Source organism: Nannobrachium achirus, assembly GCF_963921795.1.
Source record: "Nannobrachium achirus genome assembly, chromosome: 1".
Taxonomy (NCBI): domain Eukaryota; kingdom Metazoa; phylum Chordata; class Actinopteri; order Myctophiformes; family Myctophidae; genus Nannobrachium; species Nannobrachium achirus.
Genome location: NC_137810.1, coordinates 82,689,295 through 82,761,383, shown reverse-complemented (window position 1 = coordinate 82,761,383; position 72,089 = coordinate 82,689,295). Strand labels below are relative to the sequence as shown.

Genomic DNA, 72,089 nt, shown 5'->3' with positions numbered 1-72,089 from the left:
GACTGAAGCTTTACACTGATCAGCTGAAGAGTTTCCTTATACAGCAGGTCCATATTATTATTATTAGTAGTAGTTGTAGTATCATTATTAACTCACAGAAGGTTATTATTATGTATTAAAGGAGTAGTTCACCCCAAAAATGTTTTTCCCCCTATTGTTTACTCACCCCATGGAGACTAGAGTTCAATAATATTTTAGTTTTTTGTCGCATTCCTCTGCCAATAATTTGATTACAGTAAATGTACCCCCATTGATTCCGGATGGAGACCCAAATGCATTTGGGTCATGTACAGTAACAGTACAGTACAGTACAGTACAGTACAGTACAGTACAGTACAGTACAAATATCACTAACTGTGTGTGTGTGTGTGTGTGTGTGTGTGTGTGTGTGTGTGTGTGTGTGTGTGTGTGTACATGTGTGTGTGTGTGTGTGTGTGTGTGTGTGTGTGTGTGTGTGTGTGTGTGTGTGTGTGTGTGTGTGTGTGTGTGTGTGTGTGTGTGCAGGGTCACAGTGTGTGTGCGTGGGAGACGGTTCGTGTGGAGGCTCGTCACGTCCTGGAGGAAATGAAGAGACTTCTGAAAGACACAAAGCGAAACTGAGACAGAGAGAGATGAGCTTGTAGATCTGCTATCTTACAGAGAGAGATGAGCTTGTAGATCTGCTGTCTTTGATAATGGTTGAATGTTTTTAATATAGATATATTTTAAAGCAAGCATTTTTAACTAAACTCTTTGTCTCTGGGGGGTCCCTGCAACACAATGTTTTTAGAAGGGGGGGGGGGGCAAATACATTTAATTATGGAGGTCCTTGACATAAAAAAGTTAGAGCATCACTGCTTTTTCCACTGATATGACTATAAAAATATGTTTTTTTTATGTATTTTATTTAATGTATTCCATGACAACATGCATTTATTTATTTATTTATTTATTTATTTATTTATTTATTTATTAAGTGTGCCTGCTATGCAATAGCAAAACACTTATTGTAATCCGCCATACTTAAGTCATTAATTAAGTCTTTCGCCACGAATTTCTGCACGTAATAACTGCCGCACAATTTACGCCACCGCCGCAATATATACATCAAAACGTGCGGCTCGGCCGGGAATAGGTTGCTATTACTTTTCTTTCCGATCCGCGTTACCATTGCGACGTAATTCGCAAAAAACGACGCCAAAAAACCCCATTGACTTAGAATGGGGGAAACTTCGGCACGTAATAACTGCCGCACGATTTACGCCACCCCCGCAATATATACATCAAAATGTGCGGCTCGGCCGGGAATGGTGTGCTATTACTTTTCTTTCCGATCCGCTTTACGATTGCGATGTAATCCGCAAAAAACAACGCCCAAAAACTCCATTGACTTTGAATGGGGGACTCCGAAAAAAACCCAGAAACTTTGGCGCCACATAACTCTGCCATACTTTTGCCTAGCAACGTCATTTAAAATGTAAAATGCTCACACAACTTTGGTCTTTTTCCGACCAATAGGGATGAGCTGTAATTGATTAAGCCCCGCCCCCTCTTTAACAGGAAGTGCCCTTCACCAAACAGGAAGTGCCTCTATAACTCATGAACCGTTTGTCGTACAGACTCGCGGCTGGTGTCATACCTTTTCTTTTTTTCTCAATTTTTTTTTCTCAAATTTTTTTTTTCTCAAATTTTTTTTTTCTCAATTTTTTTTCTCAAAATTTTTTTTCTCAAAAATTTTTTTTTCTCAATTTTTTTTTTCTCAATTTTTTTTTTCTCCAAATTTTTTTTTCTCAAAAAATTTTTTTCTCAAAAAAATTTTTTTCTCACATTTTTTTTTCTCAAAACATTTTTTTTCTCAAATTTTTTTTCTCAAAATTTTTTTTTCTCAAAATTTTTTTTCTCAAATTTTTTTTTCTCAAATTTTTTTTTCTCAATTTTTTTTTTCTCAAATTTTTTTTTTCCCAGAAACTTTGGCGCCACATAACTCTGCCATACTTTTGCCTAGCAACGTCATTTAAAATGTAAAATGCTCACACAACTTTGGTCTTTTTCCGACCAATAGGGATAAGCTGTAATTGATTAAGCCCCGCCCCCTCTTTAACAGGAAGTGCCCTTCACCAAACAGGAAGTGCCTCTATAACTCATGAACCGTTTGTCGTACAGACTCGCGGCTGGTGTCATACCTTTTCTTTTTTTCTCAATTTTTTTTTCTCAAATTTTTTTTTTTCTCAAATTTTTTTTTCTCAAATTTTTTTTTTCTCAAATTTTTTTTTTCTCAAAATTTTTTTTCTCAAATTTTTTTTTCTCAAAAATTTTTTTTTCTCAAATTTTTTTTTCTCAATTTTTTTTTCTCCAAATTTTTTTTTTCTCAAAAAATTTTTTTCCTCACATTTTTTTTTCTCAAAATTTTTTTTTCTCAATTTTTTTTTTCTCAAATTTTTTTTCTCAAAATTTTTTTTTCTCAAATTTTTTTTTCTCACATTTTTTTTTCTCAAAATTTTTTTTTCTCACATTTTTTTTTTCAAAATTTCTTTTTCTCAAAAAAGTTTTTTTCTCAAATTTTTTTTTTCTCACAAAACAATTTTTTCTCAAAAAACTGTCGTTAAAGTGCGACCCGTCATAACGGCCAAAAATGCTCCAAAACGCCACTAATTAGTCGAAATGGCTGACTTCCTGTTTGGTTTCTGATTGGCTGCTGGCCTTGTGACGTGGGTAGAGCTGCGAGGGCCCGGTCATCGCTGCTTGCAGCTTTAATTCATTAATCGTCCATGACCTTAATTGGGGCCTATTTCGCCAAACAGGAAGTGCCCCTCACCAAACAGGAAGTGACCCTTGATCTCGTGAACCGTTTGTCATACAGACACGCGGGTTGCGTCAAATGAAATAACGCTAATGCTAACACCAACCGCTACACAAGGTTGCACAGACTTAGCGAGCTGCAGGCACACTTAAAATTTCTTAGAAATTTTCTCTTCTAGTTTGCTATTTATTGTTTGATTCAGTTTTTCATGAATTCTGTTTTGAAAATAAAACGACAAAAAAAAGTCCATGACACTTCTTCCTAATCAAATACTTGCATGGGATTGGCTCTTATCAATATGTCTAGTCAAAGACTCAGAGTACCTGATTGGCTTGACTGATTGACTGATTGATTAGCACAAGTACAGTCAAAACACTGAGTCTAGAACAGGGGTCTTCAACAGGGGGTCCGGGACCCCTAGGGGGTCCTCAGAGTTACTACAGGGGGGTCCTCCAAATCTGTGTGTGATAGAAACAAAAACATGCAGTAATCCTGGTCTCTATAATGCCTCCCCCCCTGGCCAGCCGGGACGCCTGATGGAGGGGAAAGGAACTGATTGGAATAACGTGTTCCTTCCACGCGCTACATCCAAACAGGGGAAATCCCCCCTGTCAGGTGAAAAGAAGCAACTTGGACTACTCATGCATAGAAGAAAGCATGAGGTCAGTCCGTTGACTCCCCAGGCGCGGCAGAGGGAGAGCAGAGCCCTATAGTGTGTGCCAGCGGCTACGTCATTGTAGTCCTTAGCGGCCATTTCTTGCGTCAAAACACAGGCGTTTCAATTGTTTGATTGCATAGAACTAATGCTTTACTCCAATCAGAACACCTGTGTAAGGCTGTGTTTACCCAAGAAATGGCCGCTCTTAGAACTACATGTGGCACACCCTATAGGCAATTGGCACTGGGTGAAAATGGGTTGCAAAATCGTGGGATAATTATTATTATTATTTTTTTAAAGGCCCCTTTAGAAATTTCAGCCCCTGCCCCTCTAACATTCTCTGCACGTCCCTGCCTGTAAATCTGTGGAATATTGATTGCTCTCAGAGAAGCAAGGGGGAGGAACTGGTCCTCTTGGAGTGTCGTCCTCCTTTGACTTCACCAGTTCTACGTTTAGAAACTGTAGCAGGGCTGACAGTGAATACAGAACAGTCTTATCCTGAAGAGACAAATCGTCGATGTCGGGTGGAAACATTGTTTGTACAAAACCTTCACTTTTTTGTTATTTAAAAAAAAAAAAAAATTTAAACCAGTGAAAATAGCCAATCTACACAACGCCTCTTGTAGATCTGCCCTTTTCACTAGTTTTGTGCAGTCTTGTATGATGAAGTTGGGCTTTATTTTGCTAAAAGAAACGCACAAATTTGAAACTTGGAGACACAAGGTTTCTGCCCGACAGTGATGACATGTAACATCTCTCCATGGGGGGGCAGTGTTGCTGCTTGGTGCGGAAACACAAACTCAACTAAGTTGCAGAAGCCATGCTCAGGTACCAACCACACTACACCACCACTACCGCCAGGGGGTGGTGTAGTGCAGTCTGGTTTATTAACCAGGCTCAGGTACCAATTGGTATTAAAAGAAACGAACAAAGTTAAGAGAGAGGAGAGGAGAGGAGAGGAGAGGAGAGGAGAGGAAATGCAGTCATTCAAGTTATTTTGGTTTGATGCCAACATTTCTGTTTCTCCACTGAATTTCTGTTTGATGCCTATGTGCCCCCCCTCCCCTCATTTCCCCCATAATGCCTTTCACTTTCTACACATGTTAACTATAGATATTAAATGATTAAATGGTTAAAGTTGGTTATTGTGTTTGTGTAGTCCTATCTCTAGATCAGGGGTCTTCAACAGGGGGTCCTCAGAGTTACCACAGCGGGTCCTCCAAATCTTTGTGATAGAAACTTTTTTCCCCCTTTTTTATATGAACCACTTGAACCCTAGCCTCCACATTCTGAGAACTTTAGCCAAAAATTGCAGATCTACAAACTCACAACGCGAGGCATTGTGAGCGTGAGCTTGTAGATCGGCTATTTTTGGCAAAGAGCTTTGGTGCAGAGGGGAAAAAGAGCAGATTAATTACAGAGTGAAAGGTCGAGTTTATTAAGCACGGTTCAAGTGGTTAATATAAATATCAGAACACACAAAGCGACATGAATCCAAAATACACTGATGATTGCGCTGTCAAACAATGAAACTATATGGAATCTATGAACAGGTTGTGGGGGTCCCTGCTTCATCTCTCTCTCATCTAAGGGGTCCTTGGCCTGAAAACGTTGAAGACCCCTGCTCTAGATTTTAACTTCATTTTTTCATTCATTAGTGTCCTGCTTCTTCATACAACAAACACACAGACAATCTACATGTTCACAGATCTACAAGCTCACAGATACAGTATAGGCTTACAGGCTCACAGATCTACAAGCTCACAGTTTGAATATGGAGATAAGAGCCTTCTGGCTGACCCACTACTACAGTAAAGTATTTCTTTTTTTATGATGCAGGAAACAAAGGAAAAAAAAGGATATTATTTACGACCCATAGGCCTAAAACATGTTCTGTGACCCAAAGATACTGTAGGTCCGATGTTTGGAAACAGTGGTCTACTCTCTCACACACACACACACACGCACGCACGCGCACGCACGCACGCACACACACACACACACACACACACACACACACACACACACACACACACACACACACACACACACACACACACACGCACGCACACACACAGAATGAACAAGTGAATTAACAACAAACTCTGGGAAAACAAACTCTAGCTAGAGTGTATCACACACACACACACACAGAGAGAGAGAGAGAGAGAGAGAGAGAGAGAGAGAGAGAGAGAGAGAGAGACAGAGAGAGAGAGAGAAAGAGAGAGAGAGAGAGAGAAAGAGAGAGAGAGAGAGAGAGAGAGACAGAGAATGAACAAGTGAATTACTGTAACAACAAACTCTGGGAAAACCGAATCTAACTATAGGATCTACTGTAACACTATTATGATGTTAGCTATAGGATATACTGTAACACTATTATGATGTTAGATATAGGATATACTGTAACACTATTATGATGTTAGATATAGGATATACTGTAACACTATTATGATGTTAGCTATAGGATATACTGTAACACTATTATGATGTTAGCTATAGGATATACTGTAACACTATTATGATGTTAGCTATAGGATATACTGTAACACTATTATGATGTTAGCTATAGGATGTACTGTAACACTATTATGATGTCTGATGTATAGGATATACTGTAACACTATTATGATGTCAGATGTATAGGATCTACTGTAACACTATTATGATGTTAGCTATAGGATCTACTGTAACACTATTATGCTGTCAGATGGATCTCACAGGCCAATGTATTAACAGATGTCACTGTATCCAAATATGGCCGACCAAATACTAATATATTAGAATCTACAGAAATACAATTCATCATAGAAAGCAAGGGCTTAGCCTAAACGTATTACATAGCAAATCATAACACAAATAAATCAGTTCAAAACAATATTATCCTACTGTGAGTTATTATGAAATCATTCTGCTTAATTGTATTCCACATTTAAATAATATACAATGGACCAATTAATGTAAATAATTAAAGCAACTATTCTATAGATTCATAATGTACATTTTAGCCGACTAAATCAATTGATCTAGTCGGCTAGAGAGGAGAGGAGAGGAGAGGAGAGGAGAGGAGAGGAGAGGAGAGGAGAGGAGAGGAGAGGAGAGGAGAGGAAATGCAGTCATTCAAGTTATTTTGGTTTGATGCCAACATTTCTGTTTCTCGACTGAATTTCTTCTTGATGCCCATGCACCCCCCCCCCCCCATAATGCCTTTCACTTTCTACACATGTTAACTATAGATATTAAATGGTATGTTACTTTAGCCAAATTAACCATTATTTTATAGTTTAGCCATTCATAAAATAGCAGATAGGCCTATACAAGCTCATAGTGTGCCTTGCTATGAAAGAGGAGAGGAGAGGAGAGGAGAGGAGAGGAGAGGAGAGGAGAGGAGAGGAGAGGAGAGGAGAGGAGAGGAGAGGAGAGGAGAGGAAAAGAGGAAACAGAAATCCAGTTATTTCAGTTTTATGCCTCAAATAGTTTGATGCCAACTTTTCTGTTTCTCTATAGCATTTCTGTTTGATGCCCATGTGCCCATGTTATCCCCACCCCCCCCCCCCCCCCCGATGATGCCTTTCACTTTTTAAACATGTCCCTACTTATTTAAACCCAGACACAAACAGACAGATACACCAAGACGTCCAAACGTACCGACACACACACACACAAGGTGAGTTACTAAACTTTCATCATTTGGTTTGTCTGTTTCTCTACACCTACTGCAGCGGCAATTTGTCAACTTTGATATTTTTAAACCTCCAGCTAAGCTTCCAATGTACAAATTATTATTGTTATAGTATGTTGTTTAAACGATGCTAGGTTCATTGTTTACCTGATCCTAGTTTACTGAGACACTACGGTGTCTCTCTGCATTCTATGATCCTATAGTTTACTGTCTCTCTGCATTCTATGATCCTATAGTTTACTGAGACACTACATTGTCTCTCTGCATTCTATGATCCTATAGTTTACTGAGACACTACACTGTCTCTCTGCATTCTATGATCCTATAGTTTACTGAGACACTACACTGTCTCTCTGCATTCTGTGGTCCTATAGTTTACTGTCTCTCTGCATTCTGATGATCCTATAGTTTACTGTCTCTCTGCATTCTGATGATCCTATAGTTTACTGTCTCTCTGCATTCTATGATCCTATAGTTTACTGTCTCTCTGCATTCTATGATCCTATAGTTTACTGAGACTATCCTGTGTTTACCTTGTCTATTTTAAGTCACTCTGGATAAAGGGCGTTTCATAAATGACAACATTGTAAATTGCAATTTTTATCATCATTATTATTATTTACTGTTGGGTTCATATTAGGTTGATAACAAAAAAAAACTATAATAGACTGTGGACAGACAGACAGACAGACACATAATTTAATATTGAGTCATTTAATAGTTTGATATGAGTCATAATAGTTTTACTACTTTGTGTGTGTGTGTGTGTGTGTGTGTGCGTGTGCGTGCGTGCGTGCGTGCGTGCGTGCGTGCGTGCGTGCGTGCGTGTGTGTGCGCGCGTGCGTGCAGGCATGCGTGTTAGCTTCAGGGTATAGGGTGTGTTCTGGTGTCTTACACAGATGTCAGCTTCAGGGTATAGGGTGTGTTCTGGTGTCTTACACAGATGTTAGCTTCAGGGTATAGGGTGTGTTCTGGTGTCTTACACAGATGTCAGCTTCAGGGTATAGGGTGTGTTCTGGTGTCTTACACAGATGTTAGCTTCAGGGTATAGGGTGTGTTCTGGTGTCTTACACAGATGAACTTTGACACATTCTATGTTTTATTATCAGACAGAAGAACACTGTGATCCTAAGGCCCAATTAAAGTTGGAACAGAGCTTCTCGCTTTAAACTTCAGTTTAGTTTTAATTCATTTCTAAAGCCTGTTTGTGCAGCGCAGGTATTTGTGGGGAGAGATTCAGCAGGTATTTGTGGGGAGAGATTCAGTTGAGTTTTTTTTAATCATGGAGATTTGTAACTCAAATATTTGCTTCCGGGGGGTCCCATTTTGAGATGGGGTTGGCGGCCAAATACATATAATTCTAGGGGTCCTTGACATGAAAAGGTTTGAGAACCACTGACGTAGAAACATGTTTTTCAAAAATATTAGAAGGATTTAGAAGACATTTGTTGAATCGGGTCAAAATGTTCAAAGACTAGCACAAATTTTCACGACTTTTCAAAAATAGCAACTCGCGGTGCCGCACTGTGAGCTTGTTGATCTGCTATTTTTGAATAGGTCTCAAGGTCTTCATGGGTCAACGGCCCACACAACACCGTCACACAAAAGCGGGAAAAAGTAGCAGATCCTCAAGCTATAAACGTGGTGCTTGGAGCTTGTTGATCTGCTACTTTTCATATTGTCACTGTCTGGGAGAAACCTTGTATCTCCAAGTTACACATTTGTACGCTTTCACGTATAGTAAAGCCCTGCTTCAGACTGTCACACAAAACTATAGAAAATAGCTGATCTACAAGCACACAACGCCTCGCGACGCAAGGCGTTGTGTGCAGTTTTGGACAGTTTTGGAAATATGTTTGTATGAGACATATGGCATTAAAGCAACTTGTGTTTGTGTTTCAGGAGAGAAACATCTGGAGAAGAGTCCTAAACATCTGGATGTTGAGATTGTGAACCTCATAAAAGAAAAATCATAATTGTCCAAACTGTACCTTCCACACACATACACAAACCTTCCAGAGGTCATTAAGAGGTCATTTAGAGGTCACCGCAGGTCAGAGGTCATGTCTTCGTCTCCCACCTTCATCTTCGTCATCCTCTCCCTCCACCTGGCCGGCATGCTGGTTGCCATGCCGACGTGTAAACTCAGCGGTAACCAAGTGACCACCGCCCACAACCTGCTGAGAGACCTGGTAATGAGTTAGGATTCATTATTATAGTTTAAATGCACTATATAACAACCTGCTGAGAGACCTGGTAATGAGTTAGGATTCATTATTATAGTTTAAATGCACTATATAACAACCTGCTGAAAGACCTGGTAATGAGTTAGGATTCATTATTATAGTTTAAATGCACTATATAACAACCTGCTGAGTGACCTGGTAATGAGTTAGGATTCATTATTATGATGTAAATGCACTATATAACAACCTGCTGAGAGACCTGGTAATTCTGTTTGATTAATTTATTAGACAACAATGGAGAACAGTACAAGTACAGTCAATACAATAGAAATGTAGTACAGTACAAGTAGAGTTAAACACTCTGCCTATATAAATGCACTATATAACAACCTGCTGAGAGACCTGGTCAAATATGAATTATTTGTTAATTAATTAATGCATTATTTCATTGTGTGTGTGTGTGTGTGTGTGTGTGTGTGTGTGTGTGTGTGTGTGTGTGTGTGTGTGTGTGTGTGTGTGTGTGTGTGTGTGTGTGTGTGTGTGTGTGTGTGTGTGGGAGCAGCTCACTTTCCTGTCCAGTGTCTGAGTCAACAGAACAACGTTGTGTCCAACTTCCCTAAGGACGCCTTTAATACCCAGCAACAGGTACACGCACGATAAAGCTGGATAAAGCTATACGCTCACACCGGCTCCATGCATGGACTCGGAGTCTAGACGTGTGGAGAGGAGAGCCACCGGATCACCTCAGCTGCGGTGCTGTGGTGTTTCTTGGGCAGTGCTGTTGTTGTTTCACCGCAGGCATGTGCACACATAGACATCAACGGGGGGGCTTGAGCCCCTGCCTTTTTACCCTTCTGTAAAAATGAATGCATCTTCTACTATGGTGACAGAAATGCAAATGCCCTCTTTCCATGCCATACCTGAAGGCAGCATTCAAGAGAATTGCCTTGTCCAAACTCTGCTGAACTTGAATGCAGCATCTTATGCTGAAAGAATTGTCCTCTCTGTCTAGAAATCCATGCCGTTACGGTATTGCCTTGAATATGCTTAGTTCAGTGTGGTGTGACACACCGAAAATACCCGAACTCCAAGCTCACAACGCATCGCGCTGCGACGTGTTGTGAGCTTGGAGGTCTGCTTTCGATACTTTCACGAAAAGGCCCTTTTTAGAAATGTCAGCCCCTGCCTCTCTAACATTCTCTGCCGTTTGGATCACTTCCCTGTCTTTTCCCATGGCCACACCTTTACGACACAGAAGCACTGCTCTCATTGGCTTCACGGATCCCACGGACAGACCCGATTTGAATGACGCTGGTTGAGGAGAAATTTATTCAAATTAGATCCGTCCGTGACAGTCCGTCAGATACCGGCACGTGATCTCACTGGGTGGTACTCGCTGGGCTGCATGATCGCACACCCCCATTGGAAATTAACGGGATGCGAGCGATGACACGGATTTGACGTAGTCTGCGTGGGTCTGTGTGAGCGCGGCTTAAATCAGTGTCTTCTCCTTCTAGTGTTCTCAGACGTCGCTGGTCGTCTACGAGGCTCTGCGCAAAATCCACCTCCTGTTGGACACGGAGGAACCTAGCGTCAGCTCCTGGGACCAATCTAAACTGGACAACTTCCAGAACATCCTGTATAGACTGGTGGAGGAGAGCTGTGTGAGTGCCCCTGTCTGTCTGTCTGTCTGTCTGTCTGTCTGTCTGTCTGTCTGTCTGTCTGTCTGTCTGTCTGTCTGTTAAGGATGATGTCTTGCTTACGTAATCTTTTTGTCATTTCTCATCTTTATAAGACCATGAACCGGGTAGAAGGTCAGATTTAAAAAAGAAAAAAAATGAGATTGCAAGCCATTTCACCTATTTATTCTTTACTAACTCAAATGTATTTCCCCCTCGACATCAGCTATGCAGAGAAGATCCGATTTGGTTTTTAATTGTTGTTTAGAAATGTCTAGACATTTCGTACTATGCAAGGCTAATCTCTAATTCCTTCTAATATTCTCGAAGACCATATTCTTACCACCAAAGGATCAATTAACCAAATAATTAATTGTGCAAGAGCTTAGCCTCGGAAGTCGGAAGTCAAGCCTGAAACAGCAATTGTGAATATTGTTCATCTTAACACTGTCTGTCTATAATGTGATGTGTTTTGTTTTCCAGCTGAAGTCAAAGGCTGCCAGTTCCATTTCACCTCCTCTAGAGTCAGAGAGAGACAGACAAACAGACAGACAGACAGACAGACAGACAGACAGACAGACAGACAGACAGACAGACAGACAGACAGACAGACAGACACAACGGGTTGTTCAATAGATTCTGGTAGTAACATGCTAACATGCTAAATAACATACTAACAGTCTAGGAAAATATATGTCCTGGATTTATTGATTTATTGATTGAACATTTATTAGACAAAAATGTAGAACAGTACAGTAAAAAGAAGACGAAAAAAAGATTGTACAGCGCAAGAGTAGTATATTAGGCATAGTTTTTTTTTCTATAAATAGCCCTTCTAAAAATAGCCCTTCTAAAAATAGCACTTCTAAATTTAGAATCTAATAATAGCACTTCTAAAAATAGCACTTCTAAAAATAGCCCATAGGCACACATTTGTTCTATAAAAATAGCCCATAGGCACAGTTTTGTTCTAAAAATAGCACTTCTAAATTTAGAATCTAATAATAGCACTTCTATTAATATAATGTTATTAATAGCATTTCTATAAATAGCATTTGACAGCTGTTAGGGTGGGTGTGGGGGGGTTAGAGGGGGGAGGGGGGGTTGTGATTGACAGGTGACAGCTGTGATTGACAGGGGTGTGTGTGCGTGTGCGCGTGTGTGTGCGTGCGTGCGTGTGTGTGTGTGTGGGTGGTCCGTAACAGGTGACAATTCCAAGGTCAAGGTGGTGTATGCCATGGGGCATACAGTCAGCTCAATCGTTAGTGTATTTTGGATTCATGTCAATTTGTGTTTTTGATATATTTAACCACTTGAGCCATCAAGTCTTAATAAACTACTTAGTTTGCTATTTTGTCTCCCCTACACCATACCTCTTTGCCGAAAATAACCAACATACATTATGCGCATGTAGATCTGCTATTTTGATATAGAATATTGGTCATCTGTTAGAGGGTCAGAGTTAGGGGGCTGACAGGTGAAGGGTGGGTGTGGGGGTTGTGTGTGTGGTCCGTGAGAGGTGTCAATTATCACGGTTAAAGGTGTTATCAGGGGCCATCGCTACCTTTTCAGAGTATCCTTATAGTTTCATTGTATGACAGCCCAATCGTCAGTGTATTTTGGATTCATGTCTAAGATAATTAAAGATAAGATAATTGGATTATACCGGTACTTTAAACGTAGTTTGCTATATTGTATCCCCTACATCAAACCTCTTTGCCAAAAATAACCAATTTACAAGCTCACAGCGTCTCGTCGCACGCAACATTATGTGCTTGTAGATCTGCTATTTTTGGGACTATACAGTTCTCAGAATATGAACACTAGGGTTCAGGCTGTTAATATAAAAAGGATTGTAAGATTTTGAGGACCCCCTGTACTAACTCTGAGGACCTTATTTGATATTAAACTTACGGATAGTTTCATTTGCACTTATAATCTGCACCGCTATAATTCAAACCCTTCCCACCTCAGACTCTAGCTGACATGACCATAGTTCCTTAGTCACCCTAACATTGGGCGTGTGTCATCATCTCATAAGAATACTATTTGCTCAATAGATTTGCAAACTGTTAAAGGTCTATGACATTAAGAGGAAGATATCCATGTTTTAGGATTGCATGCATCAGATTGTAGCGAAAATATGTAGATTTATTTATTTTATGAGAGGTATATGGGCTATTTTGAACCCAGGACTCCATGGTCGGAGATGTGTTATTTTAGGGGGTAATAGATCTACTATTTTCACTGGGGTGATGATGTAAAAGTATTATTTCCATAAGGGGTTGCATAATCTACTGGATACATCGTATGTTTTATCATTTGGCTCGGTATGGCTATGTATGCAGAATTCATGGCATTAGCTGGGTGGTCAGTAGTGGTATTGTATCTGTAAGATAATACATGTAATTCTCATTAACATTACAAAATGAGAGAGGAACCCAAGTTATAGATCTGCTATTTTCACTAGTTTGACTAGCTCAACTACTTATAGTTTTATTGCTGTGCTCTAATCTGTGTTTTCAAGATTAAATGATTCAAAAGATCTATCTAACCACATCTTGATTACAAAGTGTAACTTAGTAATACAGTAAAACCATTTGATCCCCAGTCATGTTAGGATCATTCATTAGGTGTTTTCACTGTAGGCAATGATATTGGAAATAACTGATAATACACATGAAATGTACTAATATTACAAAAAAAAAAATTATAGTGTCAGCTTGTAGATCTAATATTTTAACTGTTTCTGTGATATATTCTCAGCATAAATATGAGTATGATTGGTATAATTTCTAATCAAATCATAACATAAGCACTAAAGCCATCATAATGTTAAAATTGAAAATGATCATCCAGTTACTGTTTTATTCAAAAAGTCAGATCATTTTATTACATGTCAATTCCCTATAGGTCTATTAATTCTTACCAGGCTACTGACTATCTCCACATTCAGTATTGGTAAACGAGGGGTTTTTTCTATTATTTTTATCTGATATTAACCCCCCCAATGTCCTCAGTTACAACTATGACCCATCCCATAACAAACATGTTACAATTATACCGACAAGGCAATGACAGATTAAACATAAACTCATATTAGTGTTTTAACCACTTGAACCCAAATTGGCAAAAGATACCTGTTACAGGGGGGTCTGTGAAAATTAGTTTACTCTTTTTGCGTGAACAAATCTCAAAACAGCCTAAATATGGGGTCTCACTGTGTATAACCTTATGATATGCATGGGACTAACCATGGACAGTCAATTTACATTGTTTTCACTAAAACATCCCATTACATGAACATGTTAACATTTTTAAAGTTTTTGTGACATTAGTCCAATACACAGAAAACATTTTTTTCTTTTTTCTTAATAGTATATTATCTATAGATGGGTTAAAATACTAGGTATTCCTTAAATTGTACTAAATAATTCGTCTAATCTAAAGATTTAACTATACATACAGCATCATAGCATAGCATGTTGCCATAGCACATATTGTACGCTATTATATGCTCCATGGTAGGCTGATGTGCTAGGATGTAATGTAATTACTGTAGATAGAGTGTATGTATACTGCTATGCATTGGGATACATCCTATACTGCATAGTCTAAATGTACAGATTTCTGATTTTTTTCTCTTAGGTTAATCAGGACACCAGAGCTAAATGGTAAATGTTATGCATATTGCATGGGGCCGGAAGGTGGTTATCTACAAAGCATACCTATAAGGTGACAGATCTGATACATTGGGTGGCTATGAGAAGACTATTTTACTCTTTCTGTGAACAAATCTCAAACAGCCTAGATATGAGGACTGATAGTATGTGTATTCATGTAATGTGTAATGATGCTTATTTCAGAAGGAATTGCATACCCATCATACAGCACTCTTTTTTCTGGAAATATGTGTCAGATGTACTCATGGAGTACTAAGTTGACAGGTATAGTAGGGGGTAATATACATCTGTTGGGTGAACCACTAACAAAGATCATGGGTATTTCTTGTAAGGGGGTATTTTATGACAAACTAAATTTAAATGTCATCATATGTCCCATACATCCCCAATATTTTACCCATCATACACATTTGTGTCCCCTCATGGTGTTCTGAGACACAACTCGGCGGTAATGGATTTCTACAATAGCACTAAATGCATTCGATTTTATTTTTTTGTCTTTTTCGTTTCTAGGCATAATAAAACAGTTTGAATGTTGATGAAGGTTTTAATAACAAGAGATAGGCGTTTTACATTCATACAGTCATCGTTTTATAGTCTTAAACATGGCTCTGTTTCAAGACATTTTCCGTAGTTATTTGGGGGTGGAACATTCCTCCGCATATTTACATAGAGTGCTTGCGATTGGCCTCGCCTATTGTTCTCCGGTGGTTCTCCCCACTGGCCGAGCACCGCCCATAAGCACACGTGTTTCTAAACAGTAAACACAACAGTATCAATGTATCTTCTTATAATGGCTAGTTTGCAACTCACTTTGTATCAGCACGCTTGCTTAAAGCTTTTAATGTAGCCTACAGGACAGCCAGTAAACGGAGGCGAAAATCAGGCGATGCGCTGATTACAGCGCTCCCTGTCTCCCGACGTAAAATAAAAACAGTGACACAGGGGAGAATCAGTGGTGAGTTATAATGCTCTGAATGTACCAGGAATACAACAGGACGCCTTGCCTAAATCACAGCGGCGGTGACTCGATCTCCTCCTGCAAGTTTTAGCGTGGTGAAAAGAGCTGATCTACAAGCTCACAACGCGTCGCGAATGCGACATGTTGTATAGATCAACTAGTTTCAGAATGCAACATGTCGTACGGCGAAGTTAAAGTCCGGCTTCACTGGGTTGTAGAGGAGTCGCCGTTTGCGAGGAAGTTTCTTTCTTTCTTTCTCTCCCCCCTCCCCCCTCTCTCTTTCTTTGTCATGGCTCAGTGGGTTTCAAAGGATCCGGGGTTCAATTGGTTTAAAATCAACGCCAGATTAACTTTATTCTTATTATTGCATGCATTGTTTCATATGGCCACTCTCTGTGACTCTGTCCTTCCCTCCGTCTCAATCATGTTACAAAACAACGGCAGAACGGCTACTCAAGCCAAGGCTTCCCCGTGAGAGAGAGAGAGAGAGAGAGAGAGAGAGAGAGAGAGAGAGAGATAATGGGTGAATTAGAGCGACTGGTAAAGTGAGCATCACTTGATGGAGAGAGAGAGAGAGAGAGAGAGAGAGAGAGAGAGAGAGAGAGAGAGAGAGAGAGAGAGAGATATGGAGAGAGAGAGAGAGAGAGAGAGCATTTTTGGGCAAGAAATAAGCCATGTATATTATCTATAGATGGGTTAAAATACTAGGTATTCCTTAAATTGTACTAAATAATTCGTCTAATCTAAAGATTTAACTATACATACAGCATCATAGCATAGCATGTTGCCATAGCACATATTGTACGCTATTATATGCTCCATGGTAGGCTGATGTGCTAGGATGTAATGTAATTACTGTAGATAGAGTGTATGTATACTGCTATGCATTGGGATACATCCTATACTGCATAGTCTAAATGTACAGATTTCTGATTTTTTTCTCTTAGGTTAATCAGGACACCAGAGCTAAATGGTAAATGTTATGCATATTGCATGGGGCCGGAAGGTGGTTATCTACAAAGCATACCTATAAGGTGACAGATCTGATACATTGGGTGGCTATGAGAAGACTATTTTACTCTTTCTGTGAACAAATCTCAAACAGCCTAGATATGAGGACTGATAGTATGTGTATTCATGTAATGTGTAATGATGCTTATTTCAGAAGGAATTGCATACCCATCATACAGCACTCTTTTTTCTGGAAATATGTGTCAGATGTACTCATGGAGTACTAAGTTGACAGGTATAGTAGGGGGTAATATACATCTGTTGGGTGAACCACTAACAAAGATCATGGGTATTTCTTGTAAGGGGGTATTTTATGACAAACTAAATTTAAATGTCATCATATGTCCCATACATCCCCAATATTTTACCCATCATACACATTTGTGTCCCCTCATGGTGTTCTGAGACACAACTCGGCGGTAATGGATTTCTACAATAGCACTAAATGCATTCGATTTTATTTTTTTGTCTTTTTCGTTTCTAGGCATAATAAAACAGTTTGAATGTTGATGAAGGTTTTAATAACAAGAGATAGGCGTTTTACATTCATACAGTCATCGTTTTATAGTCTTAAACATGGCTCTGTTTCAAGACATTTTCCGTAGTTATTTGGGGGTGGAACATTCCTCCGCATATTTACATAGAGTGCTTGCGATTGGCCTCGCCTATTGTTCTCCGGTGGTTCTCCCCACTGGCCGAGCACCGCCCATAAGCACACGTGTTTCTAAACAGTAAACACAACAGTATCAATGTATCTTCTTATAATGGCTAGTTTGCAACTCACTTTGTATCAGCACGCTTGCTTAAAGCTTTTAATGTAGCCTACAGGACAGCCAGTAAACGGAGGCGAAAATCAGGCGATGCGCTGATTACAGCGCTCCCTGTCTCCCGACGTAAAATAAAAACAGTGACACAGGGGAGAATCAGTGGTGAGTTATAATGCTCTGAATGTACCAGGAATACAACAGGACGCCTTGCCTAAATCACAGCGGCGGTGACTCGATCTCCTCCTGCAAGTTTTAGCGTGGTGAAAAGAGCTGATCTACAAGCTCACAACGCGTCGCGAATGCGACATGTTGTATAGATCAACTAGTTTCAGAATGCAACATGTCGTACGGCGAAGTTAAAGTCCGGCTTCACTGGGTTGTAGAGGAGTCGCCGTTTGCGAGGAAGTTTCTTTCTTTCTTTCTCTCCCCCCTCCCCCCTCTCTCTTTCTTTGTCATGGCTCAGTGGGTTTCAAAGGATCCGGGGTTCAATTGGTTTAAAATCAACGCCAGATTAACTTTATTCTTATTATTGCATGCATTGTTTCATATGGCCACTCTCTGTGACTCTGTCCTTCCCTCCGTCTCAATCATGTTACAAAACAACGGCAGAACGGCTACTCAAGCCAAGGCTTCCCCGTGAGAGAGAGAGAGAGAGAGAGAGAGAGAGAGAGAGAGAGAGAGAGAGATAATGGGTGAATTAGAGCGACTGGTAAAGTGAGCATCACTTGATGGAGAGAGAGAGAGAGAGAGAGAGAGAGAGAGAGAGAGAGAGAGAGAGAGAGAGAGAGAGAGAGATATGGAGAGAGAGAGAGAGAGAGAGAGAGAGAGAGAGAGAGAGAGAGCATTTTTGGGCAAGAAATAAGCCATGTATATTATCTATAGATGGGTTAAAATACTAGGTATTCCTTAAATTGTACTAAATAATTCGTCTAATCTAAAGATTTAACTATACATACAGCATCATAGCATAGCATGTTGCCATAGCACATATTGTACGCTATTATATGCTCCATGGTAGGCTGATGTGCTAGGATGTAATGTAATTACTGTAGATAGAGTGTATGTATACTGCTATGCATTGGGATACATCCTATACTGCATAGTCTAAATGTACAGATTTCTGATTTTTTTCTCTTAGGTTAATCAGGACACCAGAGCTAAATGGTAAATGTTATGCATATTGCATGGGGCCGGAAGGTGGTTATCTACAAAGCATACCTATAAGGTGACAGATCTGATACATTGGGTGGCTATGAGAAGACTATTTTACTCTTTCTGTGAACAAATCTCAAACAGCCTAGATATGAGGACTGATAGTATGTGTATTCATGTAATGTGTAATGATGCTTATTTCAGAAGGAATTGCATACCCATCATACAGCACTCTTTTTTCTGGAAATATGTGTCAGATGTACTCATGGAGTACTAAGTTGACAGGTATAGTAGGGGGTAATATACATCTGTTGGGTGAACCACTAACAAAGATCATGGGTATTTCTTGTAAGGGGGTATTTTATGACAAACTAAATTTAAATGTCATCATATGTCCCATACATCCCCAATATTTTACCCATCATACACATTTGTGTCCCCTCATGGTGTTCTGAGACACAACTCGGCGGTAATGGATTTCTACAATAGCACTAAATGCATTCGATTTTATTTTTTTGTCTTTTTCGTTTCTAGGCATAATAAAACAGTTTGAATGTTGATGAAGGTTTTAATAACAAGAGATAGGCGTTTTACATTCATACAGTCATCGTTTTATAGTCTTAAACATGGCTCTGTTTCAAGACATTTTCCGTAGTTATTTGGGGGTGGAACATTCCTCCGCATATTTACATAGAGTGCTTGCGATTGGCCTCGCCTATTGTTCTCCGGTGGTTCTCCCCACTGGCCGAGCACCGCCCATAAGCACACGTGTTTCTAAACAGTAAACACAACAGTATCAATGTATCTTCTTATAATGGCTAGTTTGCAACTCACTTTGTATCAGCACGCTTGCTTAAAGCTTTTAATGTAGCCTACAGGACAGCCAGTAAACGGAGGCGAAAATCAGGCGATGCGCTGATTACAGCGCTCCCTGTCTCCCGACGTAAAATAAAAACAGTGACACAGGGGAGAATCAGTGGTGAGTTATAATGCTCTGAATGTACCAGGAATACAACAGGACGCCTTGCCTAAATCACAGCGGCGGTGACTCGATCTCCTCCTGCAAGTTTTAGCGTGGTGAAAAGAGCTGATCTACAAGCTCACAACGCGTCGCGAATGCGACATGTTGTATAGATCAACTAGTTTCAGAATGCAACATGTCGTACGGCGAAGTTAAAGTCCGGCTTCACTGGGTTGTAGAGGAGTCGCCGTTTGCGAGGAAGTTTCTTTCTTTCTTTCTCTCCCCCCTCCCCCCTCTCTCTTTCTTTGTCATGGCTCAGTGGGTTTCAAAGGATCCGGGGTTCAATTGGTTTAAAATCAACGCCAGATTAACTTTATTCTTATTATTGCATGCATTGTTTCATATGGCCACTCTCTGTGACTCTGTCCTTCCCTCCGTCTCAATCATGTTACAAAACAACGGCAGAACGGCTACTCAAGCCAAGGCTTCCCCGTGAGAGAGAGAGAGAGAGAGAGAGAGAGAGAGAGAGAGAGAGAGAGAGAGATAATGGGTGAATTAGAGCGACTGGTAAAGTGAGCATCACTTGATGGAGAGAGAGAGAGAGAGAGAGAGAGAGAGAGAGAGAGAGAGAGAGAGAGATATGGAGAGAGAGAGAGAGAGAGAGAGAGAGAGAGAGAGAGAGAGCATTTTTGGGCAAGAAATAAGAGAGTAGTGGTGGGAAAGTACTCAGATCTTTACTCAAGTAAAAGTATCAATACTATAATGCAGAAATATTTAGTAAATGTCTGGTATTCAGAATTTACTTGAGTAAAAGTATAAAAGTATTTCCATCAAAATGTACTTAAACTACTAGTAGCCTATTAATACATCATGAAGTAGCCAGCTTTCATTTCAAATAGTTTTCAAAAAGTATTAAATACTAATTTGAAAATAGCAGATCTACAAGCTCACAGTGTAGTAGAGTCTAAGTATTGGAAACTGGAAATACTCAAGTAAGAACAAATACCTACCTCAAAATTATACTTAAGTAGATTTCTTAAGTACATTTACTTAATTACTTTATACCATTCATGAGTATTATTTGATCTACTGGCTTGAAGGCCTGTCTTGTGAAATGTGTTTCAAGTATTGACAGACAGTTGACAGCTAGTGGGGGAGTGGTTGGGGGAGTGGTTGGAGGTGGGGTTAACTACTATGTCACTAAGGTGCTAAAATGAGAAACCTTTGAAGGGCATTTTCTCTCCTTTGCTGTTTCTGGATCAACAAGATTCAAATGACCATATCTTCTTCAAATATTATCCAATTTCAATTAATGATACATCATATGAAAGCTTACATTCTGTAGTTTCATAAAATGTAAAAAGTAGAAAAATGACCATGGCCCGTTGTGTCTCAAAACACCACGAGCGGTCACATATATCTATATAGATAGAGTGTGTGTGTGTGTGTGTGTGTGTGTGTGTGTGTGTGTGTGTGTGTGTGTGTGTGTGTGTGTATGTAGACTACACACAACACATTACATTAAACTTACATTAGAGAGGCAGGCCAACACCATGGCATCTCTCCTCTGCCTTCTCAACCACATCTTGGCTCTCCTCTCACAAATTCTCCTCCTCAGCTGAGCAGCCTCCTTTTCTGCTTCTTCATATAGCATTCCCACGGCTACAGCAGCAATAATGCGACGTTTCTCGTCGTCCATTGTTATTGTCAGTTCTTTGTGTATGTTCTCTGTCAATAAACTTGAAGACCATCCACTATCTCAACTTATTTTTCCCGCCGATGTCACTGCAGCGCGAAAAAGTAGCCAATCAACTTGACGCAAATATCGCAGTGATGTGAAGTAACAAAGAATAGGCTAAATGTATTTAACTACCGTACACAAGTACAATTTTTGTATGTGTCTGTAAACTACTTTATTTTCATGACAACTTTAGTAGCCTACTTTTCCTCAAGTACATTTTTAATCTCGGACTTTTACATGTAATAGAGTATTTCTACGTTGCAGTGGGCCTAGTTGGATACTTTTACTTAAGTAAAGAATTTGAGCTATTTTTCCCCACCTCTATCTAGAGAATACAAAACGTAAATAAGTTGTGTTGTTTCAGTATAGCCTGTGCTGTATACAATGTAAACCATATCCGGATATTAAATTATAAAGGCTATGGTCTGTACTCTAGCTATTGTCAGCTGTCATTTTGTTTTATTGTTAATACACATTATTATTATTATGTATTTATTATAAAGAGGCTAGTCATTACTTCTTGGTAAATACTTTTTTTGGCCAGTCGTGGTAAGCACGACATAATACATAGATAGGCCTACATAATATAATGGTCACCCAGGTTTGTAAAGACAGTGCCCTATATAATGATAGGCTATTCATATGCATATTTCTATACACTTTAAAACAAATACAACAGTTGGCTATTTAATAACATTTATTTATAAAAAACGAAGAGAGACAGTGTTGTTTTATTTATTTAAAGCATGTATAAAATGTTTTCATATGCATATTTCTATACACTTGTTTAAAACAAATACAATAGTAGGCTATTTAATAACATTTATTTATAAAAAACAAAGAGACAGTGATGTTTTATTTATTTAATTAAAGCATGTATAACATTTATTCATATGCATATTTCTATACACTTTAAAACAAATACAACAGTAGGCTATTTACGAAGAGAGACAGTGTTGTTTAATTTATTTATTTATTTAAAGCATGTGTAAAATGTTTCGTTTTAAAGTTCTTTTGAGGCCCCAGGAGAGTAGATGTGGTACAAAGTGTACAGTAAGCTAATGTGGATATAATAAATATACATCTAATGAGTAAATCAAATCAAATTGCACATAAAGCTTATTTTACACGGTTGAACAAAAAGAGCAGATCTACAAGCTGTCAATGCGTCGCGAGGGGGCGGATTGACAGCTTGTAGATCTGCTCTCTACATGTTCACAGTTGACATGCGCTGAATCGAGCCGAGATGGTGACGTCACCGAGTACGCTGCAGGAAGTACTGTTCCAAACACAGAATCAGCGACGTGCGTCCCCCCGTCCTCGGAAGTTCTTACTCCCAAGGCGAACCTGCAAGTCTGAACTACCAAGGACCCAAGGACCCAGGAACCAAGCCTGCGATTGAGAAACAGCCCATGTACATTTCAGACATTTGAAAATAACTGAGCTCACAACCTGTCGCGTTGTGAGCTTGTAGATCGTCTATTTTCAGAGAGCAACGCCCGAGCACAACCAAACATAAAATGACTTCTCCACTATAGTCCCTCCCTGACATTTTACGAAATTGACAATATATTTAGTCTTAGTTTTAGTCATCATAGCTCAGTGATTGTTTAGCTTTTATTTAGTCAGTGAAAAAAGGTAGTCGATGAAAAAAAATCATATTTTTAGTCGACAAATTCAACACTACTTTAAGTACATTTTGATGCCAATACTTTTGCACTTTTACTCAAGCAAATTTGGAATTCCAGACTTTTACTTTTATCAGAGTATTTCTACGTTGCAGTATTGACTGTACTGTGGACATATAAAATATACATACACTATATACATAAATATATACATAAACTATGTTGCTGTTGGCTGGAAACCTTGGATGTCCAAAATGCTTCTTGTGTTCAAACACACATCCATAGCAACCATATTGGTTGATGTCAACTCATCAGAGACATTATCTGTCCTCACAAAGACACACTGAGGAGGAGGAGTCATAAAGCCTAAACCCGGGGTAGAGTGGTTCAGTGAATGTGGACTGAAAGGTGTAAATGTGTTTCAGTGAGTCAGAGGACACCTCATAGAAGGACAGAGTCCCAGCAGCATGGTCTACATACACTGCTACTCTGTTGGAGTCAGAGGAACCAACAGGGAGGATAGAGGAAACAACATGGAGGGTAGTGGTCCTACTATTGTGAGAGACACAGTAAGAGCCTCCCCAACAGTACAGACTCCAGGACACATCATTGTGCCCAAGTCCATTAGGACCCTCTCCTCTCCTGCTGATTCCTCTGTAAGCCACTCCTATATAAACCAGTCCACTCGTCTCTACCTCCCAGTAACAGCGTCCAGTCAGACCCTCTGTACACAGAACCTGATAACACTTATCATCAAATCTGTCCTGATGATCAGTGTATGACTGAAGCTCCTCCCCCACTGGCCGAGTCACCTTCCTGTTGCTCTCAGACAGACAGAGTTTTCTGCTTGCTGTGTTTGGATCCAGTGTGAGACGATGGAAGTCTGATGAGAGAACAAGACAGGAAACATTACAAATATTTAATATTTAAAAAGTATTACAATATTCAGAGAGAGAGAGAGAGAGAGAGAGAGAGAGAGAGAGAGAGAGAGAGAGAGAGAGAGAGAGAGAGAGACATTGGTTTACAGTAACGTTGTGTAGTTAAGGTACTAATACCTGAGTATTTGTATTACTGGATACTTGTGACTTTCACTACATTTCAAAGACACATATTGTACTTTTAACTCCACTACATTTGTAGGAAGAGAAAACATTTATTTATTATGAATTATTATGCCCTGTTTTTAAGTAAAAATTGCTTGTAAGAACGTCTATTTTCATTATGATTGATAGGCTATTAGTGTTGATTTTGTCTAAACTAAAACTATGACGAAAAATGTTCGTCAACTTTTTTCACTGTGGAAAACTAAATAAAAACTGAACACACATTTAAGATAATATGGCTAAAACTAAGACTAAATTTACTGTCAATTTTGTAAAAATAAATAAAAGTAGACTAAAATGTTAGGGAGGGACTAGTGGAGACGAGATCCAGTAGAACTAAAAGACAAGTCATTTTATGTTTGGTTCAGCTCGGGTGTTGTGCTCTGAAAATAGCAGATCTACCAGTAAGACTCCCTAATGGGGAGATAATTGACCGTCAGGTCACATATATACACCAGGGGCCGTGGAGTGGAGCAGTAGCTTGTAGATCGGCTACCTTAGACTATTTTCCCATATGTTTTTCCAAGCGGCGTGGGGGTCTGCGGGGTCCGCCTGGGTACCCCCTAGATGCCGGCCCCGTTTCTCGCTGGAGGCCCGAGTTACGGCCTTTTTACGGTCTACAGGTAGGTGGCGGGGTCTACAGGTAGGTGGGGGGGGTCTGCCGGTAGGTAGGGGGGTCTACAGGTAGGTGGGGGGGGTCTACAGGTAGGTGGCGGGGGTCTACAGGTAGGTGGGGGGTCTACAGGTAGGTGGGGGGGTCTACAGGTAGGTGGCGGGGGTCTACAGGTAGGTGGGGGGGTCTACAGGTAGGTGGGGGGGTCTGCCGGTAGGTGGGGGGGTCTACAGGTAGGTGGCGGGGGTCTACAGGTAGGTGGGGGGGGTCTACAGGTAGGTGGGGGGGTCTACAGGTAGGTGGGGGGGTCTGCCGGTAGGTGGGGGGGTCTACAGGTAGGTGGGGGGGGGTCTGCCGGTAGGTAGGGGGGTCTACAGGTAGGTGGGGGGGTCTACAGGTAGGTGGCGGGGGTCTACAGGTAGGTGGGGGGTCTACAGGTAGGTGGGGGGGTCTACAGGTAGGTGGCGGGGGTCTACAGGTAGGTGGGGGGGGTCTACAGGTAGGTGGCGGGGGTCTACAGGTAGGTGGGGGGTCTACAGGTAGGTGGGGGGGTCTACAGGTAGGTGGGGGGTCTACAGGTAGGTGGGGGGGTCTACAGGTAGGTGACGGGGGTCTACAGGTAGGTGGAGGGGTCTACAGGTAGGTGGCGGGGGTCTACAGGTAGGTGGCGTGGGTCTACAGGTAGGTTGGGGGGGTCTACAGGTAGGTGGCGGGGGTCTACAGGTAGGTGGGGGGGTCTACAGGTAGGTGGTGGGGGTCTACAGGTAGGTGGGGGTCTACAGGTAGGTGGTGGGGGTCTACAGGTAGGTGGGGGGTCTACAGGTAGGTGGCGGGGGTCTACAGGTAGGTGGTGGGGGGTCTACAGGTAGGTGGCGGGTGTCTACAGGTAGGTGGGGGGGTCTACAGGTAGGTGGTGGGGGTCTACAGGTAGGTGGGGGTCTACAGGTAGGTGGTGGGGGTCTATTAGTGTCTATTAGTGTTGATTTTGTCTAAACTAAAACTATGACGAAAAATGTTCGTCAACTTTTTTCACTGTGGAAAACTAAATAAAAACTGAACACACATTTAAGATAATATGGCTAAAACTAAGACTAAATTTACTGACAATTTTGTAAAAATAAATAAAAGTAGACTAAAATGTTAGGGAGGGACTAGTGGAGACGAGATCCAGTAGAACTAAAAGACAAGTCATTTTATGTTTGGTTCAGCTCGGGTGTTGTGCTCTGAAAATAGCAGATCTACCAGTAAGACTCCCTAATGGGGAGATAATTGACCGTCAGGTCACATATATACACCAGGGGCCGTGGAGTGGAGCAGTAGTTTGTAGATCGGCTACCTTAGACTATTTTCCCATATGTTTTTCCAAGCGGCGTGGGGGTCTGCGGGGTCCGCCTGGGTACCCCCTAGATGCCGGCCCCGTTTCTCGCTGGAGGCCCGAGTTACGGCCTTTTTAGCGGGCTGCAGTGGCGGGGGTCCACAGGTAGGTGGCGGGGGTCCGCCGGTAGGTGGTGGGGGTCTACAGGTAGGTGGCGGGGGTCTACAGGTAGGTGGGGGGGTCTACAGGTAGGTGGGGGGGTCTGCCGGTAGGTGGGGGGGGTCTACAGGTAGGTGGCGGGGGTCTACAGGTAGGTGGGGGGGGTCTACAGGTAGGTGGGGGGGTCTACAGGTAGGTGGGGGGGTCTGCCGGTAGGTGGGGGGGTCTACAGGTAGGTGGGGGGGGGTCTACAGGTAGGTGGCGGGGGTCTACAGGTAGGTGGGGGGGTCTACAGGTAGGTGGGGGGGTCTGCCGGTAGGTAGAGGGGTCTACAAGTAGGTGGGGGGGTCTACAGGTAGGTGGCGGGGGTCTACAGGTAGGTGGGGGGTCTACAGGTAGGTGGGGGGGTCTACAGGTAGGTGGCGGGGGTCTACAGGTAGGTGGAGGGGTCTACAGGTAGGTGGGGGGGTCTACAGGTAGGTGGCGGGGGTCTACAGGTAGGTGGCGTGGGTCTACAGGTAGGTTGGGGGGGTCTACAGGTAGGTGGCGGGGGTCTACAGGTAGGTGGGGGGGTCTACAGGTAGGTGGTGGGGGTCTACAGGTAGGTGGGGGTCTACAGGTAGGTGGTGGGGGTCTACAGGTAGGTGGGGGGGGTCTACAGGTAGGTGGGGGGGTCTACAGGTAGGTGGGGGGGGTCTACAGGTAGGTGGGGGTCTACAGGTAGGTGGCGGCGGACGGCCCCGACTTTACGGCCAGAACAAGTGGAATACGTCCTAACAACAGGGCTCGGGCTGAATTTTTAAGCTCAAACACACACAGCATTTTGGTTTACACAGCAGTCTTTGACAGTGGGAATGTGGGATTAACCAACGGTACAATCTTTGACCAGGAGGCTATAGCACTGCAGCCGACATGAATGACACAAGTCACTGCCATGAATACTTTGGGATATTAATTTAAACCATATCCGTGCGCGTTCATTTGGTTACAAGCAATAATTCCCCATGACCATGATCTCACAGGCTCGCCACATTAATGACAGATATCCTGGAAACTAAAGGTCATCTGAATGCAGTGGTTGCAGAATGAATGAGGCTCTAAGCATTGATGGATGAAGGCTGGCTGGTGTTGAGTGATCTCCAGGTGGCATAAATAAATCCACGGCGCCCACGGGGAAGATGGTGCGCTGTGGGCACAGGTGGAGCGTCGGGTTTCATCATTAACTCCAGCATAGTGTACAGTAGCTACTGTATACATTGAGAGACCCCACGGTTATGTTTGGGCACGTTTGAGTGCTTAAACTATAGCAATCATGTACCGGTATTCCGCACTGGCTGGCCATCTCCCCGGTGGGCCGTGGACCCTCAAATAAATCATCCACAGTGTGCACTGGGCTGGGCACAGCCAGGTTTGGACCTTCAGGTTTTATCCTTAATAAAGGATTCACGTCACTATAAATTGGAGGCTCACAGTTCCCGAAAATGCTCTCGCATGCGTTCGTATCTATGCTTGTTCTGAGCCAGATCTGCAATAGACTGTTAGTGTTAAAGCACTTAATGTAGATTGCTTCCATATCGCTAGATTTTGATTGCTTGTCATTGTAACTTGGAAATAAAATCAGCGTACATGTCCATGATGTAGCTGGTTATATATTTTTTATAAAATGTTATATTTTCACAGGATTATTTCTTAGTGTGTTAGATATGCATTTCCGAGTGAATACATGTGTCCATTGTCTGTCAGATAGTTAGACAATGCTGCCCTGCATGTCTACAATGGAATAAGAGGTGTAAGATGAATCCTACACCACCTCTGAACTTGATGTGAGATTTGATCCCGCCCTACACCAACGTCAAAGTCACATTGAAATGATAAATGCAGAGACTTGCCTAAATGTCGGTGTACGCCAACATTTTGATCTGCACCACGTTGATAAATGAGGGCCAGTGTGTTTGGGGGACATTAAGCAGAATGTGTGGCAGAAGGAGGGTTGAACATTACAGAAGGTGTGTCAGGTAGAGGGAGTGTTTTGTAAACAAGCATCAGCTGGTGTGAAGGACCAGGCCAAGAGCAGAGAAACCTCCTGCATTCACTGGAAGCTCTACTGAAGAGCTTTCAGGACAGCATCCAGGGAGGGAGGGGCCAACAGAGGATAAAACACTGTATACTAAGACAGACAGACAGACAGACAGACAGACAGACAGACAGACAGACAGACAGATACTCACATCTTGAGAGGAGTTGAGGATTAGGATTAGAATTCCAGAATTCTCCTCCATGTTTCACTCTGTAGGAAGTAGAACAACAATGCATCAATGTCTGACTGTCTAACACAACGTCTCCACTACCTGACACTACAGTGTTTCTGCTACAAGTGAAATTACAGGAATTTGCTAAAATTGTGGGAACTTGCAAAAGAAAAATATGTGTTTTGATTAAAAAAGGTGATTGAAAAGGTGACCGCCCTTTTCTTACTAGGCTACTGTAGTATAACTTTATGAACGTGGCAAAGCTCAGTTTACAAGGAGTGCAATGAATGTTGCATCAAGGTGGATTCATTTAAATTGTCATTATTTTAATTTTAACGGAGCAGATAATATAGACATTATGTTTTATTGAGCAAGGAGAGAGTTTATATCTTCTGTCTTGCACAGAGTCGGTGTGCGCACACACACACACACACACACACACACACACGCACGCACGCACGCACGCACGCACGCACGCACACACACACACACACACACACACACACAGGAGCACTGTTTTTTCACAGCAGTTTTGCTTCTGTGTGAACAACTGGTGAGGATGACTTTATAAACTTTATGTGGAAAAATGCAGTGGTGGAAAAAGTACATTTTCTACTTAAGTAAAAGTATCAATACTGCATTGTAGAAGTACTCTGTTACAAGTAGCAGTCCAGAATTCAAAATGTACTTGAGTAAAAGTACAAAAGTATTGGCATCAAAATCTACTTAAAATACTAAAAGTAAAAGTACAAAATGTTTGAAAATAGCAGATCTACAAGCTCACAACGTGTCACGATGTGACGCGTTGTGAGTTGTAGCTTGGCTATTTTCAAATAGCCTCTGTATAAAATAGGGCTAAAGTGGTTTATGTAACATATTATAATTTAGATCAGCAAAGTAACTAGTAACTATAGTTTTAGTATTGGAATTTGGAAATACGAATACCTAACTATAAATAAGTACAGTACTTAAGTAAAAGTACTTAGTTACTTTACACCACTGTAAAAATGCAGGGTTAATGAAATCACGCAAGCCCAGCTTATTTTGTGTATTTTTCCTGGATATTTTACTGCAACAAGATTATACACATAAACATGAATCTTCAGCAGGTGTATGACTGTATAAATGGGGTGGGAGGAGGGGATTGTTGGGGCAGACTAGCACAATAGACGTTATGCCATTGGAACATGAAACAAGGGAATCACTGCACTAACCAACATGGACACAGTCCAAGTCTACTCACTGCAGAGACTCCAGTCCAGAGAAGTTCTTCAGTCCAGACACCGGCAACACGTTGAAGTTCAAGTCTAATTCTCTCAAATGAGAAGGATTAGATCTGAGAGCTGAGGCCAGAACTTCACAGCTTCTCTCTGACAACCAGCAGTTCATCAGTCTAAATGAGAAATAAAACACACAATGTTTGATTGTCTGCTATAAAATACATTATTCTGAGAACCTGCTTACAACCACCTATTAAAGGACCTGGTCTGGATGGACTGTTTGGGTTTTAGAGTAGAAAACCAGACAGAGTAACATGAACTAAATAATCTTTACTTAATCTCCCAACAGACAGGAAACAGCAACAGGTTGAAAACAGATGATCCAGCAAAATGACTGAAAACAGAGTTTATACAATGGTTAGTTCCAATACTTGATTCTGATTGGCTGGTTTCTGATTAAACCAGTGTCTAAATGACACAATAATCCACACCTTGAATCAGTTTATATCAAACCCAGGTGCGTCATTTCTTTCCACAGTGTTGTGAAGCTGAACTAGAGAAGGGAGCGCTTGATTTTCTCTTAAATCCTGCCGTGCAGGGCTTCTAAGCACCACCCACTAGAGTTCTCAAATTCTGCCCGAACCCAACCATAGCCGAACCCGACCGGCATTTAGGGTAGGGTAGGGCCTAAAATGTATGCTAATTAGTTGGGCCGGTAGGGCCTCAGGCTCAATGAAAAAAGAAAATATATTTTTTTATTTTTTTATTGCTAAATTCTTTCCAAACCCGACCATACCCGAACCCGACCGACATATAGGCTAGGGTAGGGCCTAAAATGTATGCTAATTAGTCGGGCCGGGTAGGGCCTCGGGCTCAATGAAAAAATAAAATATTAGTTTTTATTATTGTATTACTATTACTATATGATAGACCATGACACTGGGGCAGTCATTTCTGAAGCCACTACTTTAGACCAGGGCTGAAATTATTATTATTATTATTTTGTTCCTAAAATGTGATAACGCCACAAAAGCATGTCATAAATATCGGTCTACATTTCACTTAAACGGCAGAGCTTAACTCTGCATGTAAATAAGACTTTTTTTAATTAATGTGAGAGATCGGGACATAATTCTGTTGGTCCTCCCAAATTTAGAACTTGAATATCTCAAAAGTAGTATTTCAGCATGGCATCATTCTATAAGCCATATCTTCAAAACTGTTGGGTCAATCTCCACAACCAATATATAATTTTGTAGCTATGATTCCCAGCTTTCAAATGAAAATGAAAAAAGAATTCAATGACTAGCCGTCAGCCGCGCAGGGACACATATACACGACTCGACCCAAGGTTTTCGGGCCGGGTAGGGCCTAAAATGTATGCCAACTCAGGGGTTGACACTAAGGTCTCAGAGGCACTTGCCCGTCGGGCAAGTACAGGTCATGTTCTACTTGCCCTCAGGTCATGGCCACTTGCCCTTATAATCGCAAAATCGTAACATTTGAATTAACGTTCATTTTAACGTATTTGTTACCTTCTACTTGCAGTGATGTTGCTAGGTTTTCAATATAATGGGTCACGGGACCCAGGTGGTCATTCAAATAGGTCCCAGAAAAAAAATATGGGTCCCCAATTAAATGTTTTTGAGAGTTGTGAGCTTGTACATCAGCAATTTTCCAAAATTTGCATCTTTCTTGTATTATTTTACAATTTGGCTAGTGTTTGTTTTTATAGTATAGTTTGATTACTTTTGATGCAGCAATGGTCTTTTTTTCTTGTCTTTAAATGTATTAAAAAAAAGTCCTTAAATTATGAGTTGGTTGTCATCTAGGGACCCCCCCAAAATCATTTGGGGACCTCTGGGGGGTCTCGACCCACAGGTTGACTCACTTGACTGAAGTGGAAGGGAGAATGTAGTTTTAGTGGATGAATGAAAGTGGAGCAAAGATATTTGTTTCTAGACAGTTAGAAAGTGTTTATTGCTCTGGTGTTTTCTCTTTACAAACTGTGATTCTCTTCGAATGCTTTATGCTTGTGTCGCAACGTGAACGATCTGAAAACAACGTTGTGCGTCAGAGCGGCTCTTGGCTCGCTCCGATGCCGACTGCCGTGTGCGGTTCGCGGATAGCTTTTCTGCGTGGTTCGCTGCAAAGAGAGGCTGCAAAGAGAGGCGGCCACGGCACGTCGCAACGGTAAAATCTTGCTCTTTCGAAAGACTATCATTTCGTCCGGACGGAGTAGGTTTTACCAACTCACCCCACGGAGGTTAAGGTTAGAGTTGGGTGTCAAAAAGATGACATATAGAAACAGCGAAGCTATCCCCGTCGCGACAGACACTGTTTGGAGAGAGGATTGATCCTGCAAACGTATTCACATTTAGGTTTTGCGCGAATGAAACCCACTGATTTATACCTAGTTGCAGCTGTGTGCGCTTTGTGTCTTCATCATAATGTGATCTTGTATATTAGCTGTTTTCGACGGAGGCACGGAGCACGCACGTTTTTGCGTGTGTGTGTGTAGGGACTGGGGAGGAGGGATGGACTGAGGGGAGAGAGAGAGAGAGAGAGAGAGAGAGAGAGAGAGAGAGAGAGAGAGAGAGAGACGGAGCAGCACTCTAGTCCTGTTCAAGTTTCTAAAGACGGATAATCTCATTATGTTACTCAAAATGTGCGCTTGCCTGGTCGGGCAACCTGGTAGCAACCTTCACCTGCCCGACCATTTTATTTGCCTGCCCCGGGCAGTCGGGCAAGCGTTAGCGTCAATCCCTGCAACTAGTAGGGCCGGGTAGGGCCTTGGGCCTGCCCAGTTAGGGCCCAGTTAGGGCCCAGTTAGGGCCGGGCCTTAATTTTCAGGCCCGTTGAGAACTCTACCGCCCACACAAAAAGGACAAACTGAGTGACTCTGGATGGGGCTTGTAAAAACACCAAGCGCCCCCCCTATACCCCATTCTGATTGCAACAGGTGTTTCTGCAGCCTGGCCGGGAACTTTACTTTCTTGTAGCTGGGGACTACTTTCTTGTAGCTGGGAACTACTTTCTTGTAGCTGGGAACTACTTTCTTGTAGCTGGGAACTTCTTTCTTGTAGCTGGGAACTACTTTCTTGTAGCTGGGAACTACTTTCTTGCAGACCTTGTAGTGAATTATTAGTGAAATAGAACAGTTTTAATTGGTACATGTCTATGATTTTTCATGTTGCCATATTGTAACCGTTTTAGAAAAGCAAGAAGCCACGCGAGGCATGTGGTTACCTGTATTTTATAACGGCTGAGAGGGTTGGAGACACTCGGCTTCGCTTCGTGTCTCACCACGCCTTTCAGACGTTATAAAATACTGGGTAACCACATGCCTCTTGTGGCTTATTGCTTCATTATACACATAAGACCTAACAGGTCAAAGGTCAATTGATGGACAGTTTAAGACAAGTGAAGCTGATAACTGCTGATGTCACAGACACAGGAAGGACATCTGCTGGAGAAAGAGACGATACAGACCAGTGGTGGAATGGAACTAAGTACATTTACTCAACTTCTGTACTTAAGTACAAGTTTAGTTTACTTTATTTACTTTACTTGATTATGTCAACTTTTTATTTTATACTTCTACTGCACTATATCTATAGAGGCAAATACTGTAATTTTTACTCATTAATTATTTGAAAACTTTATTAACCATTTACTTCAGATCTGATTTAGATTATTGCAATATACATAAACCAGCTATTGTATCACCTATTATACACTTTTTTTTTGACACATGTTGAAAACATAAAAAGGGGGTATTCTGCAGATTGAGTTTTTGGTAATAAAGTGTATTTATTACTTTTACTAGTAACAGAGCTGCATTGTGGTATTGCCACTTGGATTATTTTTTACCCTGATACAGACAGACAGTCTTTGAGTGGTTTGAGTGAATTTAGTAAACATGTACATACTGTAGTTACTGTACCTCCTCATTATCCCAGTTAATGTGTTACTATGATATCAACCTTATTCATGCCACAATATTCATATTATAATCACATGATAAATCACTGATGGAAATAATGATTGTAAATGAATCTCACCGTAGAGTCTCCAGTCTACAATGAGGACTTTTCAGTGCAGCACAGAGTAGATCCAGGTCCAGTCTGTTGTAACTTAAGTCCAGGTGTCTCAGATGGGATGGATTAGAACTGAGAGCTGAAGACACAACTTCCATGTGTTCCTTCAGGAGGCGAGCACCAAAGCCAACAAGTCTGTAATTAGAGGTGGTCAATCAGACACACACACACACACACACACACACACACACACACACACACACACACACACACACACACACACACACACACACACACACACACGTCAAGTCCATTTATTTATATATTTATAAAGCAGATTTAAAACAACCAGGTTGACCAAAGTGCTGTACATCATGAGAACGCAGTAAAAACAAAAACAATACAAAGCAAAAACAATAGAAACATTTGTAAACATTTAAAACCTTGTAAGTACAGCTATAAAAACAAAACATTTAAGATATAAAACAATGACAGATAAAAGGCACAGGGAGGGAGGGGTCTAGGGCTCAAATGCTAGGGTGAAGAGGTGTGTTTTAAGTGGGATGGAAGGCTGTTCCAGAGAGCTGGGCCAGCCACAGAAAAAGCTCTGTCACCCTTTAGCCTTAGATTGGCCGTTGTAACTTTGAGAAGCCTCTGGCCAGAGGTGCCAGTCAGTCAGTAGCATTCTGTACCAGCTGAAGGCGGGAGAGGGTGGAGTTTGCAACCCCTATGTAAAGGGAGTTGCAGTAATCCAGCCTTGACGAGACAGGGGCATGGATTACTTTCTCTAGGTTCTGGGCCGAAAGAAAATATTTTATTTGTGCTACACACGCACACACACGCTTGCATGCACACACACACACACACACACACACACACACACACACACACACACACACACACACACACACACACACACACACACACACAGTTTGTATCAATGAAACGTTGAATTTATTCTAGCACTCTCTACCCAATATTCTACCCAGCCCGCGTGTGTGTGTGTATGTGTGTATGTGTGTGTGTGTGTGTGTGTGTGTGTGTGTGCGTGTGCGTGTGCGAGTGCGCGTGCGTACATGCGTACGTGCGTGCGTACGTACATGCGTGCGTGCGTGCGTGCGTGCGTATCACTGTTGATTTAACTATCATGTTTAGTTATATTGTAGTGTTGTGAAGGTACAGTGCATTGTTTCTGTTCTAAGTTTTCTATTCACATGACTACTAACCGAGCCTTTCTGCTGTTCCTCACAGCTGGGATGAGTCTGTGTCGGCCCTGCTCTGATGTGTTGTATTTGTCCAGGTCCAACTCCTCCAGAACATCCTCTGACATCTGCAGCATGTGGGCCAGAGCTGAACACTGGGTTGGAGACAGTGTTGTCTTTGATCTGTCCCCTGACTTCAGGTACTGTTGGATCTCCTGATGCACTGAGTGGTCGTTCATCTCCATCAAACAGTGGAAGATGTTGATACATCTGTCAGGAGAGGCACCATAATAATCCATCTTCTTCAGTTTGTTGATGGCTCTCTGGATGCTCTCTGGACTGTACTGTGTCTGAACCAGTAGACCTCCTAACAGACTCTGGTTGGACGGCAGTGAGAGACCATGAAGGAAGCGGAGAAACAGGTCCAGGTGACCATTCTTACTCTCTATGGCTTTAAGGTTGGCTTCGTCCAGGAAGTCCTCCAAAGAACTGACACCGTCTCCCAGGAATGTCTTCAGGACCTCCATGTTCTTCTGTGTGAAACAGTGGAACAGGTAGACTGCAGCCAGAAACTCCTGGATGATCAGATGAACAAAGCAGTAGACTGCTCTCTGGAAGAGCACGCCCTCTCTTTTGAAGATCTCTGTGCACACTCCTGAGTACAGCGAGGCGTCTTTCACATCCAGACCACACTCTTCCAGGTCTTCTTGGTAGAACATGATGCTGCCTTTCTCCAGATGTTCAAACGCCAGCCTGCCCAGCTTCAGAAGAACCTCCCTGTCCTTCTCCATGATCTGATGTTGATTCTCTCTCTCTTTTCTGTTTCTTTTCTTGTTTCTTCTTTCCCCCTCATGAGGCTCATCATACTTCAGCTCCTTCCTCTTTGTCTGGACCAACAGGAAGTGGCAGCACATGGCAGTCAGGGTCGTGGGCAGCTGTCCTGTCTCGTCTGTCTTCACCATGTCCTCCAGAACGGTAGCGCTGATCCAACAGAAGACTGGGATGTGACACATGATGTGGAGGCTCTTTGACGTCTTCATGTGTGAGATGATTCTGCTGGCCAGCTCCTCATCACTGAATCTCTTCCTGAAATATTCCTCCTTCTGGGGATCTGTGAACCCTCGTACTTCTGTCACCAGGTCAACATATGCAGGAGGGATCTGATTGGCTGCTGCAGGTCTGGTGGTTATCCAGATGAGAGCCAATGGGAGCAGATTCCCCTCGATGAGGTTTGTCAACAGCCCGTCCACTGATGATGTCACTGTGACATCAGAGATGATGTCATTGTTGAAGTTGAAGTACAACCTGCTTTCATCCAAACCATCAAAGATGAAGCCAACCTTCCAGACAGCGAGCTGCTCTGCTGTGACCTTCTTCAACGTTGGATGGAAAACATGGATCAGTGAGAGAAGACTGTGCTGCTCATCTCTGACCAAGTTCAGCTCCCGGAATGAGAAGGGAACCAGGAGAATGACATCTTGATTTTCCAAACCCTTTGCCCAGTCCAGAGCGACCTTACGCACAGAGAAGGTTTTTCCAATGCCAGCGACTCCCTTGGTCAGAACTCTTCTGATTGGTGTCTCTCTGCCAAGGAGGAGGGGCTTAAAGATGTCACAGCAGTTGATTGGTTGGTCATGGAGGGTGTTCTTCTTGGAGAGCGTCTCAAGCTGGTAGACCTCATGTTGGTTATTAACCCCTTCACTCTCTCCCACTGTGATGTAGAGCGCTGTGAAGATGCTGCTGAGGGAGGGCACTTCAGTGACGTCTGTCACACGATCCAGACTGTTCAAAGTGATCTTATAAACCTTTAAATCCTCCTGCACACTGACACCTGCTATGAGAAGACAATGAAGACATTTTAAACATTCAGCTTCATTCATAACTTTACATTCTTACAGATGTGTACATACATTAGTGTTACATGTCCTCTGTTAGAAAAATAATTTAATACAAATAGAACCAGTAAGACTCCCTAAATCGGGAGATAAGCGACCGCCAGGACGCATAAACAAACTAGTTAGGCAATCAGGAGAGAATATGGGAAATGGGACAGATCCATATTGATGACATGACTTTAGAGATACTGTGTACCGCTTTGCGTGATTTTAGGGCAAAATCTGTAGGCGCTGTGTCTAAAAATGTGTTTTTCAAAGATCGGCCAGATGGTGGCGCTAGATGGGACAGATGCATTTTGATGACATGACTGTGGAGATAATGTGTACCAGTTTGCGTGATTTTAGGGAAAATCTGTAGCAGCAGTGTCCAAAAATGTGTCTGCAAGAATCGGCCTCATGGTGGTGCTAGAAGAAGGCCATGTGAGAAATGAGGGGTTGTGGTTTGGCAGCTAAGGAGTGTGTGTGCAAAGTTTGGCATGGATCGGGGCAACGGTGGCGGAGATATGAGGCGGGGGAAAGTGTGACGTGTGACGTGACGGAGGGACAGACAGACAGACTGACTGACTGACTGACAGCCGGTGGAGGTTTTGATAGTAACTGCTACCTGACGGTCGCAATAAGAAAATAAATGGCAGGAAAATAATAGTGTGTGATATTTTTGTCTTTAGCTACACTATTTGAAAATGTCTTCTACCATCTAAATATTAAAGTAATTAACAGTGAATGTTAATTAGTGTAAATTGTGTCCAGTCTTACTGTGTCCACTGCTGGTGTGACTGGGTGTCTTCAGTCTACGTCTGGTCCTGAAGATCTTTCCACACTGGGGACAGTCATGGTGTCCTGTTGGAGCAGACTGCTCCCAGTATGAGGTGATGCACTGTCTGCAGAACCAGTGTCCACAGCTGCTAGAGACTGGATCTGTCAGAACCTCCTCACACACTGAACACCTGGACGCCTGCTCTGTCACAACACACACCCTCTTCCTCTTCCTGTGGAGGAGAAGAATGATGTATTAGGACTATAGTCCTGGTGGATAGAAGGATATGTATTTATATTATTTATTATGATTATAGTCCTGCTGGATAGAAGGATATTTATTTATATTATTTATTATGATTATATTCATGGAGGATAGAAGGATATTTATTTATATTATTCATTATGATTATATTCCTGGTGGATAGAAGGATATTTCTTATACTGCTTGGGGTTGGAATTATTCATGATTCTTATTTGCTCTGTAAATTAATACAATGTGTACATTTGTAAATTAGTAAAAAAGTGAATACACTCCTATAGAGCATCGCAGCGGAGGTGGTTTACTGATCCCTCTAAAAAATCTCCCATTCATTTTCCCCTTAGACTTTTACAAAACTATGACAAAACAATTATGTTAAGCCTAGAACCAAGCCATCCAGGATTGCAGTGAATCATGACCATAAAACCTTTGATCCTATGTGAAAACATATTTTAACATTACATTATTTGATATTCTACATTTAATACCCTTTGGGTATTAAATGGTGGTGGGGGGGGGGGGGGGGGGGGGGGGGGTTGGACTGAGTTACTAGGGCCCAATAAGGCACTCTGTGCCGCGCTGTGAGCTTGTATATCTGCTATTTTTCAATAGTTAAAGCACAAAATAACGTGTAATAATGCGTTCCCAGTCTAAATGGGTTAAACCCCATCCCCCTATGAAGAACATTCATGGGGGTCCCGCAGTGAATCCTTGTACCCAGGGCCCAGAATTTGGTGCGACACCCCTGCCAACAGGAGCGGAATTGGAGCGGAGGACTGTCCTCGATCGCTCCAAGCTGTTCTGGCGGATTTTAAAACTACTTATTAACAGTCACAATTAACCGTTAGTGTTTACTGGTAACCTATTTGGCTTTCTCTACTACTGTGATATTCTGAATAGGCCTAATGTTCTGATAATGTACTTTTCATAAAAAATAAATTAAAAAAATGAACCAATTAATTTAGAACTTTGATTGCCAACATAATGAACGGAGGTTTGAACCTACAAACGTTCGGTTACAGCCCTGGCAGTTACACGATTTTGTTTGTGTTGTTCCAGTTGAAGTTCACAGAGATCAGTGTTTCACTATAATTTGTGTATTTGGTATTTTCTTACAGTCCATATCTGTAACCAAACACTTTCCAGTTGAACTTCACAGATATACGTAGGTGATCTTACCTTGTGTGTGGAGGTCCAGGTTCACTGAAGTCTGGAGGAGGATGTTTAGAGCGGTCACTCTTCATAGACATACAGCTGGGTGTTGGAGACTCTGCTCTGTGGTCAACACTTCTGGAATCACAACAATATTCATACAATTATCATTGTTAATTACCCGGCTTGTTTGGATGCTTGATTCTGATTGGTCGAGCGCTGAAATCAGCGGTGAATTATGAGCGTATAATGACCGCTCCACTCTATAATTCACCGCTGCCTAATCAACGGCTCAGAGCAGCTGCTGCATTCAGGCTGCGCTGTGTGAATTTAGTGCCGTATCCAACATGTCTACCATGTAAACAAACACACAGCGTCATTTACAACTAAACATTGCTCTGAAGAATGTCTTTAAAAACATTTTAGGCGAGAAATAGACAACGCAGTAACAGAAAATGGATTCCATTTGACCAGCACTTCTTTGTTTTCCAAGGCGACCGTGTTACGCTGGGGGGGGACACTTCCAGCCGTCTGTAAACAAGGAAATACTTTGTTTTGTTTTTAGTTTTGAGTCAAATTATTCATTTTATTTAGCAGCCGGGTAATAAGCGGGATAACATCTCGCTCAGCAGGTTGATATGCCACCTCCGCTTCGCGTCGGTGGCATATCAACCTGTCAGGCTCCTATCACTCTATAATGACTGCTGAGAGAGATGTTATCCCTTACGAAGTCAATGTGATCATGATCATTTGTTGGCCCATTACAGAACAATAACATAGCACAACATCTCAATTCTTTCACTGACTGTAAATTGTACAACAAAACGTACATTGAAAATAGCCGATCTACAAGCTCACAGCACCTCACATCTCAAGGCGTTATGAGCTTGTAGATCTTCTATGTTCACTCTATCTATGGAACGGAGTGAAACTAAATTGAATGCCTCAACTACTACATTCCAAGTCAGGGTGTGGGGGTCCCTGTTTCAAATAGAGCTGTCCTCGACTCAGGATTTATCAAGTGGACTCGAGTCGCGGGGGTTATTCCGACTCGTCGACAAATCGTTTATGTAAAAAAAGTAAAAAAGTGAAAAAAAGACTGTATCAAGTACATATAGTATAAGTCTTTTACCAATTATATCGGGTTTAAATGGTACCGGATATGCAGCTCAGTAAATTAAAGGTGAATTGATTCCAGTGAATGACGGAGGACGATATCACAATGAATTAAATCTTTTTTATCACGATAAACGATAACATCGCATATCATCCTATCCCTACTGTCCACATCTGTGAGCAGATACAAGACATTGTTTGTGTTGTTCCACAGAAGATCAGTGTTTCACTATAATGTGTGTATTTGGTATTTTCTTACAGTCCATATCTGTAACCAAACACTTTCCAGTTGAACTTCACAGATATACGTAGGTGATCTTACCTTGTGTGTGGAGGTCCAGGTTCACTGAATTCTGGAGGATGATGTTTAGAGCGGTCACTCTTCATAGACACACAGCTGGGTGTTGGAGACTCTGCTCTGTGGTCAACACTTCTGGAATCACAACAATATTCATACAATGATCGTGAAGTCAATGTGTTCATGATCATTTGTTGTCCCATTACAGAACAATAACATAGCACAACATCTCAGGGTTTATCTCCTGTACATTGTTGTATAGTTGAACTTCATGTAAACAAAGGAACACGACACAATGATTACTGAATGAATGTCAACATGAATGAAATAAAATCATAAAACAAAGTAACACACAGTCAGTCTGTATATTGAACACATTGTGAATTGGACAATTCTTTCACAAACAGCACACATAGTACCTTGAATTCTATAGATTAGTGGTTCTCAACCTGTGGGTCGGGACCCCCAGGAGGGTCCCCATATGATTTTTGGGGGGTCGCCAAATGACAGTGACAATTTAAGTAACCTTTTTCCTAAAAAAATCCAAAAAAAGTTGAAAAAGTTGAAAAAAAGAAGAACCCTTTAATCAAACTATAAAAAAGTAAGGTGGACAATTCTCTTGAATGCAGCCTTCAGTTATCGTATGGAAAGGGGAAATTTGCATTTATTTTACCATAGTAAAAAAGAAATGCATTCATGGTCTGAAGAGGGCACTTGGATAAAAGGGCAGGGGCTCAAGCCCCCTTTTGTCTATGTGTGCACGTGCCTGGCACAGCCACATCACATTAGACTTTTTATTTCAATCCCATTGTTTCTTTGCAAAAACACATTTCTTTAAGGAAACATTTGTATTCTTGTTTCTCCTAGTTTTATTGTTTTTAGTGTGTAAATATGGCACTTTATTATGGGGAAAAACAGTATTGTGTATTTTCCTTTTTTAAATCTCTAAAATAGCTTATTTTTTAACACATGTCCTTAACGGTTAACGGTTAATTAACCGATAGGGCCTTACGGTTATCGGTTAAGAAAAATTCTCCATTTGGTCATCCCTAGTATATTGTATAGTGTTATAGTGTGTATTGTATAATAGGAGGATTGACATACTGTGTGTGTGGAGGTCCAGGTTCACTGAAGTGAGGAGGATTTCCCATAGACCAGTCACTCTTCATAGACACACAGCTGGGTGTTGGAGATTCTGCTCTGTGGTCAACACTTCTGGAATCACAACAATATTCATACAATTATCATTGTGAAGTCAATGTGTTCATGATCATTTGTTGGCCCACTCAATTCTTTCACTCACAGTAAATTGTACAACAAGAAAGTACATTTGAAAATAGCCGATCTACAAGCTCACAACACCTCACATCTCAAGGCGTTGTGAGCTTGTAGATCTTGATCTATGTTCACTATTTATCTATGGAACGGAGTGAAACTAAATTGAATGCCTCAACTACTACATTCCAAGTCAGGGTGTGGGGGTCCCTGTTTGAAATATGATTATTGTGGGGGTCAAGGCCTATAAAGGTTGAGAACCACTGCTATGAATAAAGCTTGAAAGGGGAGGATACTGTTATTAGACTCTGTGTTGTGTTATGATGTTGTGTATATTGTATATTGTATAATAGGAGGATTGACATACTGTGTGTGTGGAGGTCCAGGTTCACTGAAGTGAGGAGGATTTCTCATAGACCAGTCACTCTTCATAGACACACAGCTGGGTGTTGGAGACTCTGCTCTGTGGTCAACACTTCTGGAATCACAACAATATTCATACAATGATCATGTGAATGAACACATAGATCCCTCTCCTCCCAATTCCCCTGTCCCCATCTCTTGACCATAATTATGTCCTCCACTTCCAACAATGTGACTGAGTCAAGAAACGTAAAAGACATGTTAGCATGCTTTGGAGGCAATGGGCTTTGCTTTGGACTTTCTTAAAAAGCCATAATTAAAGTTGTCATATAATTGTAGTGGAGTAGAAGTAAAAGTACTGCAAATTGGATGTACCCATAAAGTATAAATTAGGGCTGGGACTCGATTAGAAAAATAATCGAATTAATCAGAGGCTTTGTAATTAATTAATCGAAATTAATCGCATGTTTAATCGCATATAAATATTTGACCTGAGAAGCTTTTTTTTTAGTAAAACACATTTTGTTGTACGAGTGAATCAACAAGTGAGTTTTTTTAATCTAAATTTCGCATCCACTGGGCAAAGCAAAGCGCTCTGATCGGCTACTTCTCCCTTTGCGTTTGTTGTCTCTTCTTGGTTGGTGCATCGCTATGATCGGTTTGCCCGAAACTGAAGGTTCTGTGGTGCAAAAACTAAGTGCGATTAAAATAAGTAATTTTTTTAATCGCGTTAATGTTCTGTCATTAATTAATCGCAATTAATCAGTTAAAGTCCCAGCCCTAGTATAAATACCTCAAAAGTGTACTTAGTTACTTTACACCACTGCCATTGTGTGTATATGGCACAGGAGGATTGTCTTACTTTAAGCGTGGAGGTCCAGGTTCATCTTTAGACCCACAGCTGGCTGTTGGAGACTCTGCTCTGTGGATGAGATGTTTGTCTCTTCCCTCCTCCTCCTCTCTCTCCACACACTCACTCATCTTTGCTCTTTATTTAACCTGTCAAGATTAGCAGAAAATAGGAAATGATTAATGAATGAATGTACAAAACACACACACACACACACACACACACACACACACACACGCACGCACTGCGACGTGTCAGCTATTTTCGGTGCTTGATACCACACTGAACTAAGCATAATCAAGACAATACAAGAGATGTGGCGTAACGGCATGGATTTCTACACAGAGAGGGCAATTTGTTCAACATAAGATGCTGCATTCAAGTTCAGCAGAGTTTGGACAAGGCAGTTCTCTTAAATGCTGCCTTCAGGTATGCATGGAAAGATGCTGCCTTCAGGTATGCATGGAAAGAGGGGCATTTGCATTTCTTTCACCATAGTAAAAACTGCATTCATGGCCTGGAGAGGGCACTTTTTATAGACAGATTAATGCTCTGCACATACACACACACACACACACACACACACACACACACACACACACACACACACACACACACACACACACACACACACACACACACACACACACTCACACTCACACAGACAACACATTTCTAGAACGTGTCAGTAATATGTTCAATCTCATTCTGTATTATCAATATGCCACAGACATAGGATGATACGTTGAAATATTAACTGTGAGCTGCTATGAGGCAACAATATCACCATCATAATGCTGAGACTACAGTAGATGAACAACAATATCACCATCATAATGATGAAACTACAGTAGATGAACAACAATATCACCATCATAATGATGAGACTACAGTAGATGAACAACAATATCACCATCATAATGATGAGACTACAGTAGATGAACAACAATATCACCATCATAATGCTGAGACTACAGTAGATGAACAACAATATCACCATCATAATGATGAGACTACAGTAGATGAACAACAATATCACCATCATAATGATGAGACTACAGTAGATGAACAACAATATCACCATCATAATGATGAGACTACAGTAGATGAACAACAATATCACAATCATAATGATGAGACTACAGTAGATGAACAACAATATCACCATCATAATGATGAGACTACAGTAGATGAACAACAATATCACAATCATAATGATGAGACTACAGTAGATGAACAACAATATCACCATCATAATGATGAGACTACAGTAGATGAACAACAATATCACCATCATAATGATGAGACTACAGTAGATGAACAACAATATCACCATCATAATGATGAGACTACAGTAGATGCAGATGCATGCAGTAGCTCTTGTCAACCAACAGGTGTCCTACTGCACCACAGAATTGAAATATCACAATAGAAGAACAGGGAGACCTTTGAATATCATGTTAACAGTGGTGTAAAGTAATTAAGTAGCCTACATCTAAGTACATTTACTTAGGTACTGTATTTAAGTACATTTACTTAAGTACTGTACTTAAGTGAAATTGTACTTGAGTATTTCCAATTTCCAATACTTTTACTTCTACTCCACTACATCTCAGATCCAAATATTCTACTTTTACTCCACTACATTTATTTGAAAACATTAATTACTAGATACTTAGCAGATATCAATTATAATATTATAAAACATACATAAACCACTTTAGCCTCATTTTATAGCACGGCTATTTGAAAATAGTCAATCTACAAGCTCACAACGCGTCACATCACAACGTGTTGTGCGTTTTACTTTTGGTACTTTAAGTACATTTTGATGCCAATACTTTTGTACTTTTACTCAAGTACATTTTGAATTCTGGACTTTCACTTGTAACAGAGTATTTCTATATTGCAGTATTGATACATTTACTTCAGTAAAACATGTGAGTAGGCTACTTTCTCCACCACTGCATGTTAATAATACTATTGATTAACATTCTTTACCATAGCCTGGTTAATAAACCAGACCCACCCAGTGAGGCTGGCACCACCAGACTAACTTTACCCTGGTTAAAATAATGTATCATTCACTAAACCAAGTCATGGACTGCTGGCAGCTTTGAGATGTCGGATAGTTCAGCAATTCCTTTGTATTAAAATATTTATTTTTCTTGATTGGATTGTTTTGATTGTAAATATGTTAATTGTACAATACCTTACTACATTCACAAACATTAAATAGTCAAAAGGAAACTAGTCTCGCGTGGCCAGACGGTTGCCTCCGCGATTTGGTCAAATGCTCCCAGCATACAGTCTGGCAGGGGTCCGCATCAGTGTTCCGACGGGCCGGTATTCCGACACTAAAACTAACCCTAACTCTACCCCCAACCCTAAACCTAACCTCAGTAAACCTTACCTCAGTAACTAACCTGCCGACGCTAAGTAACTAACCTGCCTTACGCTAAGTAACTAACCTGCCTTACGCTAAGTAACTAACCTGCCGACGCTAAGTAACTAACCTGCCGACCATGTCGGAACAGCGGATAGTCGGGATAGTGAGCGCTTCCCGTCTGGCAGACCGGGGAAGAAATGATGAGTGCGAAGATGAAGCGGAAGTGAAGCCCCCACGTCACTTCCGTTTCCGTCTCACATCACACACATTTATCATTATATAAATAAAAATCATATAAGCATGTTTAGCTTGCTGCTTAGCAGAAATGACATTTTAAAATATATTCTTTTGAACGTTAATGCCCGTTTTCGATACTCGCCGTTCGGGAGCTGTTCTACTGAACTATTCCACAACAATGTTGTGGAATAGTTGTCTGCATGGCTACGCGAGACTAAAAGGAAACCAAACCACATCCTTAAAACAGCTTCCCCTCAACCATGTGGTTTATATTCAAGAGAAGCAGGGAGCAAGCAGCAGCCTGCTCTCTGCATGTTGCACATCTGGTCTGCAACAGAAACACTGTGTGTGTGTGTGTGTGTGTGTGTGTGTGTGTGTGTGTGTGTGTGTGTGTGTGTGTGTGTGTGTGTGTGTGTGTGTGTCTACACTACAGAATAACAGGATACAGTAGGCGGGATCTAGACTGGATGACACTGTTAACTCAAATGAAAACGAGTGGGAAAAGACTGCAGAGTGCAACTCTGAAGCAGCAGGTTTACCGTCATAAAAGGTCATAAATAATTATACCAAATACACGTGTCACTTATAGGGTTAAATAATCAACATAATTATGTAATAATGTTCTGCTGTGTCTAAATAAGTATTTTGCTGGTGACATCAATCATAAGATTCATAACCAGATTAACCACAGAGAACAAGTACAGACAGGCAGACTAGACAACAGGGAGTGGTAGCTTTAGTAGAAACCAGAAGCATAAAGTAGCCTATAAACTGTTCCTGTGAGAACCAAGTGGTTCTAGTAGTGAATATTAAAACAACAACACCTACTTTACGTTAGCTTTTGGTCCTTATTGTGTTTTGTTTTGTCTTCCTCACATGTTGTCCTCACTGTCAAGTTCACAGTTGTTGTCGTGTCTCAAAATGGCTCCCTGAGATACGCTGTGCCTTTCATTTCCTTATACTGTGACTTTGACCCGCCTCTACAGCTCTAGGGCTACAGTCAGTTAAATGATATCATGTAGGGGTGTAACAATATAGTATATTATATATCGAAATATCCTAACTAAAAAAATCGAAGTAGATCGAAATGAAAACAGCAAAAATCAAATCGTATTGTTTTATTTTGTATCGTATCGAATCGGCAGTGCAAAGAATCGATTGTATTGATCCTACCTACCTATTTTTAAGAAGAAAACATTTAAAGGAGGGTTTTAATTACTTTTCCTTTCCATATACGTAGCTATCGATAAATGTTTGTAATCTCTGGGTTCATGTCAAGGTGCAGGTTTGTCAATATACAATGTCCTTGTATTTGGCAGATAATCACTGTCTTTACTTATTTATAATACATGTTTCCCTTAAAAAGCTGCACTATCCACACCTTTCACACAGATTTAATTTCTTTGCTAAAAATTGTTACTATAACGATTTTAAATAATTAAATCGAATCGTATCGTATTGCCATGAATGAACCAATATTGTCCATGTATCGTATCGTCAACCATGTATCGTGATATGTATCGAATCGCTATTAAAATGTATCGTTACACCCCTAATATCATGTCATCTATTCTACACAGAGGAACCAACACATAACAGTCAGGGAACGAGTTGGGCAAGTCCCAGCATGTCTCATTCCACCCCCAAGTTATTATGTTATGAGTAGCCTATGCTATGACTGTAGTCAGTGTAACCTAGGGCATTAACAACTTCTGAATTTTGCAATTCGACTCGACTCAGTAAAAACTTGAGTTGAAGTCGATTTTATCATTTGATGACGTCATCACATATCACACACGACCCAATTATTTTGGGGGGTCCCCAGATGATTAACTTAATGTGAAACATTGTTTTCTCACTCAACAGTGAACAAACCAACATAAGGTTTAAGTGTATAGAGGGTATCTTCACATTTCTAAAGTGCCAATTTAAGGACTTTTTAATACCTCTAAAATGACAAATTAAACATTGTCCAAATTGTCAAATATATAGAGGCAGAAATTGTGAAAATAGACGATCTACATGCTCACAACGCCTCGCATCGCGAGGTATTGTGAACATGTAGATCTGCTATTTTCACAATAGAAAGTATTTTTTTTTTTTTTCAACTTCGACTTTTGACTTTCTCTGGTGGGAGTCGACTTGTGTAATGAAGTCGACTGAGTCGACTTGTCGACTTTTTCGTTATGCCCTGGTGCCTATGCTATGACTGTAGTCAGTGATTAAACACACAATAGAAGATCATTTGGCTGACTGGCGTGAGGACAGGATTCACCCTGCATGAAAACAAGCTCAAATACAACGCCATGCATGTGTTGTCTTTTGTACTGTAGGAACACTAATAGCCCAGTGCATGGTTCTCAACCTTTTCAGGCCACAGCCCCCAAAATAATCATATTTTAACTGGGGACCCCCCACCCTGAACCATTACATTTTGTATAACACGGTTCTATTGGGACAATAGCAGATCTACATGCATAGGCGGACTTTGCCATTTGCCCTGGGGGGGGGGGGGCAGTCTTGAGCAACATGTCAATTGTCAACTGTTATTTGGAAGCACACCACAGCTCTCAGCCCAACGATGACTGCAGGTCTTAATCATAGGATTCATAATGATATTGGTGAACACAACACAAGGCATAGAAAAGAAAGATCTCACAACAACATATGGCTGCTCATCCAGACCACGGTGTTTACTGTAACAAATAAAACAAATACAATTTACTGTGCCAGACTCTGCCACCATTATTCCATATACAATAATACAGCGATCCAACACAGTTATAGACCACTATCTGGCAGACACACAGCCTACATACACATACAGTTATAGACCACTATCTGGCAGGCACACAGCCACACATACAGTATTATTAACATGAGCACACAACTTTCTGAAGCACAGCCTATATATATATCAGTACTCACTGAGTGAACCAAATTATGCGCAGCCGTGCACGCACACACATGCACACACACACACACACACACACACACACACACACACACACACACACACACACACACACACACACACACACACACACACACACACACACACACACACAGTACAGTAAACAGTATACAGCAGGCTGTAAGTCATATTGAATCATTGTCTCACCTAGTGTAGAAGTAAACGCCTGTTCTTGCGTCCTGCATATACATCCACAATCTTCTCAGGCGACAACTTTGCTGTTAAGTCATCCTCAATGTTCAGAATGGCAAGTGTTGTTGAGCGCAGCCAACATGGAATCCTCCTCATGGCAGAGAAACTCCTCTCTGTGGTAGCAGATCCAATTGGCAGAGTCAGTGCCAACTGTAGCATCTTGAACAGATTGGGATAGCTGTCCTTTTTAACTGTCTTTTTAAGATGGTCAAGGTCAAGTGAAACTGTTGTGCTTGACGAGGCAGCCGAGGCTTTCACCAGATCCATCTCTGCTCCAAGCAGGACAGGATGGATTTTCAGTGGCTGTGCATATCTTTCTAGGAGAGGTTCCACTCCGTTCTTGTCACATTTAAACACTGCTGCACATGCCTGTGCAAGTTCTATTGACTCCCCCGTGAACCGTCTGTCAAGTTCGGCGATCAGAGAATCCAATACGGGCAGATAAAGGTGTTGGTGTTCACACTCTGACTCACTTCTGTGACTGTCTCACTTTCATCATCCATTTGGCGTTGGCCCAAAGTAGACGTTATCAGGAAACCCGACAGGGAGGAGCAGGGGCGTCACACCAAATTCTGGGCCCTGGGTACAAGGTGTCACTGCGGGCCCCCCATGAATGTTAACTATTGAAAAATAGCAGATATACAAGCTCACAGCGCGGCACCGAGTGCCGCGCTGTGAGCTTGTAGATCTGCTATTTTTGAAAAAACGTGAAAATGTGTGCAAGAAACCTATGTCAAGGACCCCCAAGATGATATGTATTTGGCCACGGACCCCGATCTCAAAATATTTAGTTCCAGGGACCCCCAGAAGCAAAATTTGAGTTCGAAATGTTCGCTTAAAAATACATATATTCAAAGATTTTCAAAAAATTTCACAACTTTTCAAAAATAACAGATCTACAAGCTCGCAGCGCGGCACTCGGTGCCGCGTTGTGAGCTTGTACATCTGCTATTTTTCAATAGCTAAAGTTACTAGGGCCCCTCCACCTTGGGCCCCGGTAACTCAGTCCCACTTTCCTACCCCTTGTGACGCCCCTGGGGAGGAGGGGGGTGGAGTCACTGGAGTGGTCTGCAGTTGGGCCAGGGGCAGGGGCTGCTGCTGCTTCAGCATCCTCCTCAGTTACAGTCACCGCCGCCACGTCTTTCACCTTGTCCTCGCTGAACTTTTTCTCTGATTCCCACACCGTGCTCCACGTGTCAGTGTTTGCCTGCCTCAGAGATTTGAAGTGAGCTTTTCGATTTTCTGCAGCCTGGCAGAGCGTGGAGTTGCTGGACTGCAGGGCCTTGTGTGTAACGTGGATCACACACAGTATATCCTCAGATAAAACCAGACATGCAATGAATGACATTCTTGTCATGTGTTCATTTAGGCCAGTGGCATCAACAGCCCATCTCCCTCCCTCATCACTAATGTCTTTTAGGCACCCAGTGATAGCAGAGTAGTGGGTTTTAACTGCATGCACGGCCCTCCACTTACATGCCCATCTCGTCTCACTGGGCTGTACCATTTCCTTTTTTTCCATGTACAGTGATTTCTGGACTTCAATACATTTATGGTGATTTGACGGTTGTGCAAATACAGAGAACAGTTTATCACTAACGTTCAAGAATGTTTTCACGCTGCGATTGACAGTGCAACACTCTACAATCACCAGATTTAGTTTGTGTGCCAAGCAGTGAATATAAGCTGCGTAGGGATAGGTCTCTTTGATGCGCTGCTGTACTCCTGACAGGTGCCCCGACATTACAGAGGCACCAACGTAACTCTGTGCAACAATTGGGATGTTTTTGAGACCACCCATCTCCAGTCCTGTGTTTATAGCGTCCACGATCCCAGCCGCATCACGAGATGCTGAACAGTCAAGGAAACACAGAAAACGCTCCTTGATTTCAAGCTTCTCTGTATATCTTAAACAAATCGACAACTGTTCCGTTTTGGAGGACCTGGCCTCGTCTACCATAATAGAAAAAAAAAACGTATCCTGCACAGTTTTTGCAATGTCTGCATAAACCAAATTAGCACATATTTCAATTATTTCATTCTGGAATTTTGGACTTGTAGAATTAAAATAATTTGACTGCATGCTTTCAAAATCAGAATCATATTTAGAATACCAGCTGCAAAAAAAAAGAGAAGAAAATTGCCCTGTGAGTCTGACTCTTTCCCCTCCCTGTGTCCACGGAAAGGCAATCCAAGTTTAGACAACAGACAACAGACATCAACCACTTTGCACAAATAAGATCTGTTCTTCTCAACAGTAGCTTTATGACTATCTGATAGTTTAGCTGCAATAGAGCCTGTAGATGCACTCTTTTTAAAGTTGTCCCATTTAATGATGCAGTTCTTATGGCCTTCAGATATTGCGTGTTGGTCCAGTTTAGAGCCCAGCTTACTCCAGTCACTCACTCCATCCTTACGAAATGAATCCTTGACGCTGCTGTCACTCTGGAACTGCCGGCAGGGAAAACAAAAGACGGCGTCCTTTGCAATAGAATATTCCATCCATGGGTGCTTATTGTAATAAATGGTGGAAAAAGATCTTTTGCTTTTTCCAATCACTTTTTGGGGGAATTCAGATACAGGTTGCCTGTGTTTTTCCCCAAGATCATCCACCGAAGGCCCCGCGTCCTCGCCCACTCTAACTGATGGCCCCGAGCTGGGTGGTGGTTCTGGGGCCTCATCCACTCTAACTGATGGCCCCGGGCTGGGTGGTGGTTCTGGGGCCTCATCCACTCTAACTGATGTCCCCCGGCTGGGTGGTGGTTCTAGGGCCTCATCCACTCTAACTGATGGCCCCGGGCTGGGTGGTGGTTCTGGGGCCTCATCCACTCTAACTGATGGCCCCGGGCTGGGTGGTGGTTCTGGGGCCTCATCCACTCTAACTGATGGCCCCGGGTTGGGTGGTGGTTCTGGGGCCTCATCCACTCTAACTGATGGCCCCGGGCTGGGTGGTGGTTCTGGGGCCTCATCCACTCTAACTGATGGCCCCGGGCTGGGTGGTGGTTCTGGGGCCTCATCCACTCTAACTGATGGTCCCGGGCTGGGTGGTGGTTCTGGGGCCTCATCCACTCTAACTGATGGCCCCGGGCTGGGTGGTGGTTCTGGGGCCTCATCCACTCTAACTGATGGCCCCGGGCTGGGTGGTGGTTCTGGGGCCTCATCCACTCTAACTGATGGCCCCGGGTTGGGTGGTGGTTCTGGGGCCTCATCGTTCTGGGGCCTCATCCACTGTAACTGATGGCCCCGGGCTGGGTGGTGGTTCTGGGGCCTCATCCACTCTAACTGATGGCCCCAGGCCCCAGGCTGGTTCTGGGGCTGCTGCTAGCGGCTGCGGGCCTGGCGGCTCTGCTGGGGCCGCTGGTATCTCGGCAGAATCTGCTGCTATGGTCGGGACCGGCTTCTGTTGGCTGCCGTCGTCAGGCGGCTGCGGCTCCTGTGTTGGCGTTTTACGCTTCAGAAATGGACGGAAATCCATGTTTGCTGCTGAATTTGTTTGAGCTATCAGTCACGCTACAGGTACACACCACAGATATAAAAAGCTAGATACCTCGTCCACCCACTGCAGTTGATTGGAGCGACCCGTCTCGCCTTGGTGGGCTCAAAAGAGGAAGTGTCGAGGGCAGGCTGCCACTCAAAAACACTACTGGCCAATCACAACGGGTCTTTTCCGGGACTTTTCCATTCAAACCTGCCCACCGACCTTACGCACACAGAAGCCTGTCAATCAAAAATGCCCACCAAGGCGAGACGGGTACCAGAGAGCCGGAAGAGGCGTCTACCTTTTTATGTCTGTGGGTTCAGGTAGGAAGAGGGCAGACTCACTTACTTCCGTCTTACAATCCATCGCACGTGAATGCCAAAAGAAAATCATGTCACATGACATGACTAATTAAATTATTACCCCTATCGTTAAATCGGTTCACGAAGCCGAGGTCCTAGGGCTGGTGTACACGACAAATTTCCAAACCCCACTGTGTGTTCCCTGGGGGCGTGAAAAATAAGGGGGTGGGCTCTACATGTCCTCTGGGACCCCATCTACGTATGGACACCACTTGTTCGCCCATCCGTCTTACGGATGCTTTTTTATTCCATTTTATTTGTTTTAGGGTCCTATCTTGCAGTTCAAGCCTATTTCCACAGGGTGGCAGGCTACTTTCCCAACCTACTGGAGGTGAACATGCAGGGGCGTCAATTGGGTATGGCAAGCTATGGCAGCTGCCATACCTTGGCTACAGGGGGGAAATAATTAAATGTACTTTTCATCGTGCCTGTTGCTAAGGTATGGCAACATGATTGGTGTCTTGCAAGACACCAGTCATGTTGCCATACCTTAGCCTTTCCTGAACTGATGCCGCTGTGAACATGTGTACACAGCCAGCATATTACTCAATGCCAAACTTTGCACACACACTCCTTGCCTGCCAATCCACAACCTCCACCCCTCCAGGGACCCCTGGAGCTCCAGGGACCCCCAGGGCTTATCTCCCGATTAGGACACTTTCCAGCATAGTGACATGCAGAACAAACTGTCCATATAGTATGGTTTACATAAAAGTCAGTTGTCTTTCACACACACACACACACACACACACACACACACACACACACACACACACACACACACACACACACACACACATATACATATACATATATATATATATATATATATATATATATATATATATTTATTTATTTCATAAATATTTTTCATCACAATTGGGTTTGTGGGGAGCCATCCCTGCTTCAAGCTGTCACAGCACGGCACCAACACTTCAAACTAGTTAAAAAACCCAATACAGCAGATCTACAAGCACCTCACAGATCTACAAGCACCTCGCACATGCCAGGGACAGAGTTAGGTTGGCCTGCATAAGCCTTGCTGTCAACACACTATACTACACCACTCAGGCCACCAAGCCAGGTGTGGTCAATTAGTGCCTTCTTTTGATCAGTGGCTTCTGCTTGATGAGTGGCACCAGTCTGTCTTTGTTCACTGGTCAGTCAAGTTCACTGGGAGAGAATATGTTTCAGATCAGTGCAAGTGTATTTGTTTTCCATTTGGACTTACTGTGTTTTGTTGGTACAGTATGCGTGCGACTAACATATTTCTCATAATTCCAATTTGTTTGTTGTTTAATTAGCCGGATTGTGAATGCCCTGCATTTTTCTTTCATCTTTAGAACCACACGTGTGTAACAAAACAGAGTGGTGATCATTTGGTGTGGGTGAAGAGAAGAAAAACATTTCATTAAAGGAGTAGTTCACCCCCAAAGTGACTTTTTTTCTATTGAACTCAAGTCTCCATGGCGTGAGTAATACATTGAAAAAATAAGTCATTTTGGGGGTGAACTACTCCTTGAATGTCAGTTTTGTGGTGTTTTGACTGGACACCCTGAGGATATTGCCAGATAGATAGACAGACAGACAGACAGACAGACAGACAGACAGACAGACAGACAGACAGACAGACAGAGAATTGTAGGCCTTGCATTTATTTGACTTGGTTCCAACAGATGGCGAAAATAGCTAATCTTCAAGCTCACAATGCCTCACTGTTTGGACAAAGAGTTGAGGCGTTACATTTTGTAAAACACGGCCTTGTGAAAATAGCAGATCTACATGCTCACAACACCTCACAACGCAGGGCGGCGTGAGCATGTAGATCTGATATTTTCACAATTTCTGCCCCTAATATTTAATTTATCATTTTAAAAGTATTAAAAAGTCCTTAAATTGTCTCTTTAGAAATGTGCAGATAGCCTCTGTACACTGTTGAGTGGAAAAACAATGTTTCACATTGAGCTAAACATTTGGGACGACCCAAGATCATTTGGAGACCCCTCTAGGGGTCACATAGTTGAACCACTGACTTATAAGGGGAGTATGGAGACCCCTCTAGGGGTCCCATAGTTGAACCACTGACTTATAAGGGGAGTATATGAGGCTGGATCCGTCTGGAACACTGCACTAGGCTCTCGCCAGCTCTGTAGCTCTCCACACTTGAACAGTTGTGTCCTTAAATTCAATTATAATAATTAACCCCTGTGTATACGGGCAATAGTTTTACATGACTTTGTGTACACAGCCAATAGTTTTACATGAACATGTTCAGGCTTTAGTACTGTACTGTCTCGAATAGTTTTACATGAACATGTTCAGGCTTTAGTACTGTACTGTCTCGTGTAGCCCAACAGAGCCCATCACAGCACAACACGGCCCACCAGAGCCCAATACAGCCTATACCAGAGCCCAATAGACTCCAGCAAACCTAAGTCCAGCCCAGTCCTGCCCAATAGGAGTATAGACCAGGGAAGGGGGGTAGTTAGATGACTCCACCAGGCCATTACAGTGACTGTAATGGCAGACCAGGGTAGACAGGACTGCACCAGACTCCACCAGGCTGCTCCATGCTCCAGCCAGCTCTGTAGATCCTGTGTACACGGCACTCCTAACTCGAAAGGTCAAGGAAAAGGGTCGTTTTAGGCGTCAAAACAGGCCCTTTGTCCTTAAAATGAATAAAAAAATCCAAAAAATATGTTTTGTTTCAGGCAGGACACACGTTCCATATTTGAAGCATGCCCGATCTGATGGAATGGGTTTCGTGTCTCTCCGACACTTTGAACCCTTTACGATTGCGAAAAAGACACCGAAACCCGGATTTTTGTCCTTAAAATCAATAAAAAAATCTAAAAAAATCCGTTTGTTTTACGCAGGAAACACTTTTCATATTTGAAGGATGCCTGATCCGATGGAATGGGTTTCGTGTCTCTCCGACAATTTTAACCTTTTATGATTGCGAAAAAGACACGAAATTTGCACGCCACCAATACGATTACACATTCTTTCGGATAAAAGACACTTATTCTGACTTACTTTTTGACGCTGAATCCAACAAACCCGGTCTCGTGTCTCTACGACACTTTGAACCCTTTACGATTGCGAAAAAGACACCGAAACACGGATTTTTGTCCTTAAAATCAATAAAAAAATCTAAAAAAATCTGTTTGTTTTACGCAGGAAACACTTTTCATATTTGAAGGATGCCTGATCCGATGGAATGGGTTTCGTGTCTCTCCGACAATTTTAACCCTTTATGATTGCGAAAAAGACACAAAATTTGCACACCACCAACACGATTACACATTCTTTCGGATAAAAGACACTTATTCTGACTTACTTTTTGACGCTGAATCCAACAAACCCGGTCTCGTGTCTCTACGACACTCCTAACTCGAAAGGTCAAGGAAAAAGCCACTGTGTACACGGGCAATAGTTTTACATGAACATGTCTAGGCTTTAGTACTGTACTGCCTCGTGTAGCCCAACAGAGCCCAGCACAGCACAACACGGCCCACCAGAGCCCAATACAGCCTACCAGAGCCCAATAGAGTCCAGCAAACCTAAGTCCAGCCCAGTCCTGCCGAGTAGGAGTATAGACCGGGGAAAGGGGGTAGTTAGATGACTCCACCAGGCCATTACTGTCCAGACCTTGCTTGAATAGGCCAGACCAGGGTAGACAGGACTGCACCAGACTCCACCAGGCTGCTCCATGCTCCAGCCAGCTCTGTAGATCCTTGCACATGCGATTAACCACTGTGTACACAGGCAATAGTTTTAAGTTTTACATGAACCCTCAGAGGGACACTGTGGGCTTATCAAGTGGTCCATGGCCGGTTCTCAAAGTGAGGTCGGGGGGCCCACAGTGTCCCTCTGAGGGGACACGGCACAGACCGTGTACACGAAGGGCAGGAGCAAGTGTTCAAGTCCCATAGAATCTATGGGAAATGTACACAGGCGTGTACAAAGTCACCAGTAGTTTTACATGAACCCTCGAGGGACACTGTGGGTTTATCAAGTGGTCCAGGTCCATGGTCGGTTCTCAAAGTGAGGTCGGGGGACCCTCAGAGGGACACTGTGGGCTTATCAAGTGGTCCATGGTCAGTTCTCAAAGTGAGGTCGGGGGACCCTCAGAGGGACACTGTGGGCTTATCAAGTGGTCCATGGTCGGTTCTCAAAGTGAGGTCGAGGGACCCTCAGAGGGACACCGTGGGCTTATCAAGTGGTCCATGGTCGGTTCTCAAAGTGAGGTCGGGGGACCCTCAGAGGGACACTGGGCTTATCAAGTGGGAGCACAAAGTTGTTGATGGGGGTACTAGCTATAGTAGGATGATCAGGCTTGTCGAGGCCAAAGGGTGTACTAGAGTCTTAATAGGCACCATTAGGTTGTTCTAGGCCATTGTCTGCCCTTTAGCTGCTCACACAATTGAGACCAAACACTGTGTACAGGAGCCTTAGTTTGTGTGTACATGACCAATAGTTTTAAATGGATATTTCTAGTCCATCGCACACCGCTGCCTTGTGCACCCTTGGTTGGTTCGTCTTTGTTTGGGAAGGAGGGACTTTGAGGATGTACCTCACTTTGAGAACCGACCATGGACCACTTGATAAGCCCACAGTGTCCCTCTGAGGGTCCCCCGACCTCACTTTGAGAACCGACCATGGACCACTTGATAAGCCCACGGTGTCCCTCTGAGGGTCCCTCGACCTCACTTTGAGAACCGACCATGGACCACTTGATAAGCCCACAGTGTCCCTCTGAGGGTCCCCGACCTCACTTTGAGAACCGACCATGGACCACTTGATAAGCCCACAGTGTCCCTCTGAGGGTCCCCAACCTCACTTTGAGAACCGACCATGGACCACTTGATAAGCCCACAGTGTCCCTCTGAGGGTCCCCCAACCTCACTTTGAGAACCGACCATGGACCACTTGATAAGCCCACAGTGTCCCTCTGAGGGTCCCCGACCTCACTTTGAGAACCGACCATGGACCACTTGATAAGCCCACAGTGTCCCTCTGAGGGTCCCCCGACCTCACCTTGAGAACCGACCAAGGACCACTTGATAAGCCCACAGTGTCCCTCTGAGGGTCCCCCGACCTCACTTTGAGAACCACCACGGACCACTTGATAAGCCCACAGTGTCCCTCTGAGGGTCCCCCGACCTCACTTTGAGAACCACCACGGACCACTTGATAAACCCACAGTGTCCCTCTGAGGGTCCCCCGACCTCACTTTGAGAACCACCACGGACCACTTGATAAACCCACAGTGTCCCTCTGAGGGTCCCCCGACCTCACTTTGAGAACCACCACGGACCACTTGATAAGCCCACAGTGTCCCTCTGAGGGTCCCCCGACCTCACTTTGAGAACTGACCACGGACCACTTGATAAGCCCACAGTGTCCCTCTGAGGGTCCCCCGACCTCACTTTGAGAACCGACCACGGACCACTTGATAAGCCCACAGTGTCCCTCTGAGGGTCCCCCGACCTCACTTTGAGAACCACCACGGACCACTTGATAAGCCCACAGTGTCCCTCTGAGGGTCCCCCGACCTCACTTTGAGAACCGACCATGGACCACTTGATAAGCCCACAGTGTCCCTCTGAGGGTCCCCCGACCTCACTTTGAGAACCACCACGGACCACTTGATAAGCCCACAGTGTCCCTCTGAGGGTCCCCTGACCTCACTTTGAGAACCGACCATGGACCACTTGATAAGCCCACAGTGTCCCTCTGAGGGTCCCCCGACCTCACTTTGAGAACCGACCACGGACCACTTGATAAGCCCACAGTGTCCCTCTGAGGGTCCCCCGACCTCACTTTGAGAACCGACCACGGACCACTTGATAAGCCCACAGTGAGAACCACCACGGACCACTTGATAAGCCCACAGTGTCCCTCTGAGGGTTCATGTAAAACTACTGGTCGTGAACACCACCTAGGGCCTGTGTACATATGGCTCTCTGCTGCCCCCCATTGAGAAACTATAGACGGCACAGACCGTGTACACGAAGGGCAGGAGCAAGTGTTCAAGTCCCATAGAATCTATGGGAAATGTACGAAGTCGTGTACAAAGTCACCGGTTGGTACACGAGCCATAGTTTTTTTCCATTGTAGCTCCCTACAGTGTACACGACTTTGATTATTACAAAACAACTAAACATAATAGAATTCATATGTATTTCCCACAATTGTTTTATTTGTATTGATAGTTAAAAAGTGCACGCAAAAAATATATATTTTATTGAACATGTTTTGTCTAAAGTGCACAAGTCTGCCCGCCTGTCCCCCTGGCCATTTGGAGTGCTCTCCTTTTTTTCATTGGTTGAACAAATGTATTTAATTTAAGGTATTTGTTTTGTAGAAAGCAATATATTTTTTTCTAAATTAAGAGATGCTTATAAAATTTGGTATTTTTCCTTCTTTGATGTGATGCTATACACTAAAGACTAATTTAGCTGTGGACCTCCTTGAACCCCCTCAAGGACCCCTGGGGGTCCTCGGAACCCCACTTTGAGAACCACTGGCCTTTAAATAAAGACAAAAAGTAGTAGGATGAAAGATTAGACCTGCACACTGCCTCTTGCTAGTTCAAGACAATCATGTATTAGAGCAACATTACAATTTACTGCAATCCCTAACTTTTTGTCTCCACCAGTTGAAAGGCATGGGGAGAGACTCCGTTTTCAACCCTGTCCGTCCGTCCGTGTGTGAGTGTCTGTGTGTCTGTGCGTCCGTCCATCAGGTTTTACCAGCTAATCTCTGGCGCCGTTGGCCTGGTCACTGCCAAACGGTGCACACACACTCCCTGGATACCAATTCAGAACCTCTGCCCCACGTTTTTAATTCACATGGGCCTGTTCTAGCGCCACCATGAAGCAGACTTTTGCGAAACTAACTTTTGCCAGTACTCCTGCAGATTTTGTCCAAAAATCACACAAATCGGTAGACAGTATCTCTACAGGCAGCTTGTGATTACAGAGACATTCTGCATGCACATTCCCACTAGCTCAAGGAACAGCCACTCTTTTCACATTGGCCTGTTATAGTGCCACCAGCAGGTCGACTTTTGCCAAACACATTTTTGGATCAAAATGCCTCAAATCATGCATGCAATCATGTCACATTGCCGTTAAAGGCCAAAGAAAACATGACACCCTTTTCACATTTAGCGACGCGGCGGACGCGCCACCAGGACCAACCTGACCTGGTGGAGACCTGTGCTCGGAAGAGCACTGCTTCTAGTTTTTTTCTTTTGTGAATAGGACATTATTTTGACCACTCTACTCAGTAGCCTGGCTCCAGCCAATAGACCCGCCCACTCTCTGAGTGAACTGCATCTCTTGGTCTGGATATGTCATATGACGAGTCTCTTGATTCGGTTCAAAGCCGTATCTTGGCGAACCGACCAATGAATTCAAAGCAAGACGGAAAAAAATCTACAGAAACAGTGGAGGGAGGGGTGGCTGCGTGGCTCACCAGAGTTCTTAATTGCTCCCTTTGAACTTCAAAAGGACTCCGAACTGCAGGCATTGATTGAGCCATACAAGTGTCGAGTAGCTCGTTAGTGATTCTCTCTAATCAGTGAAACATCAAAGACACTGACCTGTTGGGTGCATGTCATTGAGGGGAGGGGGAGGAGGGATTGTTTTGTGTGCAAAAGTCAAACACAACCCTCCCACCAGATCGCTTGTGATTGGGAATTTCAAATTTTAAATCCCCTCCCCTTTGAAATCTCAACACAATGGCTCAGACTCTTAACTCATCGGGTGCCCACGAGGTGTCTACACGCCAATCTCTTTGATGTCTCTGGAGGCCCAGCCGCAGTGCCCACGACGCGTTTGACGCGTTTTACTGTACTGTAGTTACTGTACATTGCTACCGCAATGAAGGATCTACCACGGTGATCAAACACCAACCATATGGGAAAAACACTACATTTCCCAAAATGCAGCGCGGTACACGTGACCAGCATGTGCCGTCCCTGCAGCCACTCACAAGCTTCTATTTCCTACTCTATCGTCCCTATCGTCCCTATGTATCCTAGTATGTGATCATGACGAGTACTAGTATTTTCCCATGCGGAGTATCGGCGGAGAAACGTAACATAGCGGATTCTTCTCCTATTCTAGATTTTTCAATCATCATGTTCAATGCGCGGTCCTTTCTACCTACCGTGACACAAACGCTGTGGCCCAGGCTTAGTAAAACGTGGTCCTGACTGAAAGAAAACATTATCGTAAAAAGAAACAGGATGTCCTGGGATTACATTTACTCGGATCATGGATACTATTTTCCCAGTAACGCAGAGGTACGTAACATGGCGGATTCCTCTCCTTTTTCAATCACCAAAAACGTTCGCGTTCAAAACGCGAACCTTTCTACCGCCCGTGACACACACGCTGTGGCGTGTGTGTCACGTAAAAGCTGTCCTGACTGAAAGAAAAGATCATCGTGAAAATAAACTGTAGATACTTGGATTACATTTACTCAACGTATTACGGATACTTTTCCCACGACGTGAAGGTACGTAAATGACGTGTTGCCATGGAGACGGTGGGCCCCTGCGAGGGTAACCCTTGAATCACCGTGGGCACCGGACCCGATGTGTTAAGCTCCAGCGCAGAGTCTGAAATCAGGCTAGGAGTATAGAGTATGTTATGTTATGTTCCTGTGGTCAGGTAGGACACCTACAGGTTGAAGAGGGGTACTGCAGTAACTAAAAACAGAAGGTAATAAATCCATGCTGGAACATGAACGTTAATCTGATTGTATTGAATGTTTCCATTTCCCACAAAAGAATATTAAAAACTAAATGTATTAGTAGGACAGTATGAGTCACCAGAAAAAAGGATGTTTTTGATGACTTTATCCTGGTTAAAATGGAGTTTGAAGTTACAATGGGTGTGTATGGGAACAGGCCCAGACAGCATAATGCATTTCATATTAATCACACAGCTGATTAGACTTAATGAGCTTGACCTGAGGATTTAAAGTACACCACTATAAAGGAAACTGCAAAGATTTGGTTGTATTCAACATTTATTTTTTTATAAAAGTAGAAAAAAGGTCCACAGTAAATTGGAATTGTCTGATGGATATAAACATATTTGGTAAAATAATTTGTGACTCTCCCTCTGGCAGAGTCACCTTCCTTTGTTGCAAGGAACAAAAACAAATCACACAACAAATGCTTCACACAAAATTTAAATAATGCATAAGTAAAAGCAAAAACATGGCAATAATAATAATAAAAAACAGTAATAGACACTAGGACAGTGCAAATTGATTGTCATACAAATTATTGCAATCAATGATGTGTGTATTTGGCTTTGGACATTGGAACATTTAAATCAGACTTGCCTTTTAGGCTTTGTAAATAAAAGTTGCATAGAACATAAAAAGTTAAATGGTGCATTTATACAGCGCCACCTACTGCTCATCGGGAGCAACTGGGGGTTCAGAGTCTTGACTTAAATATACAAATAAATGACTGACAGTGACTGCGACCAATCATCAACATACATAATGGACTACGTCCAAAAATACAACAACCTCTTAACAGACACACGTCCATGAAGATGTCACATGACTCCTTACAGCAAGGGTCTTCAACAGGAGGTCTGGGACACGTAGGGGGTCCTCAGAGTTACTACAGGGGGTCCTCCAAATCTTTGTGTGATAGAAGCTTTTTTTTCTCCTTTTTTATATTAATCACTTCTTGAACCCTAGCGTACATATTCTGATAACTTTAGCCAAAAATAGCAGATCTACAAGCTCACAACGCCTCGCGCTGCGAGGCGTTGTGAGCTTGTAGATCGGCTATTTTCGGCAAAGAGCTTTGGTGTAGAAGAGAAAAAGAGCAGACTAAGTACAGAGCGAAAGGTCAAGTTTATTAAGTATTGACAGGTCAAGTGGTTAAATATCTGAAAACACAAATTGTCATGAAACCAAAACACACTGATGATTGTGCCGTCAAACAATGAAACTATATGGAATATATGGGTTGTGGGGGTCCCTGCTTCATCTCTCTCAACTAAGGGGTCCTTGGCCTGAAAACGTTGAAGACCCCTGCCTTACAGGGTATTGTTTGGACAAGAAATTGATTTGCCAGTGGATGTTATGCTAAACATAAGCAACAACGTCACATGCAATATAAACATGGAATGCATTTTTAAAGGTGAGTGCAGTGACCACTTATCCATTGCATCATATGGGCGGTGGGGTTCATTTGGTGCAGACCTGCGCCTGCATTGTAAGGCATCTATAGAGACACACAGGAACCTACAAATTCACACCCACAATTGAGACAGTGACACCACTTGGGGTAAGGGAGAACGGTGCACTGCAAGCCAGCCCATAGAAGTCAAACTGCAATTCAACTGTAGTTAGCCTACTTTTAAAATAATCCTACTTGAACTGAAGACAATATTGAAGTAAAAATATGTTTCCAAATGTATGGACTGTCTTAGTCAACATATGTTCTTGTTTTCTAAATAGATGAAGTGTTTAACATTTAATTTGATAGTTGAATGTGTTAGCCATACAGAGCAGAGGGGAGAGAGTAGACAGAGAACATGTCTAGAGCACCGCAGTGTGACATTATATTGCTTTGATAATGTAAACACATGTTTTCTCATGCCAATAAAGCCCTTTGAATTGAAATTGAAAATTGATTCTATAGAGACACGGACGCCTACACATTCCAGCCCACGACTGAAACACCACCACCACTTTGGGTAAGGGAGAACTGTGTACTGCAGCTGCATCCTTATGAGAGCCCCCCCCCCCCCTCCCCCCCATTTAGTTTTAGTCATATTTTTGTCATCTGATTTTATTTTTGTTTTAGTCGACTAAAATGTTATTTGGCGGCCATGATGGCATGCCTGATTTTATACTTGGGATGCGTGCTAAAAATAGCAGATCTACAAGCTCACAACCTGTCACGCTGCGACACATTGTGAGCTTGTAGATCGTCTATTTTCAGAGAGCAACACCCGAGCGCAACCAAACATAAAATGACTTGTCTTTTAGTTCTACTGGATCTCTTCTCCACTAATAGTCCCTCCATGACATTTTAAGAAATTGACAATTCTATATTTAGTCTTAGTTTTAGTCATCACAGCTCAGTGTTTGTTTAGCTTTTATTTAGTCAGTGAAAAAAGGTAGTCGACAGACATTTTTCATCATATTTTTAGTCGGTGAAATCAACACTACTTTAAGTACATTTTGATGCCAATACTTTTGCACTTTTACTCAAGCAAATTTGGAATTCGGGACTTTTACTTTTATCAGAGTATTTCTACGCTGCAGTATTGACTGTACTGTGGACATATAAAATATATATACCCTATATACCGTACATAAATATATACATAAACTGTGTTGCTGTCGGCTGGACACCTTGGATGTCCAAAATGCTTCCTGTGTTCAAACACACATCCATAGCAACCATATTGGTTGATGTCAACTCATCAGAGACATTATCTGTCCTCACAAAGACACACTGAGGAGGAGACATAAGGAAGCCTAAACCCAGGGTAGAGTGGTTCAGTGAATGTGGACTGGAAGGTGTAAATGTGTGTCAGTGAGTCCAAGGACACGTCATAGAAGGACAGAGTCCCAGCAGCATGGTCTACATACACTGCTACTCTGTTGGAGCCAGAGGATTCAACAGGGAGGAGAGTGATCCTACTATTGTGAGAGACAATGTAATCGCCTCCCCAACAGTCCAGACTCCAGGACAGATCATTGTATCCAAGTCCATTAGGACCCTCTTCTCTCCTGCCGATTCCTCTGTAAGCCACTCCTATCATAACCTTTCCACTCGTCTCTACCTCCCAGTAACAGCGTCCAGTCAGACCCTCTGTACACAGAACCTGATCACACTTATCATCAAATCTGTCCTGATGATCAGGGTATGACTGAAGCTCCTTCCCCTCTGGCCGAGTCACCTTCCTGTTGCTCTCAGACAGACAGAGTGTTCTGCTCGCTGTGTTTGGATCCAGTGTGAGACGATGGAAGTCTGATGAGAGAACAAGACAGGAAACATTACAAATATTTAATATTTAAAAAGTATTAAAATATTCACACAGAGAGAGAGAGAGAGAGAGAGAGAGAGAGAGAGAGAGAGAGAGAGAGAGAGAGAGAGAGAGAGAGAGAGAGATTGGTTTACAGTAACTGAGTACACAATAAGTTAATGTTGTGTAGTTAAAGTACTAATACCTGAGTATTTGTATTACTGGATACTTGTGACTTTCACTACATTTCAAAGACACATATTGTACTTTTAACTCCACTACATTTGTAGGAAGAGAAAACATTTATTTATTATGAATTATTATGCCCTATGTAGTTTTTTTCAGTAAAAATAGCTTGTAGATCGGGTATTTTTATTATGATTGATAGGCTATTAGTGTTGATTTTGTCAACTAAAACTATGACGAAAAATGTTTGTCAACTTTTGTCACTGTGTGAAACTAAATAAAAACTAAACACACATTTAAGATAATATGACTAAGACTGAATTTACTGACAATTTTGTAAAAATAAATAAAAGTAGACTAAAATGTTAGGGAGGGACTAGTGGAGACGAGATCCAGTAGAACTAAAAGACAAGTCATTTTATGTTTGATTCTGCTCGGGTGTTGCGCTCTGAAAATAGCAGATCTACCAGTAAAGCAGGTTGCACAGTGCTGCGTTTTTCGGGCCGAATATCGGGGTGAATTTCGGAGCGCGTGAATAAAAAAATCAACCTCACGTTATGTCAGTCACGTTTGCACACTGACACCCGTTTCGCGCACCACTCGGTCCCTTGCTCTCTCTATCTCTCTCTCTCTCCTTGCCCTGAAAAACGTATTTTGCAACGAAAAACGCAGCAGTGTGCAACCAGCTTAAGACTCCCTAATGGGGAGATAAGCGACTGTCAGGTCACATGTATACACCAGGGGCCGTGGAGTGGAGCAGTAGTTTGTAGATCGGCTACCTTAGACCATTTTCCCATATTTCTTTCCCAGCGGCGTGGGGGTCTGCGGGGTCCGCGAGGGTCCGCCGGGGTTCCCGAGTTACGGCCTTTTTATTGGGCTGCAGTGTCTGCTGCTAGGTGGCGGGGGTCCGCCTGTAGGTGGGGGGGGGTCAGCCGGTAGGTGGTGGGGGTCTACAGGTAGGTGGCGGGGGTCTGCCGGTAGGTGGCGGGGGTCTACAGGTAGGTGGTGGGGGTCCACAGGTAGGTGGTGGGGGTCCACAGGTAGGTGGTGGGGGTCCACAGGTAGGTGGCGGGGGTCTGCCGGTAGGTGGCGGGGGTCTACAGGTAGGTGGTGGGGGTCTGCCGGTAGGTGGCGGGGGTCTACAGGTAGGTGGTGGGGGTCTACAGGTAGGTGGCGGGGGTCTACAGGTAGGTGGCGGGGGTCTGCCGGTAGGTGGCGGGGGTCTACAGGTAGGTGGTGGGGGTCTACAGGTAGGTGGCGGGGGTCTACAGGTAGGTGGCGGGGGTCTGCCGGTAGGTGGCGGGGGTCTACAGGTAGGTCGTGGGGGTCTACAGGTAGGTGATGGGGGTCTACAGGTAGGTGGTGGGGGTCTGCCGGTAGGTGGCGGGGGTCCACAGGTAGGTGGTGGGGGTCTGCCGGTAGGTGGCGGGGGTCTGCCGGTAGGTGGCGGGGGTCTGCCGGTAGGTGGCGGGGGTCTGCCGGTAGGTGGTGGGGGTCCACAGGTAGGTGGTGGGGGTCTACAGGTAGGTGGTGGGGGTCTACAGGTAGGTGGCGGGGGTCCACAGGTAGGTGGTGGGGGTCTACAGGTAGGTGGGGGGGTCTACAGGTAGGTGGTGGGGGTCTACAGGTAGGTGGCGGGGGTCTACAGGTAGGTGGGGGGGGTCTACAGGTAGGTGGTGGGGGTCTACAGGTAGGTGGTGGGGGTCTGCCGGTAGGTGGGGGGGGTCTGCCGGTAGGTGGTGGGGGTCCACAGGTAGGTGGTGGGGGTCTACAGGTAGGTGGTGGGGGTCCACAGGTAGGTGGTGGGGGTCCACAGGTAGGTGGTGGGGGTCCACAGGTAGGTGGTGGGGGTCTACAGGTAGGTGGTGGGGGTCCACAGGTAGGTGGTGGGGGTCTACAGGTAGGTGGCGGGGGTCCACAGGTAGATGGTGGGGGTCTACAGGTAGGTGGTGGGGGTCCACAGGTAGGTGGGGGGTCCACAGGTAGGTGGCGGGGGTCTGCCGGTAGGTGGCGGGGGTCTGCCGGTAGGTGGCGCGAGCACTTTTGCATCCGTTCTGGAGCACCAGGAGTTGGTGGCCCCCGGGAATTCCCCGTGAGCAGCCCCGTTGGGGTGGTCATTTGGTCATTTTTGCACTTTTTGGCAGCGGCGCCAGGGGGTCCCTGGAGCTCCGGGGGTCCTGGAGGTTGTGGTTTGGCAGGCAAGGAGTGTGTGTGCAAAGTTTAGCATGGATACGGGTAGAGATATGAGTAGGGCAAAAGTGTGACGTGACGTGACGTGACGTGACGTGACGTGGCGTGACGTGACGTGGCGTGACGTGACGTGGCGTGACGTGACGTGACGTGACGTGACAGACAGACTGACTGACAGAAGGACGGACAGACAGCCAGTGGAGCTTTTCATATAGCATATCTACAAGCTCACAACGCACTGAGATGCAGCGCGTTTTGAGCTTGCAAATCTGCTATTTGTTTGAAAAGCCAAATTATAGGCTTTAAGTGGTTCTGTGTGTATTTTTTATGTATTTATTTTATTAAATACATAAAAAATACACAAAAAAAAAGTAACTATCAACTAACCCTGTCAAATAATTGTAGTGGAGTAAAAAGTACAATATAGGTCTGTAGCCAACTGAAAGGAGGAGACAGTGGCCCTCATTTATCAATGGAGTGTAAAAAACAGTAATTCTTTTTTTCCCAAATTTTGCGTAGGCCAAGTTCAAGTGGCATTTATGAACACTTCCTAAAGACACACCTGGAGTACATTTGATCTCAGCCTTGATAAATGCCCAGGCTGAAATTTAAATAACACGCCCTTAAATATTCTTGAAATGCCCGACTTTACGGCCAGAACAAGCGGAATGCGTCCTAACAACGAAAGGAAAGCTAATAAACTTCCCTTCATGTCCACGTCCCACACAAATCACACACACACACACACACACACACACACACACACACACACACACACACACACACACACACACACACACACACACACACACACACACACACACACACAACACACACACACACACACACACAGCATAGAGTGGAGCCTATAAGCCTATCACTTTTACACTATAATTGTTGTGTTCAAAAGTGATTTTCTTTTTCATGAATGTGTTACTAGTTGTCATTACAAACACATCCATGCCTTGGTTGTCCCACACAAGCCACCACAATCTCATAAATAATGTTTTGGGGTGAGCATTCGGCACAAGTGCCAATCAAAGTGACTGCACTGGCCAATCACAGGGCATCTTTTCCGGGACTTGGCAAAACACATAAAAGCATAACATCTGTTAGCAGAGTGTGATGGCTTGTGTGGGACAACGATGACATGGATGTGTTTGTAAGGACAACTAGTACCACATTCATGAAAAATAAAAACACTTTTGACCACAACAAATAGTGTCAAAGTGATAGGCTTATAGGCTCCACTCTATGCTATGACAGCTGCTGGGTTCTGCTGGGGAAACTGGACAACAGGGGAATTATTGCCTAATAGACCCCATGGACAGTCTTTTTGGATCAATATAAGTAGGAAAATGAGCCTAGAAGTGATTTAGGGCGGAGTTGTCCTTTAACACTTTGCCGTCCGAAATAGAATGGTGGTTGGTAGATTAGCCGTGAAATTTCTATTATTGTATTGTGATCTGAGACATAATATTATGTTTATAAACATGAGCCCGCCGCCCTTCCTTCTTGGACAGCGCAGTTGTTTTTTCTTTTTTTTTTTTTCCCCAGGTCATAAACTCACCGTGATTATCTGGTTCTCCGTTGGGATAGAATGGGGGTTTTGGCCGATCATCGATCTCCCCGTGCGTTTCGCGTGCGCGATCCCTTCACGTAAATGTCCCCGCAAATAATCCATGTGTGACTCAAAAGCAGAACTGAAAATCTTCGCTAGCATAGCCCCTAGCATGGCTGCTGTAGGAGCACCAGGGTACAGACAGCAAACGAATGGCTGGGAGTAGCCTTGGAGAAGGAAAGGAGCTGACGTCACCTCTGCTTCATGTCAGACCGTGCATGAGCTATCAATGCACGAGTGGTGACTAGGGAAGGTTAGACGATCGCCGATTTTCGGATCAAAATCATTTATTCCGGGTTTAATGACTAAGTCGGGGAAAGTACGGCGTGGCTGAGACTCCCTGCTGGGATGTGCGATATAGTACGGTTTTAACATTAAGGGGCTCCCCGTGGCTTTGAAAGGGTTAATGACAGATTTCCTGGAAACTAAGGCCCCGTACATATGGCAACGCTCTGTAGAGAAAACGGCGAGGTCCCGGGATATTGCCGTTGCGTTTTGCCTTTTTTATCAAGCGTTCATATGAAGCCGAAATGATGTAGTGTCCATGTCACCGAGTGAACGGCAGAAACGCAAGAAGCAACAACGCACGTTAGGCTTTTTCTTTCCTATAAATAGATATTGAATACCCTCCTCAAAGTTGTAGTTTGGTGGCTGAGCGGTTAATGCATTCTGTTTTCGGTCCATGAGCCGCGGGTTCGCGTCCCCGCTTGCCCACCGCAGATGGCTTTTTTTTTTTTTTTTCGGTGATAAAGTTATTATTATTATTACATTATTCACATAACTCGATAACGGCGCTGAGTCGGCTCATGGCCTCCGTCATGGATAATAATAATAACTTTATGGACGCAAAAAAAAAGGTCATCTGAATGCAGTGGTTGCAGAATGAATGAGGCTCTAAGCATTGATGGATGAAGGCTGGCTGGTGTTGAGTGATCTCCAGGTGGCATAAATAAATCCACAGCGCCCACGGGGAAGATGGTGCGCTGTGGGCACAGGTGGAGCGTCGGGTTTCATCATTAACTCCAGCATTGTGTACAGTAGCTACTGTATACATTGAGAGACCCCACGGTTATGTTTGGATATAAATTTAACCCAATATCTGTGACGAGTGCAATGCACGTTTGAGTGCTTAAACTATAGCAATCATGTACCGGTATATACAGTATATTTCCCGCACGGGCTAGCCATCTCCCCGGTGGGCCGTGGACCCCCAAATAAATCATCCATAGCGTGCACTGGGCTGGGCACAGCCAGGTTTGGACCTTCAGGTTTTATCCTTAATAAAGGACTCACGTCACTGTTTAAATTGGATGCTCACAGTCCACGAAAATGTAAGATTACAGCGGCGCCGAGCTGGTCCCGAAAATGCTCTTGCATGCGTTCGTATCTGTGCTTGTTCTGAGCCAGATCTGCAATAGACTGTTAGTGTTAAAGCACTTAATGTAGATTGCTGCCATATCACTAGATTTAAATTGCTTGTCATTGTAATTTGGAAATAAAATCAGCGTGCATGTCCATGACGTAGCCGGCTATATGCTTTTATAAAATGTTATATTTTCACAGGATTATTTATTAGTGTGTTAGATATACATTTTCGAGTGGATACATGTGTCCATTGTCTGTCAGATAGTTAGACAATGCTGCCCTGCATGTCTACAATGGAATAAGAGGTGTAAGATGAATCCTACACCACCTCTGAACTTGACGTGAGATTTGATCCTACCCTACGCCAACGTCGAAGTCACATTGAAATGATAAATGCAGAGACTTGTCTAAATTTCGGTGTACGCCAAAATTGTGATCTGCACCACGTTGATAAATGAGGGCCAGTGTGTTTGGGGGACATTAAGCAGAATGTGTGGCAGAAAGAGGGTTGAACATTACAGAAGGTGTGTCAGGTAGAGGGAGTGTTTTGTTAACAAGCATCAGCTGGTGTGAAGGACCAGGCCAAGAGCAGAGAAACCTCCTGCATTCACTGGAAGCTCTACTGAAGAGCTTTCAGGACAGCATCCAGGGAGGGAGGGGCCAACAGAGGATAGCACACTGTATACAAATACAGACAGACAGACAGACAGACAGACAGACAGACAGACAGACAGACAGACAGACAGACAGACAGACAGATACTCACATCTTGAGAGGAGTTGAGGATTAGGATTAGAATTCCAGAATTCTCCTCCATGTTTCACTCTGTAGGAAGTAGAACAACAATGCATCAATGTCTGACTGTCTAACACAACGTCTCCACTACCTGACACTACAGTGTTTCTGCTACTAGTGAAATGACGGGAATTTGCTAAAATTGTGGGATCTTGTAAAAGAAAAATATGTGTTTTGATTAAAGAAAGGTGATTGAAAAGGTGACTCACCCTTTTCTTACTAGTCTACTGTAGTATAACTTTATGAACGTGGCAAAGCTCAGTTTACAAGGAGTGCAATGAATGTTGCATCAAGGTGGATTAATTTAAATTGTCATTATTTGAATTTTAACGGAGCAGATAATATAGACATTATGTTTTATTGAGCAACGGAAGAGATTATATCTTCTGCCCTGCACAGAGTCGGTGCGCACACACACACACACACACACATGAGCATTGAGCACGCACGCATGCACGTACGCACGCACGCAAGTACGCATGCACACACGCACGCACGCAAACACACACAGGAGCAATGTTTTTTTCACAGCAGTTTTGCTTCTGTGTGAACGTGAACAACGGATGATTTGATGACTTTATAACTTTATGTGTAAAAATGAAGGGTTAATGAAATCATGCAAGCCCAGCTTATTTTGCGTAGTTTGCCTGGATATTTTACTGCAACGTTTTATACACATAAACATGAATCTTCAGCAGGTGCATGACTGTATAAAAGGGGTGGGAGGAGGGGATTGTTGGGGCAGACTAGCACAATAGACGTTATGCCATTGGAACATGAAACAAGGGAATCACTGCACTAACCAACATGGACACAGTCCAAGTCTACTCACTGCAGAGACTCCAGTCCAGAGAAGTTCTTCAGTCCAGACACCGGCAACACGTTGAAGTTCAAGTCTAATTCTCTCAAATGAGAAGGATTAGATCTGAGAGCTGAGGCCAGAACTTCACAGCTTCTCTCTGACAACCAGCAGTTCATCAGTCTAAATGAGAAATAAAACACACAATGTTTGATTGTCTGCTATAAAATACATTATTCTGAGAACCTGCTTACAACCACCCATTAAAGGACCTGGTCTGGATGGACTGTCTGGGTTTTAGAGTAGAAAACCAGACAGTAACATGAACTAAATAATCTTTACTCATTAATTATTTGAAAACTTTAGTAACCATTTACTTCAGATCTGAAGTAAATGAAAACATAAAAAAGGGGGCATTCTGCCTAATGAGTATTTGGTAATAAAGTGTATTTATTACTTTTACCAGTAACAGAGCTGCATTGTGATATTGCCAATTGGATGTTTTTTTACCCTGATACAGACAGACAGTCTTTGAGTGGTTTGAGTGAATTTAGTGAACATTTACATACTGTGGTTACTGTACCTCCTCATTATCCCAGTCAATGTGTGTTACTATGATATCAACATTATTCATGCCACAATATTCATATTATAATCACATGATAAATCACTGATGGAAATAATAATTGTAAATTAATCTCACCGTAGAGTCTCCAGTC

General features: G+C 42.9%; 1 protein-coding gene across 1 annotated transcript; it reads right to left on the bottom strand.

The window, feature by feature from the left end:
- Positions 1-34,797: 34,797 nt before the first annotated feature.
- LOC308290320 (protein NLRC3-like) lies at positions 34,798-52,023 on the bottom strand (the record flags this gene model as incomplete). The annotated part of the gene is made up of 3 exons (XM_080732118.1): positions 34,798-36,554; positions 49,608-49,830; positions 51,832-52,023. The coding sequence occupies 3 exons, from the start codon at positions 52,021-52,023 to the stop codon at positions 34,798-34,800; spliced, it is 2,172 nt and encodes a 723-aa protein (XP_080588244.1).
- Between the last annotated feature and the right edge of the window lie 20,066 nt (positions 52,024-72,089).